Here is a 67,420-nt window from a genome sequence, read left to right on the forward strand (position 1 = left end):
GCCTTCATTATAATGGGCCCATAGCCTCCAGATCCTTTCCAGAGCCACTTGGCTCCATGGACCCCTCCACCCCAAAAGCAATAGCAATAGCAAGTACATGTCTATACCGCTGATCAGTGGACTAACACTCCCTAAGCGGTTTACAATGTTAAACCAATTGCCCCCAACAAGCTGGGCACTCATTGTACCAACCTACGAAAGGATGGAAGGCTGAGTGGACCCTGGAGCCCTGCTTGGGATTGAACTCACAACCTTGTGGCTGCAATATAGGCATGTATTGGAATTACACCATGGCCTTGTCTTCCCTGCACATACCTAAAGCACATGCAAGTGATGCGCCATTATGCATTTGGTAGTCTGATTCAAAGACATAGGACTTTATCACACGGGGGGAATTGGAAGGTTAACCAAAGGTTAATCCGGGACCATCCAAGGTATTTCACGTAATTTCGCAAAAGATTTTCAAATGACGTCGTACGCAAATGGAAGGCAATCCAAACGCAATCGTGAGACATCCCAGGAATAGCTGGATTCGGAAGAATATCGACTATTTCATTACCATAATTTTATAGTCTTGTTTGTGGTTTTAGATTGTGCGCTGTAGGCAGGCTTTTGTTTCTGTTTTGGGTTGTTGTTCTCCCTCCTTCGTAAAGCGCTATGTAAATCCTATGGCGCTATACAAATAAATATTATTATTATTATTATTATTATTATTATTGGTACTTGGTTTGCATACTTTGACTTTGCCAGCAACAATTCTGACGTTGTTTCTCCTCTCACGCAAAATGTATGGAAGGGCGGAAACTCGACCGAAAAATGCAGGCGATATTGCGGCTTGCGCATTTCTTCTGGTCACTTTTTAAAAGAAAACAATTGGTTTTAAGACCAAATGTGATGTGCTCTTCCTTTTATTCTGTTGAAGGATACAATTGCTATTGTGTGACTTATTTAAAAAACGAAACAAAACCCTCTGCCCCTTAGTAAAATGGGCCAAGAATCCAGCTTGGAATAAGACAGGTTCCTATATTTTGTTTCCTGCCTTGAACATTTGCAAAGGACAGGCCGCCAAACAGAGAAATGAGACTGAAAATGCATGACACAACAAAGAAAATGGGGGGGGGGGGGAAACAACTGATGCCAACTGTGTGCCATTTGTCAGCGGGTTTGCTTTTGATGGATGCGCCAAGAGGGTCATCTAACTTCTTTAATGATCTGATTTCCTCTTTGTGATGTGGAGGAGAAGATCGAGGCTGAGTGCTTTATCGCAGGGCTGCGCATGACTTGCAGGGCCATAAATCAGGCAGGGACTCATTGTTCCTGGCACAAGGAGTTCATGGCGGCAGAAGCAGGGAGCCACAGCTTCACTGGAGCTTAGCCTTGGAAGGGACCCCAAGGGTCACCTACTCCAACCCTCTGCCATGCAGGAATAGACAGCACTATAGGGTTCTTTGTGGGTTTTTCGAGCTATGTGGTCATGTTCTAGAAGACTTTGTTTCTGACGTTTCGCCAGCATCTGCGGCTGGCATCTTTGGAGAACTTCAGATCTTCCTCTGAAGATGCCAGCCACAGATTCTCTAAAGAAGGATAATTCTTCACACTCCGAGGGAATGCGTTCCACTGTCGAACAGCCCTTACTATCAGGACGTTCTTCCTCGTGTTTTAGGTGGAATGTCTTTTTCTGTCGCTTGCATCCATTGCTCCATTGAGTCCTATTCTCTGGAGCAGCAGAAAACAAGCTTGCTCCATCCTCATCGTGACACCCCTCCAAATGTTTAAACGTGGCTATCATATCACTTCTTCACCATCTCTTCTCCAGGCTGAACATATAGAATCATAGAGTTTGAAGAGACCCCAAGGGCCATCCAGTCCAACCCCATTCTGCCGTGCAGGAACTCACAATCAAAACATCCCCATTGACAGATGGCCATCCAGCTTCTGTATAAAAACCTCCGAAGAAGGAGACTCCACCACCCTCCGAGAAAGTTTCTTCTATTGTCCAACAGCTCTTACTCTCAAGAAGTTCCTCCTAATGTTGAACTGGAATCTCTTTTCCTGGAGCTTGCATCCATTGCTCCATTGGGTCCTAGTCTCTGGAGCAGCAGAAAACAAGCTTGCTCCCTCCTCAATATGGCATCCCTTCAAATATTTAAACAGGGCTATCATATCACCTCTTAACCTTCTCTTCTCCAGGCTGAACATCCCCAGCTCCCTCAGCCGTTCCTCATAGGGCTTCATGGTTTCCAGACCCTTCACCATTTTAGTCTCCCTCCTTTGGACACATGGCTCCAGTTTCTCAACATCCTTTTTGCTATCCTGCTCCCCAAGTGTCTCCTCATAAGGTGCACCTGTCCTGTAGGAATCATGCAGTTTGACACCACTTTAGGTGACATGGCTCCATCCTACAGAATCCTAAGATCTGTAGTTTGATGCTGCACCGGCCTTCTTTGGCAGAGAAGGCTCAGGACACTGCAAAACTGCAGATCCCAGGATTCCATAGGATGGGGCTACAACACTTCAAGTGGTGTCAAACTGCATTATCTCTACAGTGTAGATGCACCCCAAGTACTCCTCCTGACAGGGCCAGAAAGTGCTACCAGGGTTCAGAATGATTTTGGTCACTGAGACACATCAAGAAAGCAGAGATAATACAATGCAATGAAAATTTTCAATCACCTTAAGAACAGATCTCTGCCTCCAAGCAGTTTAAAATGTGTATATAACAAGGAAAAGACGGAGAGAGGGGAGAGTTACTTTTAAGATGAAGCCTTTTAAAGCCTTTTTATAAAAGACCTCTCAGTGCAGCTAAGAGGGTGCAGCATTGCTTCCAACTGTGAGGTTTGCCATTGCATCTGGCCTTTTTTATGTGTATGTTTTAAATGGTTAATAATCCTAGTTCAAAGCTGACCCTTTTGCTTTTGCATTTCCAACAATACGGTGAGTGTTTTCACTTTGGAAGCCACCTTGCATTGCAGTTTGGCGGAAAAGGTGGAATGATGATGATGATAATGATGATAAAATGGAGAGAAAACCAAGAAGAAACAATGCATGAGGTGGTCACCTTTCATAACATCAATCTGTATTTACTGTATACAAAACATAACAATGAACCTTATTGAACGAAGCATCATACTGAAGCATAATAATATATGTTTCATAGAGTCTGGTGGCTTTGCAGCCATTAAAGACCACTACCAAAATCACAGCCATGGCTCAGCGGCAAACCACCGACGTTTGGCCACAGAGGGACAAGGATGACCTTCAGCTCCTTTGCCGTTTTCCCTTCCCGGAGACTGTGCTTCGGTCACACAACTCCTGCAATTTCATCCTCTTTTCCACACTGTCACACTACAGACACACGTCAAAACATTCAGGGGTCAGACAGATCTGTCAAGAGAAGTGACAGACAGGCTGGGGCTGTGTTCGCTTGGCAGCATCTAATCTGTTTTTTCTAACTGTATGCACAGACACATATTGTTTTCCTGGTGGATTCAATGCAAACTCAGCTCCCACCTCCCCAATCCGGCCGTCCTCTTTGCTTTCCTTAAAAACTGATGGAAGAGGACAATTTGGTTGGGTTTTGTACCACTTCAGCACCCAAGAAACACATGCTTTCTTCTTCTTCTTTTGACTTTCAGTGTTCAAACTGAGAAAACCGAAGTGCCAAGCGTAACTAGAGAGCGCTTTGGTTGGGGACCAAAAGCTGCAAAATGGAAACACAGACCCAGACTGAACCCTCCTCCTCAAAGACAGAGCTTTCCAAGGAACAGGCAGAGAGATTCCTGGTCCCCGAAAGAAGAAAAGCAATAATAATAATAATAGGAATAGCTTCTGTTTTTGCATCTTACCTTCTCTGGAAGGAGGGAAGCCGGGAAGAGGTGGAAGGTAGCAGGAACAACTTTGCAGGTTCCTCTTGGCAGCTTTTAGTATCTCTCCTTCTCCTGATCTTTCACTCTGTATTGCAGGTTTGGTCCAGAAAAGATGGACAGGTCAAAGAGATGGCATGCAATTTCCTCGCTCCTTTTGCTCTCTGGATCTCTCTTTCTCTGGCTCTGAAAGACATCCAAAAGAGAAGGAAAGACTCAAGAAGGATGGAGAGGAGGGAAGGATGCAGAGCAACCTGTGGCATGCGCAAACATGCCCTCCAAAAAGCTGGCATTACAGACCCAGCATAGACCCTGGCCCAGTTTCTTCCCTCCACACTCTTAGGTTTGAAAGCTGCCTTCTTTGCCTCACCTTGGCTTTGCCTCCTTTTCCCACTGCTTGCCAGCTGTCTGGAGCTCTTTGCAATCTTGTTGTTGGGAGGTTTTGCAAAGCAAGGACCCAGAGGAAGGGAGGGAAGGAGGGAGGGAGAGAGAGATAGAGAGAGAGATGGAGAGAAAGAGAAAGAGAGAGAGGATTTGCCAGGCTGCACATCAGCGCATACTTTCCAGAGAGAGAGAGAGAGAGAGAGAGAGAGAGACCACCGTAAGACAAAACTACCAGGACGACAACAAAAATCATACCGCCAGAGAGAAGTCACCATGGCGATGCCCTGATGCTTGCACCTATGTCTTGATGAACTGAACTCCCACCATTATTATTATTATTATTAATATTATTAATTATAATATTGCATCATTCTCCTTGATCTTACAAGGATTCGGTTGGACCAGGATTCCTAATCTCTGCCAAACCATGAAATGCACATTTGGCCGGCCTGCATCTCAGGGGTCTAACCTGTACGTTTTCAATCAGGTTCTTCATTTATAAGCCACTTTGTGTCCCAGTTCTGGGCCAAAGCTAACAAAATTAATTTCAACACGGAGAAATGTAAGGTACTGCACTTAAGGTGGAAAAGTGAAATGCACAGATATAGGATCATGGGCGACACCTGGCTGAATGAAACTGCGTGTGAAAGGGATCTGGGAGTCCAAGTAGACCACAAGTTGAACATGAGTGAAGAGTATGATGTGGCAGCTAACAAGGCCAATGCGATATTAGGCTGCCTCAATAGAAGTATAGTATCTAGATCGAGGGAAGTAATAGTGCCGCTCTATTCTGCTTTGGTCAGGCTTCACCTGGAATATTGTGTCCAGTTCTGGGCAAAACAATTCAAAAAGGACATTGAGAAGCTGGAGTATGTCCAAAGGAAGGCCACCAAAATGGTGAAGGGTCTGGAAACCATGAAGCCCTATGAGGAACGACTGAGGCAGCTGGGATGTTTAGCCTGGAGAAAAGAAGGTTAAGGGGTGATATGAAAGTCCTGTTTAAATATTTGAAGGGATGTCATATTGAGGAGGAAGTGAACTTGTTTTCTGCTGATCCAGAGAGTAGGACCCAGAGCAATGGATGCAAGCTCCAGGAAGAGATTCCAGCTCAACATTAGGAGGAACTTCCTGAGAGTAAGAGCTGTTCGACAGTGGAACAAACTCCCTTGGACTCTACTAATAGAGTATAACAGTGATGGCGAACCTATGGCACGCGTGCCAGAGGTGGCACTCAGAGCCCTCTCTGTGGGCACAGGTGCCATCGCCCCAGCACAGTTTGCCAGAGTTCATTACTAGGAAGCCAGAGGGACATGGCACTTTGCAATAAATAAGTGGGTTTTGGGTTGCAGTTTGGACACCCAGCCCCTAAAAGGTTCATCATCACTGGTATAGATCAGTGATGGCGAACCTATGGCACGCGTGCCAGAGGTGGCACTCAGAGCCCTCTCTTTGGGCACACACACCATCTTCCCAACACAGACTTCATTAGAGTTTGTCATTAGAAATCCAGAGGGATGTGGCACTTTGCAATAAATAAGTGGGGTTTGGGTTGCAGTTTGGGCACTCGGTCGCTAAAAGGTTCTCCACCACAGGAGTATAATATGTAGGTTCAATGCAGTCCAATGTTTAAAAAGCTAATTTTGGGACCAATGACCTTTACTTACAGCTTGTAGCTGCAATCAGCCCCACTCAAGCCCTCTGCGCATGTGCGTCACTTGCAGACCAGGCGGTTAGAACGTTGGTGAGCGTCAGCCAATCAGGTCGCGAGAGTAGACAAAATGGCTGCCCTCGCCTTGCGTGAAGCGCGCCGTAGTCCCCTCCTCTGTTTTTAACACACTCGTTGCTAAGCAACCATGTCGGGCCTAGCAATCCAAAGAGCCTGACTCAAGTAGTTGCGGCCCCCGCGTTGGTAGCCCCCTGGCTGGGCGAGGAACGTAAAGAAGTAGAAAGAGTGAGGAAGAAGCAGATAGAAAGGCATATTTACTTCTTTTTCAGAGGCCACTTTTTATAGAGATTATATATATATAAATATATGTACTGGTAGTCCAATTTTATTCACTTTAAGGCTTGTTTCTTTCTGGCTGAACTAATCTATTTCCATTACTGTTGTCTTTGGAGGCTAAGTGGCGCAGTGGTTAAATGCCTGTACTGCAGCCATTCACTCGAAACCACAAGGTTGCGAGTTCAAGACCAGCAAAAGGGCCCAAGCTCGACTCAGGCTTGCATCCTTCCGAGGTCACTAAAATGAGTACCCAGACTGTTGGGGGCAAATTAGCTTACTTGCTAATTAGCTTACTTGCTGTTCACCGCTATGGTCTTTGGAATAGCAGTATATAAATAAAACAAATTATTATTATTATTAATGGATTTCCCCAATTGTGCAAATTGTCAGATATGGAAGTAACGTTACGAAGCCTTGCAGAATATATGTGACGGTTATAAAAAGAAGTCAGATCTCGATGATACCGAAAAGCAAACATTGGTTACACTGACAGGGTTGCCATATCCTGCCTGGGGGCGGGACAATCCCGCTTTTGCCCCGGGTCAGCTGCCACTGCGGGAATTATGGTGGCCACGCTTGCTGCAGGCGCCAAGTTGGCCGCGCGCAGCCACTCCTGCAACCTTCGCACGGGGCCTCTCGCGCTGGGCCTCTGGCGTGGGGCCTCTGGGGCAGCCACCTCTGCGGCCGCCACCAGCGCCGCGGCCTTTGCTGGGAAGCAGGCGCTTCCGCTGGCCCTGCGCACGCCCTTGCAGGGCCGCGCGCAGGGCTAATGAGGAGGAGTTGCTCCTCTGTCACTGGGGCTGAACAGCCCACCCCTTCTCCAGGCTGGAGCCTGTGAGGGCTGGCAGGGGGCGGGGCTGTTTCAGCCCCAGTCTGCCCCCATTGGCCAGCCAGATTCCAGAGGAGGAGCTTCTCCTCTGTTGGGCTGGGCTGCAGCCAGAGGGCAAAGGAAAGGGCCATTACCTTTGCCTTTTTTTGGCACGGAGGAGTACACACTTCCGAGAAGTATAGTCGATGTAAGAAACCTGAAACGGCAAACCCACTTCTTATGGAACCACCTTGACATGTTCAATATGCATAGCCATGTTAAACCATGCTAAGTGTTAAACCCAAGGGGTTTGGTTATGGAATAAGCCTCTGAAATATGCAAGAGCCCATGTTAAGTAAAGCCATGTTCAATGCCCAAATATGCTGTTGTGTGTGTTTTGGAATTGGGTGTGTGTGTGATTTGGCCAGAAAGGGAAGTACAACAGGCCTCGCCTGGAAGAAGAAGAGCCCTCCTTCCGACCACCATTTTGAGGGGGTGAGAGGCAGGCCAGCAACAACAGGCCTCGCCTGCAAAGACTAAGAGCCCTCCTTCCGACCATCATCTTCAGGAGGAGAGAGGCAGGCCGGCGGCAACAAGCCTGAACTGATGACTTTGACTGCTTTGTACATTGTTTTTGAGGAATTTTGTTGAATTGTATGAGATAGCTGATGTCACTGTTGATGTATTGTATTGCTATAGCATGTGACATGTAGCCTGTATGTTGTGAACCGCTTTGATCTGAAGGAAAAGCGGTATACAAATAAAAATATTATTATTATTATTATTATTATTATTATTATTATTTCTGACATTTGTCTAGGAATAATGCCAAAATGTCCTCCATTTTGATCATGCCTAAGAAACAGGCATTTATATTAACATTTTTCAAAAAATCATCAATTTTTTCCACATGTCCTCCATTTTTATAAAAGTGTCCTACATTTGAAAATGATGTCCTACATTTGTCCTACATTTGTCCCGGTTTGGAGGTCCTGACTTATGGCAACCCTACCTTGGAGTGTAGTAGAGTCTCCTTCCTTGGAGGTCTTCAAACAGAGGCTGGATGGCCATCTGTCGGGGATGCTTTCATTGAGAGTTCCTGCATGGCAGAATGGGGTTGGACTGGATGGCCCTTCTTGCGGTCTCTTCCAACTCTATGATTCTATGGAAGAAAAAGAAGTGGGAGATCCAGTGCAACTGGGGCCGCCTTTGCACTGTAGATATAATGTATAGAGTGTATTGCTGGAATTTTAAATTGTAAGCCGCTTCGGTTGTCTCTGTAACAGAGAAGCAGGATATAAATAAAGCTTCTATTATTTTATTAATCCAACTTGGCACCGCTTTACCTGCCCTGGCTCAATGCTAGGGCATTGTAGGGATTGTACATTTGCAAGACATTTAGCCTTTTCTGTCAGAGAGCTCTGGTGCCACAACAAACTACAAATCTCAGGACTCCATAGGATGCAGCCATGGCAGTTAATGCGATGTCGAACTGGATTAGTTCTTATGGTGATGCTAAGACATCTTCTCGGTTGGATTTTTTCAGAGGGGGGGTTTGTCCTTGCCAGTCACCCAGTGGGTTTCTATGGCCGAGCAGAGATTCGAACCCAGACCGGTACGAGTCAAACATTCAAACCACAACCCCCCGCACATGGATCAGTTCAAAAATACAGTGCCAATATAGTCCTTTGCTCTGCATAAAGGTTCATTGTTTTTTGTGGTTTAGTAAGGCCTGTCAGGAGCCAGGACAGAGGAGTAGGAGATAGATACCTTAAGTAAACCAATAAAAGCCAAAAGAGACAAGGTGGGATGGAGTTGTCTCTTGAAATGGGGACACGTGAAGTGGGACTGGGTCAGACTTTAGGATGAATCCATCTCCTATCCTATGGGGTCACTTGGAAGTAGCTTTGCTTTGGCTCAATGGGGATAGCTTCCAAAATAGACCGGCGTATCACATGAAGGAGAGCAGGAGTAAAATCATGTAATTACACATAATGATTTCGCACGACATCGCACAAAACCCACCATGAAAGTGGTCACGAAGAAGCATTAACACACATCTTTTTACTTTCGGGATTCCAGCGACAGTGCATTTCTAATATATTTGCGCAATTGCGTGCGATCATCCTTTGCACCATGACTCGCCATTTCCACTCCATTTGAGGGATGCTTTCAATGCGCTTTAATTGCCCTTTAATGCCAACATCAGCCCCAGTGTGATAAACTCCCTAGACGTCGCTTTGATTCAGCTCAATGGGGATAATTTCCAAAGAGGCCTGCCTAGGCAGGTGCTATACATCCTGGGCATGTCCCTTGGCACTCTGGATGCAAAGCTGCTTGCTGCCATGGCTCTGTTGGCCCTCGGCCACCCGCTCTTTCTCAGCATTGGCGGCACAAGATGCAGAAGGGTCATATTTTGCAACCGGCTGAAGGACGTGGAAGGGGAGCCGGAGAGAAGAGAGACGCCGTAATGAGTTGGATGGAGATGAAGCTGGCATGGAGCCCAGGCGCCGAAGAGTCGGATCAGGTGCCTCCAGTCGCTTGTCAAAACAAGGCCCTGGTGCTTGGAGGATTCAAGAGGAGGAAGAGGAAAGAAGAAAAAGGAGGAAGAGGAAGAAGAGGAAAGGGATGTAGAGAGAAGAAAGAGGAGGAGGAAGAGGAAGAGAAGGCAGAGAGAAGAAGAAAGAGGAGGAAGAAAAGGAAGAAAGGGAGGAAGAATAGGAAGAGGGAAGAAGACAAAGAAGAAGGAGGAAAAAGAGAAGGCAGAGGAAGAGAAAAGGAAGGAGAAGGAGTGTTTACAATCATAGAGTTGGAAGTGACCACAAGGGCCATCCAGTCCAACCCCATTCTGCCATGCAGGAAATCCAAATCAAAGCATCCCTGACAGATGGCCATCCAGCCTCTGTTTGAAGACCTCCAAGGAAGGAGACTTCACTATAATCTCCAAGGAAGGAGTGAGTTCCACCGTTGAACAGCCCTTACTCTCAGGAAGTTCCTCCGAATGTTGAGGTGGAATCTCTTTTCCTGGATCTTGCATCCATTGCTCCAGGTCCTAGTCTCTGGAGCTACAGAAAACAAGCTTGCTCCCTCCTCAATATGACTCCCTTCAAGTACTTAAACAGGGCTCTCATATCACCTCTTAACCTTCTCTTCTCCAGGCTAAACATCCCCATCTCCCTAAGGCCTTCCTCATAGGGCTTCATGGTTTCCAGGCCCTTCACCATTTTGGTTGCCCTCCTTTGGACACATGGCTCCAGTTTCTCAATGTCCTTTTTAAATTGTGGTGCCCAAAAGTAGACATAGTATTCCAGGTGAGGCCTGAACAAAGCAGAAGAGAGTGGCACTATTACTTCCCTTGATCTAAACACTATGCTTCTGTTGGTGCAGCCTAAAATTGCATTGGCCTTTTTAGCTGTCGCATTGCACTGTTGACTCATGTTCAACTTGTGGTCTACTTGGACTCCTAGATCCCTTTCCCACATAGAAGTCTCTCCTTCAGCCAGGTGTCCCCCATAATCCTATATCTGTGCATTTTGTTGTTCTGCCCTAAGTGCAGTACCTTACATTTCTCTGTGTTGAATTTCATTTTGTTAGCTTTGGCCCAGCTTTCTAGCCTATTCAGGTCATTTTGAATCTTGATCCTGTCCTAGTTTGGTGTCATCTGCAAATTTGATAAGTTTATCCGATTGTTATCAGAGATCTGATATTTGATCTTTTTAATTTGTTGTCTGCTTTTTATCTAATTCTGTCTTGTATTGTTATCTGTTGTTTTATATGTACGTTGTAGAATGTATGCCATTGGCAGGTTTCATTTTTAGCGATTTTATTGTTTGTATGTACAGCACTGTGTAAATCTAAAGCACTATATGAATAAAGTTTAATAATAATAAAAGTAGAAAAGAAGGAAGAAAAAAGTTGAAAGAGAAGTAGGAAGAAGAACTGAAGGAGAAAGGAGAGGGCAAAAAGAGAGGAGGAGAAAGGAAGGAAGGAAGAGAAGAGAAGATGGAGGAGGAAGAGGAAGAGGAGGAGAGATAGTAGAAGAAGAAAGATAAGTTGAAGGTGGGGAAGAAAGAGAAAATGGAGGGAGAGAGGAAAAAAGGAAAGGTCGAGGAAAAGGACATGAAGGAGAGGAGGAGAAAGAAAGGAGTGAAAAAGGACAAGGAAGAGGAGGAGGGAAAAAAGAAGGGAACATTTCAAACAATGTTTTGTGTCATATTGCGTCAATCTTGCCCCAGACAGAGGGGTTGGACTACACTTCCCTTCATCCCCAGCATCTGCCAGCACATCTCCACACAGCAGTAAAATAATGTAAGACCCACTCTATAGTCCATCATCCTTCATGGAGAAAAACACCCTTGCTCATTCATGCCAAGGCATTGCAAGCAAACTGAACCTTGTCAGGAGACCTTTCCTCTGGCCTACAGCTTGGAGACACCTACTGTTTTGCATTGCAGCTCCCAAAATCCCCAGACACTAACTGCTCCAACTCAATGCAAGGCAACTCCTTGATATGCTGCTATGAAAGCCAGATGCTCAGCTGATTGTCAGCTGCCAAACTCCGAATGCAAAAGGTTTTCAGCTGCTGAGAGTTGCCATACATCAGCTGTCAGATCCTGGCTGCTGCTCCTTTTCTTCATTATTCCTTCATTATTCTCTCCATCACAGACTTGATGCAACCAGCCTCCCTCTGTCTTGACTTCACCGCAGAAATTCAGAGCTTGGAAATATAATAATAACACAATCGTAGCATTGTTGTAAGAGACCACAAAGGCCATCTACTCCAAACCCCGGCCTTGCAGTGATGCACAATTGCTCCTGAAAGAGGCCCATCTGACCAATGTTTAAAGATCTCCAAAGAGGACATAAGGAGAAGAATGCCAAACTACAAATCCCAGGATGCCATAGAACGGAGCCATGGCAGTTAAAGGGGTGTCAAACCGGATTATTTCCACAGTCCAGATGCACCTCACTTGAGCCCAGTGCTGAGTCCGCTAAAAACTTTAAAGGAGGTCTTCGCGATGCTGAACCTATGGTCTGCAATAATAATAATAATAATAATAATAATAATAATAATAATTATTATTATTATTATTATTATTGTTATTATTATTATTTTATTATTATTACAGGCAGGGGCTTGGACTGAATGGCCCTTGTGGATGACAGGATGAGAAGGAAAGTAACTAGCTACAATGATATTTTATTGTAGTATGGACAATGGGGAGAGGGAATTAATGGGATGTATTTTAAACTATATGTTGTATTTTATACTGTGTTACACCATATATACTCAACTACAAGTCAACCTTATATATAAGTCAAAGGCAGGTTTGGGGGCCAAAATTATGGATTTTGATACGACCTGTAGATAAGTTGAGGGTAAAACGTAGGGACATGTATTGAAGGATTTAAAGGATGAAGTAAAGGAAAACAATGCCAAACAACTTACAAAATCCCAGCAGACATAACTATTTCTGCACATACTAAAGGCTGGATGGGTAAGAGAGTAGAAGGGGGTCAGTGCTTCCAGGGCAGATTAAACTCTTGCCTTTCACCATATATATATATATATATGAACGAGTTAAAGTACAATACTTACATTGACCCATGGATAAGTCAACTCAGGTTTTCTGGGTCAATTTTTTAACCTAAATTCCTAGACTTCTACATGAGTATATATAGGACTCGATGCGGCATATAAATAACATTTATTATTATTATTATTATTATTATTATTATTATTATTATTTACTCACTTGGGATGTATCCACACTGCAGACACAATCCACTTTGACACCGCTTTAACTGCCATGTAACTCAGTGCTATACAAGCCCGGGATTTGTAGTTTGTCGTGGCACCAGGGCTCCCTGATAAGAGAAGGCTATATAAATAAAGCTTAATAATAATAATAATAAGGCAAAATATCTCACAATATGACAGATCCAAAAATCCCATAGCACTGAGCCATTGTGTTATCAAACTGTGCTATTCCTGCAGTGTCGATGCACCCATAGATTCCGGTGTGGGACTTTGCAAAATGTGTTGATGTTGGTGGAAGGATTGTGGGCATCTATAAGAAAAGTGACTTTTTTCAACCTCTGGCGTGGCACATTTCTGTGTCCGAGGAGGAACTGAAACCCCAGACCATTGCAAATTTGGCAAGCCTTGGCTTGGCTTTATTTAATCAATTGAATTTGTAGCTGTGCAGAGCATCTATTCTCATTGCAGGGCTCTCAGCCTGATCTCTCCTCTGGTTGCGTTTCCCATCTTCTTGTGGCTGCAGACCCCCTCTGCCTTCATCCCAGGGATGCGTTGCCATGGCAAGGGCTGTGATGTCACCTTGGAAAAAGCAAGGCCGAAAGAGACCCCCAAGTTCATTTTGGCACAAAACACACACATGCGCGCGCACACACACACACACAAACCAGAGAAGCCTTTTCAGATAGGAAAGTTAATGAGGAGCTGGTGGAGCCGAAATGCAAAGCTGTTTTATTGTATGCCTTGTGCGCCAAGTGGCAAATATTCTGCTTATTATCGAGGCAAAGTCAGTACCTTCCAGACATTGCCAGCAATAAAAATAAAGAAAAGCGAGGTGGGAGAGAGAAGCAGATGGAGAAGATGTTTGTTGTTGTTGACGATGATGATGTTGATGCTGTTGTTGTCCTTCGTTGCATCTACAGCATAGAAATAATGCAGTCTGGGATTCCAGCCGAACATTAGGAGGAACTTCCTGACAGTAAGGGCTGTTTGACAGTGGAAGAGGCTTAATTGGAGATGCTGGGTATGTTTAGCCTGGAGAAAAGAAGGTTAAAAGGTGATCTGATAGCCCTGTTTAAATATTTGAAGGGATGTCATGTTGAGGAGGGAGCAAGCTTGTTTTCTGCTGCTCCAGAGAACAGGACCCAATGGAGCAATGGATACAAGCTCCAGGAAAAGAGATTCCAGCTCAGCATTAGGAGGAACTTCCTGAAAGTAATAGCTGTTTGACAGTGGAAGATGTTGCACTGAAGAGGAATGGAGTCTCCTTCTTTGGAGGTTTTTAAACAGAGGCTGGATGGCCATCAATTGGGGATGCTTTGGTTGTGTCTTCCTGCATGGCAAGGGGTTGGACTGGATGGCCCTTTTTGGGGTCTCTTCCAACTCTAGGATTCTATCAGGGGTGCTTTGATTAAGATTTCCTGCATGGAAGAATGGGATTTGAATGGAGGGCCCTTGGGGGTCTCTTCCATCCCTAGGATTCCATGAATCTATATCCTAGAGTTGGAAGAGACCCCAAGGGCCGTCCAAGTGCAACCTCCTTCTGCCATGCAGGAAGATGAAACCAAAGCACTCCCAAACAGATGGCCATCCAGCCTCTGTTTAAAAACCTCCAAAGAAGAAAACTCCATCACTTTCCAAGGCAGCAGCGTCTTCCACTGTCGAGCATCTCTTACTGTCAGGAAGTTCCTCCTAATGTCAAGATGGAATCTCTTTTCCTATATTTGCATCCATTGCTATGTCTCCTATTCTCTGGAGCAGCAGAAAACAAGCTTGCTCCATCCTCAATGTGACATCCCTTCAAACATAGTCCATGGATTTTTTTATCCACAGATTCATGCATCCACGTTAAAATCGTATAAATTCCAAATAGCATACCTTGATTTTGCCGCTTTATATAAGGGACACCATTTTACTATGCCATTGTATTTAATGGGACTTGGGCATCTACAGATTTTGTTATCCACGGAGGATCCTGGAACCAAAACCCAGCAGATAACAAGGACCCACTACTTAAACAGGGCTCTCATATCACCTCTTAACCTTCTCTTCTCCAGGCTAAACATCCCCAGCTCCCTAAGTCTTTTCTCATAGGGCTTCATGGTTTCCAGACCTCCCACCATTTTGGTCTCCCTCCTTTGGACATGCTCCAGCTTCTCAGCATCTCTTTTGAATTGTTTTGCCCAGAACTGGACACAGGATTATTCCAGGCGAGGCCTGACCAAACAGAATAGAGGTATTATCTCCCTTGATCTAGACACTATACTTCTATTGATGCAGCCTAGAATCACATTGACCTTTTTAAGCTGCCGCATCACACTATTGTTCAACCTGCAATCTCCTAGGACTCCTAGGTCCCTATGATAGCCCCGTTTAAATATTTGAAGAGGTGTGATGTTGAGGTTGAAGCAAGCTTTTTGCTGCTCCAGAGGCTAGGACATAGGATCCCACTTCAATGTAAAAGCCATTCAACAGTGGAATTCGCTCCCTTGGAGTGTATTGGAGTCTCCTTCTTTTGGAGGTTTTTAAACATAGATTGGATGGCCATCTATCAGGAGTGATTTGATTATGGTGTTTATCCCACGGAGGTTTTGCAGTTCAGATCTGGGGTGACTCCTGGTTCAGCTATGCGAATTCACGTTATAACACACATGTTTTATCACACCTGGTTGCCCTTCCGTTGCCCTTCTGAATCGAGGGGGAATTGAATCCAAGGCAAGTCATGGGATGCGGATTCACGCAAAGCAGAGTGAGTGCACATTGTATTACCACACTGGTTGGATGCAGCGATTTGAATCGGGACCCTTGCGCATGCTCAGTGGGGGTCTGAATGCAGCGTGACCTTGTATGTTTCCGGGGTGAAAAAGGGTGCAAGTTCTTGTTCCCTGTTCTGTGTAATTGCGTGATTGCATGAATATTTGCCTCATGAATCTTTCTGTGTCTTCTTCATCCTCCTTTTTTATTTTCCCTTCCATTTCAGCAATTTCAACACACACATAGATAGATAGATAGATAGATAGATAGATAGATAGACATATCTGTATACAGTGTGCCCGCATTATAGGCAGGCACGCTTTACGCGGACTTGAGCGTACGCGCTCAAACTGCAGGGAGCGTGTGTGGCGCAAGGGGCGGCACATCCCATTCCAATGAATGGGGCATGCGCCCATGGCGCACCCGCGCTCCCACGCCGCCGCGCCACTGCACACAGCATAGGCGAAATTCACCTTACGTGGGGGGGATGCGGAACAGATCCCCCGTGTAAGGCAAGGGCCCACTGTATTCACATTCACGCACATACACACATATATATATTCCCAAAAAAATGAGTTGCCCTGACAGTTGCCCTGAAAGTGAAAGGACTACCGAAAGGAAAAGGGGGGAAACGGCAGTGCGGCATCATGGGAAATTTGCAACCAGAGCAGAAGCAAAGTTGCATTCCACACCAGACCAATTCGGAGTGAAATCGAAGTGAGCTCTGTGAATTCATCAAAATGAGGAGTCACTTTGGAATCACTGCAGAAGCGCCATGGAAGGAGCGCCCATAGAAAGGAACTGCGTCTGATAAAACATTCACATCATAATATGAATTCGCATCATTGGACCCGCAGTCACCTCGGATCTCAGCTGCAAAAACCTCCGTGTGATAAGGCTCTAGGTCTTGCATGGCAAGGAGTTAGACTTGATGGCTCTGAAGTCTTTTCCAACTCTGTGGAACAAGAGGCAAATAAGACAAAAGGCAAATAAAAGAAGCAACAGCAGAGAAAACCAAGGGAACTATGGCTTTCAGCATGCTTGACTATTAATGTTAATTCTGGCAGCCCATTTTCCGCACTTATTACAACGGTAGAGCATCCTTTTGTGAGATGCAGTCAACTCAGGGAGGCACAATGTTCCAAGTGTGGTCACACCATTGACATGTGGAAAGACATTGTGATCGTGGTGTGTACTTTATATCAGTTATTTCATGTACTCCTTTTTCTTTCTTCCTAGGCTGTTCTGTAATGCCATAATCCTTAAAAGCAACTTGCAGTGAAGACAAAGTGCTTTGTTTTTATTTCATTTTCACATCCTTTATTTATTATTTTGATTTATTAATGCCTGCAGGACAGAAAGATACCAGCTTCGTCCATGCTCTCAAGCGTTCCTAAACATTGCACAAACAAAACCAATCCCTTTTCGCACAGTTGTGGATTAAGATGATACAAAATGTACTCATTTGACAGATACAATCTTATTGTCGTATTATGACTGTATTTTGCCATAGGAACTGGCTACCTGTCCATTTAAACTTGGCTTTGGCTTTTTTAAAAGCCCTAAAAGACTGGGGAGCAGGTAACAGAAGGGAATCCTCTACTTGGGCTCAAAGGCAGGAGTGGAAATCCTCCCATGGTGAGGATGCTGGGCGCTACAGTCCAATATCATTTGGAGGTTTGTATGAATCTTACACCTGTCCTAAGATCATCATCCGACGTCTTTCTCTCCGAGGACTTGATCACATGAAAGAAATCGGGCAAAATCGGGGATTTAAATAGTGATTCTCCCGTGCGCAAAACGCAACATTGCACTTCAGACTTTCACATGATGTCGCTATTAAAACAGGAAATACTCAGGCAATAAACAGCAACAAACCATTCGCAGGGAAATTCGGTTTATTGCCTATTTACTGCCTGTTTAATAGCGATGTGTGTGAAAATATTAAGTGGGTTTTGCATGGGATAATCGCTGTTTAAACCCCCAATTTTCCCTGTGTGATAAAGTCCTAAGTCTTTTGCCGTATGAAATGAGACAAGCAGCTTTGACAGGGTCTCCTCAATGGTTCATAACAACAACAACAACAACAACAAAAATAACAACAACAACATTTATTTCTATCCCACTTCTCCAAACAGATTGAAGCGGCTAACAGCAAAAGCATTGGTAAAATACAATAACAACTCCTCATTGTTGTGTCTCAGTCCCTTCCGTCCACAATAACATACAATTAAATTATTAGAGGCAGTTAGAGGTAGTTGTTGAACAATTAATTAAACTAATAGGAGGTTGCTGGAATACAATAATAATAATAATCATAAAAAGAATAAACGATGCAGTAAAAATAAATAAATAATATTGTTTATTATTACACACAAAAATAGTATACGCTTCCTATACAAAAGAGACAAAGCTTCAAATATCAGTATCAAATATTAGAAGGCAGGCATTCCTCAATGGGAGGAACCTATAAGCCCCGGAACGCTAGAGAAGGGGCTTCGGTTTCCCGGCCGGTCCTCTTTTGGCGACGCACCCATGCCTCTGCCCGCGTTCTCTCCCTTTGCGCATGCGCAGTGGGTGCCTGGAGGCCCTGCCCGGCCTGGTGCCGCGTCCTTTTCCTTCCCCCGCCCCTTTCTTTTTCCTTCCTGAGGGAAGAAGCATGGCGACCGACTCCTGGGCGCTGGCCGTCGACGAGCAGGAGGCCGCCGCGGAGTCGGTGAGGGAGCCCTCGGGACTAGGGCGGCTGTTGTTGTTGTTGTTGTTGTGTGGTTGTCTCTCTGTTGCTCCTTTCCATATGTACAGTATTTGTGTTATAAATAGCCCCCATTTTCCTGACTCTTGGCGCCTTGGACTCCAACTCCCATCTTCCCCAGCTCCTCCATGCTCTCTCTCTCTCTATATGTATATATAGCCCCCCTTCCCTGAATCCTGCGCTTTGGACTCCAACTCCCATCATCCTCAGCTGCTCCTTTCCATATATGTATATCTTTATGATAAATAATCCCGTTCCCTGAATCTTAGCGCCTTGGACTCCAACTCCCATCATCCTCAGCTGCTCCTTTCCCCATACACACACACACCTGTAGATAGTCCCCTTTCCTGAATACTGGTGTCTTGGACTCCAACTCCCATCTTCCCCAGCTCCTCCATGCTCTCTCTGTATGTATATATAGCCCCCCTTCTCTGAATCCTGCTCTTTGGACTCCAACTCCCATCTTCCTCAGCTGCTCCTTTCCATATGTGTGTGTGGGTGTATAATAGCTGCCTTTCCCTGAATCCTGGCACCTTGGACTGCAATTTCCATCCTCCCCCAGCTGCTCCTTTCCAAACACACACATACATATATATTATATAAATAGTCCCCTTTCCTGACTCTTGGTGTCTTTGACTACAACTCTCATCTTCCCCAGTTGCTCCTTTCTGTGTGTGTGTATTATAAATAACCCCACCTTTCCTTGGTGTCTTGGACTGCAGCTCCCATTTTCCCCAGAAGTTCCTTTTCATTGTTGTTGTTGTTATTAATACCCCCTTCCCTGAATCCTGGCACCTTGGACTGCAACTCCCATCTTCCCCAGCAGCTGCATGGCAGAAGGGGGAGGTCAGACTCGATGACCTCTAAGAAAACACTATCTATCTATCTATCTATCTATCTGTATCTATCTATCTATCTATCTATCTATCTGTATATATTACTGCTGGGGAAGATGGGAGTTGCAGTGCAAGGCGCCTAGACGATGAGAGGCATGAATACATTTGGCCCTCTTTATACACAGATTATTTTTTATCCATGGCTTGAAAATATTTTGCTTTTGCCATTTTATATAAGGGCCACCATTTTGTGATGCCATTGGATTTAATGGGACCTGAGCATCCATGGATTTTGGTATCTACAGTGGCCCTGGAACCAAACCCCAGCAGATGCCCTTTATAATACAGTAATAATAATAGTAATAATAATAATAATAATAATAATCCATTGTATCTAATGCAGCAGTTCTCAGGGGTCATCATCGAAAAACACATATTTCTATCACAAACACAAATAATTTTATGGTTGGGGGTCTCCACAATGTGAGGAACTGTGTTAAAAGGTTGTGGCATTAGGAAGGGTGAGAACCAGCGATCTAATGGGACTTGAGCATCCATGGATTTGGGTATCTATGGGGGGTCCTGATACCAAACTTCAGCACATACTAAGGGCACACTATAATAGTACTACAGTATTAATCATCATAATGTCCCATTGTATCTAATGGGGTTTGAGCCTCCATGGATTTTGGTAACCATAGAGGGGCCTAGTACCAAACCCCAGAGGATACCAAGGGTCCACTCTAATAGTATTAATAATAAATAATACCCCATTGTATCTAATGGGGCTTGAGGATCCATGGGGTTTGGTAACCTGGTACCAAACCTCAGCAGATACCAAGGGCCCTCTATAATAATAATAATAATAATAATAATAATAATAATAATAATAATGCCCCATTGTATCTAATGGGGCTTGAGGATCCATGGGTTTTGGTATCCATGGAGGGTCCTGGTACCAAACCCCAGTGGATACCAAGGGCTCACTGTATTATAAATAGCCCCCCTCCCTGAAACCAGGCATCCCGCCAGATGCCTTGGACTGCAACTCCATCTTCCCCAGCCATCTGAATGGCAAAGGGGGCTCCTAAAGGGTTAGCATGTGGTTCAGCATGTGAACTGTCCACCTTACATTGATTTGGGCCGCGTTTCCTGGATGCCGCGTCCTTTAGCCGGCATTTTAGCCCAAGTTCTGACTCCATCGAATTTCTGATCCTCGCCTGGGCTCCAGCCAAGAAGCAGCGACTCATGTTTTGTGGGAAGGATCCTGCCGGCGGTGTGTAATTCAAGGGCATCTCAGCCAACGCGTTCCAGAATCAAAAGTGTCCCTGCCTTGTCTTTGGTGATATTTTCGCAGCCAGAGTTGTTTAGACTGCTGCCAAAAGGGTATAAATGCAGCAAATAGGCAGAAACGCAGAGGAAAGCATGGAATGCACAACAAAATAGCATTAACTTTCATGTGATTTTATTCCTGTTTCCACCTTTAACAACGCATAACATACACTTGCATATAAACACATACAACATATAATCATATCTGACATATATAAGACTTACACTACATTCTGAAAAAACATGCTTGACTTCCTTCTACCTAGACTTCTTTTTTCTCCTCTTAATTTTCTATTGCTGTATCTTAATACCTTTAGTTCTGCAAACTCTACATTTTCTGTCTATTTATCATATTGTTTAAATGTATTAATTCACTAGACCTTCTCTATTAAACTCGAGATTTAATTTACTTAATTTATATACTGTGCTGACATTCTTCATTATGTTCCCTGTTATATATTGTATACATATTGTAGATATTTGGGCCTGTTACCGACTGCCAAAATAAAGCTGCTTTGGGTCTCTTTGGAGGTATGCTGTTTAAATGATGCATGCATCCTAAGAGTCCTGAAGCTGCACCAAAGCTGCACTCCAGTGCTTAGGAATGGAGTGTGGCTTTGGCGCGACCTCGCCTGTGTGACCCAGGTGCGTCTTTAACAGCATACCTCCAAAGAGACCCGAAGCAGCTTATTTTTTGGCCATCTGTAACAGCCCTTGTACCCTGTAATATTGTTAATACAGTCTTATACAATTCAACACAGACAATATCACTAGAAGTATTCTTTTCCGCTATCAGGGCTCTCAAGGCAAAGTAACAACCGATAAAAATGTTCTTTAAAACAGGGTATTTTAAAAATGGAGTCAGGTATCCTTTGCGAACAGATTAAGCAGACTTTGGTTCAAGACACACTGCAAAAACAATCCATTTGAGACGGCTTCAACTGCCCTTGCTCAGTGGTTGGGAATTCGGGGAGCTGTAGTTTATTTTGGCCCCAGGGTTCTTTCACAGAGAAGGCTAAATGTCTCACAAAACTACAGCTCCCAGAATTCCATACCATTGAACTAGGGCAGCTAAAGTAGTCTCAAACTGGATTATTTCTGCAGTGCATTTTGGACTCACCCTCTTTCCCCTCTCCTTCCCCCCCCCCCCCCAATTGATTTTCAAACAGCATTTTATGACCAGGATGGTTTATAACATGTTCTGCTGCTGCTGACTTTTCTGACTGCAGAGTCTCATGTTCCCTGATTCGTGTTCGGACACTGCATTTGCTGGTCCCTATGTAGACTTTACCGCAGCCGCATGGTATGCGCTAAACTCTTCCTGCGGCTGTGAGAGGGTCTCTGGTCCTTGACTGAGTGCAGCATTTGGTCAGTTTATAAACCATTTGGAGGTTGTGTTTCTTCACCACTTTCCCTATTTTGTCTGTGACTCCTTTGATGTATGGTAAAAATACCTTCCCTTTGAGCGGTTGCTTGTCTTCCCTCCTCTGGGTTTGGCAGCCCTTGTGATGTCTGAGCTGGAATAACCATTTGCCTGCAGAGCCCAGTCTAGGTGTTTCAACTCATCTTCCAAGAAGTGGGGTTCACAGATGCGTTTTGCCCGGTCTACCAGTATTTTTATGGTGCTTCTTTATTGTCCTGGGTGATGGTTGGAGTTCTTGTGCAGGTGTCTGTCCACATGTGTAGGTTTTGTGTAAACTGTGTGGCCAAACTGTTGGTTCAGTTTGCAGATGACTAAGACAGTGTTCCTTCCTTTTCTTTTTCCATTGTGAATTGGATTTTAGGGGTGGATGTTGTTCAGATGGTCCAGGAACACAGCCAGGTCTTCTTCTCCATGGCTCCAAATGGTGAATGTGTCAAACACTCTTATTGCCACGAAGTTCCATCCACTGGTTCAGAGACTCTTAGAGCTCCTTCTAATGCTCAGTCGAAATCTACCATCGGCAATTTTAAACCCATTAGATATGGTTTCTGCCCTTTGGGGCAACATAGAAGAAACCTGCCCCTTTCCCTCTGAGAAATGTAAAGAAGGCACCCCTTACCAAGCTGAACATGTCCCACTCCTTCAACCTTTCCTCATATTTTTTGTTCTCCATACTTCTTATCATCCTTTCTGCCGTTCTCTGAAATCTCAAGAGCTAGAGGCCTAGGCTCTATGATGTTTCCACACTTCTAGAAAGGCCTCACCCTCCTTTTCTTGGCAGGACTGGGTGGCTTGGTACCCAGCTCTGTTATGTCCGGAGGTAAATTAAACACCGCCCAGCATTCTGTCTTCGGTGCCAGTGGCTTTTCCATCCACTGGTTCTATCCTCAAGTGCTGGGACAAAGCGAGGCACAGACTTTCTAGACAAGAAAAGCATGTGGGCATTCTGTTTTCATGACTATTCTGTTTTCTTTTTCTTTTTAGTTGAGCAGTTTGCACCTGAAGGATGAGAAACCCAAGCCAGACGCCAATGGTAAGCTGATCCAGGTTTAATTTCCCATTGCTCCTGCTACCAGGCCTCTTCTCTGCTTTCACATTGTGTCCCATCCACAGGAGAAGAGAAGCAAGGATGACTTAAGGGAGGCCTCCTAGCTCAATGATAAAGCCTTGGCTTTATAGTAGCTGAGTTGTGTAGTGGTTAGAGCTTTGGACTGAGGCTTGGGAGCTCCCCTTCAAAGTTGCCTCTTGGCCACTGAAGAGGATTTTTGAAAGCCTTGTTAAGTTCATGAATGAACTGAAATAGTAGATCAAACTGAAAAGTTTATTTATCCACATCTAGCAAGCAGTTAAGCCAATTTTATATAGAATTCTTACACACAAGTAGTTGCATCAACTGAGCCACAGAAGGTGGAAACATAGATGTCAATTCACCAGTAAGGAGCAAGTGCTGTTTCCAAATTTTGTATGTCACCCTTATTCTTTTTAATCTTATTCTGGTGTTCTGGCTGTCAAGATGTTTTGGAACATGGCTCAGAATGATTTATACATGTTAATTTGAAATCACTAGGAAAGCCAACATTTGCTAAGCAAACTGTGTTTGTCACCATGGTTCTGCTTCCCTTAGGCCTTATAATCATGTTCTGACCTTCTTCCTTCATTGGGCCATTCACTGTCTCTAAGCCTGACCTACTTCTCAAGGTTTCTGTGAGCATAAAGCAAAGGAGGGGGAGAGCCATGTACACTTCTCTGGTCTGACTGAAGAAGAGGCGGGAGATAGAATATAAGCCTTATAAGGGGAAGACATTGCTCTTAAAGGGTATCTGAACAGTTGGATATGAAAGCCGCAACACAAGAATCATGCAGGCATCAGCATAAATGGGCCAAGCAGACATGCCTCATCTTCTGTTTCTGCAAATGTATACCTGCAAGTTATAGAATATTGTAATCGTAGGGTTGAAAGTTCATGAAATGTTATTTTCTGCATCACTGTCACCGAATCCAAGGTTCAGTGAGTGCAGTTGTGACCCAGCTGGCATCTAAAGTTGTTAAATTGGCAGAGTGAGATGGAGAGGTTGGGCTTTGCTGTGATCACTGTTTCTTCAAACTCAGGGGCTGTTGTCAAGACAGAAGACAATGTGGAGAAGGTTGAAGATGAGGAAAAAGGTGAGCATCTGGTACTTCAGAGAAGGGGTGTGATGGATGGTGATGTGACCAGAGCTTTCAAAAGTTATTTTTGTGCTGTTGCACCCAGAGTTTCCCACCCAGCATGGTCCCTTGGTGGGTTATTTTCCCCTCGGTTAATCCCCCCCCCTCATTTATGGTTGTTAAAGTCAGTTGTTATGCATACTGCTGTGTATAAATACATCTCAGTTAAAAGAGGGTAGAGAAGTAATGAAGAGAGCCTCCAAGCACTACAGCCAGTAAGACTGAAATGTGCTGAGCTAGCTAGACGGGTGCGCTGTTCTGGCCTCCCTGGGAAGGAAGTTCCAGAGTCCAGGAGAAGCCACCAAGAAGGCCCTTTCTCACTTCTTCACCATCCATGCTTGTGATGGCAGTTGGACTGAGGGAATGGCCTCTCCTGGGGGTCTCAGGACCCAGGCAAGTTCATATGTACCATGCTTGGGCCCAGGGTACTTGGAGGACCGCCTCTCCCCATATAGTCAGCCCCGCACTCTCAGATCAACCGGGCAGCATTTTTTGAGGGTTCCTAAGACGAGATATGTCTCGTCCGCGCAAAGGGCATTTTCTACCTCAGCCCCTCAGATTTGGAACTCGCTTCCCGAAGAGCTCCGCTCTGTCTCCTCTGTAGATCTATTCAGGAAAAATCTCAAGACCTTCCTTTTCCGACAAGCTTTCCCTCATGTGTTCTAATTCCATCTTTTTCTCCCCCCAATACACAACTGTTTCTATTCAGCTAATTTTGTTGTCTTGTAAATAGTAATGTTTTTAACAATGTGCTGTATAGTATGGGGTTTTTTTGGGATGGGGATATTTATTGTTGGGGATATGTATTATGTTTTTTATTGTATTAATGTTGTTAACCGCTATGATCTAATGTTGGAATAGTGGTATACAAATAAATTTTATTATTATTATTATATGGTCTGCCAGGTAGCCTGAACCTGAGCCTTATAGGGCTTTATGGGTCATAACAAGTGTTTTATTTAATCCTATAGAAAACAAAAGTACATTGGAATTCCTTTGATACTTAACATTTTAGTTTCATAACCAATGTAGGGGCTGTGAGATTTCTCCTAGAGAAGATACAATCTAAGCCAGAGGAATGTGGTTGCTGCCCTGGACACATGTGTAATGGGAACAGGGAATGTGGAAGAACTTCCTATGGTCTTCCAAATTCCCCATTCCTATTAATGGTGAGGTGCATTGCATTACGCTCACGTTCAGGGCAGCAACCGCATTCCTCTTGCTTAAATTATTTTGACCACGTTTCCAAATTGCCTTCCTACTAACTGCACCCCCAGGCCATAAGTAATAAAAGCACGAAAACAGTTCAGCAATTATAAGGTATTAAAACAGATGGTGGAAATAAGCACTGTTGTAAAATTAAGCCGGGGTGTGCTTGTAATATTTGCAAAGGTTTTCACCTGGCAGCTGAAACATCTTATGGGAGGATCTGGCAAGCGTCTTTAATGAGGCCCATAGATGCAACTGAATAAATGGTTTCATACAATATCTAATTGTGGCAGTCTACAGAGGTCTGACTTTGGAAAGTGTTCAGAAACTTCCCTTGATTCAAAAGCTGCCACAAGATGAAGATGAGAGCCCAATACTGTTGTGGTAGAAGTCAAACACTCTTATTGTCAAGAAGTTCCAGCTGTAATAGAATCAGAGACTCTTAGAGCTCCTTCCAGTGCTCAATTGAAATCTACCATCTGCAATTTTAAAACCAATAGATATGGTATCTGCCCTTTGTGGGAGCAGAGAAGAAACCTGCCCTTTCCCCTCTGTGATAGTCTTTAAGAAATTTAAAGAAGGCAGGGTCCCACTCTTTCAACTGTTCCTCGCATTTTTTGTTCTCCATGCCTCTTATTATCCTTTCGGCCCTTCTCTGAAATCTCGAGAGCCAGAGGCCTGGGCTGTATGATCTTTCCACACTTCTAGAAAGGCCTCACCCTCCTTTTCTTGGCAGGACTGGGTGGCTTGGTACCCAGCTCTGTTATGTCCGGAGGTAAATTAAAAACCACCCAGCATTCTGTCTTCGGTGCCAGTGGCTTCTCCATCTACTGGTTCTATCCTCAAGTGCTGGGACAAAGTGCGGCATAGACTTTCTAGAGAAGAAAAGTGTGGGCATGTTGTACAGACTGGAGGAACTGAAAATATATAACTTCTCACGGCACTAATCCTAGGGAAGAGGAAGGAAGGAGACCATGAAGTGCACAGGAATAGAGAAAGGGATTGTTCTGGCATGTGTGCTTCTTTGGATTGAAACCTTAAAATGCCTTCTCTCCCTCCACCCAAATGCTACACCCCTTCCTTCTTTGCTTCCACCAGAGGACAGAGCAGCCCAGTCGTTGCTCAATAAGCTGATTCGCAGCAACCTGGTGGACAACACGAACCAAGTGGAGGTGCTGCAGCGTGACCCCACATCACCCCTCTACTCCGTGAAGTCCTTTGAGGAGCTGCGGCTGTAAGTATCCCTCTCTTGGCTTTGCTTCTCAGCACTTGTTGCTGCGTTCAGACACAGCACACCTCTCCTGAACTAGTGTGTGACATTGGAGGAACACCCAGGTTATGGTACTACCCTGCACCATGTCTGCCTCAGGTTTCCAGTAGTCTGATCTTGATGAAGGATAAAGGTGGGGAATTTCCATAGGATGAGGGGAATCCCCTATATAATAATAGAAATATAGAGCTGGGAGGGGATCTATACAGGATGAGACCAAAACATAGCTTGGTTTTATGTCAGATCTTTCACATGAGCAGACTGTGACAAGTATGACCTAAAACACTGCAGGAGTTGCCAATGGAGGAAGGTATTTCCTGAAATGCAGCATTTGAACTATCTTATATTTGGGATTTCAGCTCCCAGAATCCCAGCCAGCATGGCCAATGGTAGAGGTTTGTGGGAATTGTAGTCCAAAACAGAAGCATAGAGTTAGAAGGAACTCTAGGCTATGGAGTTCAACCCTTGCTTGATGCAGGAATTCCAGCTAGAACATCTCAGCACGTAGCTCTCCAATTTCCTTTTGAAGACATCCAAAGAAAAGTGACCCCAGTTCCTTCCAATTGAGATTTATCCTCATGTAACTTAAAACCATTAGCCTGGTCCTACCCTCTCTGGGGCAGCAGAGAACATACCTGCCCCCTCCTCTCTCTAGCAGGCCTTGAGAGATTCAAAGGCAGTCAGGTTGTCTCTTCACCAAACTGAACATTCCCACCACCTTCAGCCCTTCCTCATATGTTCTCCACATCCTCACTGCCCTTCACCTGGAGAACCTGAGGCTTAGGCTCTGTGGTCTGTCCATACTTCTAGAAAGACATTACCCTCCTTTTCTTGGCAGGACTGGGTGGTTTGGTATCCAGCTCTGTTATGTCCGGAGGTAAATTAAACGCCGCCCAGCATTCTGTCTTCGGTGCCAGTGGCTTTTCCATCCACTGGTTCTATCCTCAAGTGCTGGGACAAAGAGAAGCACAGATTTTCTGGATCAGGTTGCCCTCAGGAAAAGAGTGTGGGCATTCTCTTTCTGCATGGTACAGTTTGGAGGAACTGAAAGTATGTACATTTAAGAGTTTCTCGGGAAGAGAAAGTTTGAAGGCACCAACCACAGGGAACTGGAGGGGAACAGACCCTGTGATGCACAGAATGGGGTGCGGGAGATTGTTCTGGATCCCATAAAGTGTGGCTGGCATGCAACATTGTAATTAACAGATACGTAAGTGTTTCACATTTATTGCCACAATCCCAAATGCCATTTTTTTAAAAAAGAAAAGGTAATTAATCCTTTTTTGGTTTGCAGAGTCTAAAGCGGTTTGGGGGCCACATAAAGAGTTTCATGTGGCCCCATTGCTACATTTTGCCCAGCACCATCCTTGCATAAAAGCTCTTTCTTCCATACCAACAATCTCCAGGTCATTTTACTGAATTTGTATTGTGTCCTTCTGTGGCACCAATTTCTTGATTTCATCCTTTCCCCCACACCGTGATAGAAGCCTCCTGCTGTCAAACCTCCCAGCCAAACATACATTTTGCGCTTGGAAATTGCAGTTTGCCAGTGATGGGAAATTACATTGGGAAACTGGCACTGGCGTCAAAACACTTTGCTTTGCCCGCTGCTTGCTGAATTCAGCCAGAAAGAGCATCTCTGCCACCTCCCAATTCCAAAATTGCTTTGAGCATACTGTTCCCACCAGATTTGCAGGCGACCTGGAGGGACCTGCTTCTCATTGTGGGGTTTTGTGTTCTGTCCAAGGCTGTTGTGGCACAAGAGGCCCTTGATTGTGTAACTCATTTCTGCATGGAGAGCGAATAATTTAGCAGGCAGAATTGTGCCACTAATGATAGCGATGTTTGGCTGAGTTTGGTCCTCTCTTTTCTCTGCATGTCTCCTTGGCTAAGGATCTCCTTGGCAACTGGTTCAGACAGCCAGGACTTTGTAGGTTTCCTGCATGGACTGACACCTGGTTTCTTTTGGGGGAGGGGTGCAGGAGGCAAAATGGCCTGTCTCTTAGATACAGATCTGCCATAATCTTTTATGAAGCAGGCCACAGCAAAAGGAGGGACAAGGGTTGTTGGATCCATTTGTCAGCCTGTCATCACAGATGTAGACATATAGGAGGAATTGAGTGCTGCAACAACAACAACAATAATAATTTATATCCTGCTTGTCCAATGAGATCGAGGCAGCTACGTGGATCATAAGTTGCTGTCCTTAACTTCAATACGTCTACCCTTGTAGATAATATGTAGAGAGCCACATAGTGTTGTGGTTTAAACATTGGACTACTGCTCTGGTGACTGAAGTTGGAATCCCAGTTTGGCTGTGGAAAACCACTTGGGCAAGTCACACATTCTCAGAAAACCCCATGATAGGGTTGCCATTAGTCAGAAATGACTTGAAGCCACACAAAAAGATGAGATGTAAGGTTGGACATTTGCTGGAAGATTTATTCAAGGATGGCCAAGCAATAAAACAGTCAATTTCTCAAAATATCAACACCTGAACGCTTTCATGAACTTACATTGCAAGACGTACAGCCAGAAAAGTTTTGGAAATCTACTAGTGGCGTGGTTCTGATACAGTATTTCACATATGACACTAGCAATGAATCCCCTATGCACACCTGTGAAACAAGTATGTTAAAAATTGTCCTAAATGCCCAATTTACTGGGTTCCCAGACAGGATGATAGTCCCATGCATAACATCGTGCTATCTGGCCCTCTTTGTTGGAAATGCCTTTCTGAGCTGTTAGGTTTTCTCCCATAAAGATGTTTCTCCTTGTAAGCAAATCTGGGTTGAGGCCGACTCGAGGGCAGTTAACAACAAGAAGCAGCAAATCTGGATCTGAATGACTGCTTTCTTGGTATCTCCAAGAGGCCCAATGTTGAAGGAACACCCAAGTTTAAGAAAATAACATGTACAGCACAGCTAAAAACCATACAAACAGTGAATGTTAAAATAGTTTACAATATTAGAACAATTTAAAGCCTTAAAAAGATACAAAGCTATTAAAAACTGAGACTTGAGTAGCTCTCTTATCTGGACAGCGAAGGTCAGCCTTGGTTGCTTCTTTGGGCACATGCTTAGTAACCTTCCTATGTTCCTTTTTCTAGGAAGCCCCAGCTGTTACAGGGCGTCTACGCTATGGGTTTCAACAGGCCATCGAAGATCCAAGAGAATGCACTGCCCATGATGCTTGCAGAGCCGTACGTGTTTGTGCATGTTGTTTGGGTGTGAGGTGTGGGGAGGAGGAGACTGGTTTTTCCAGGGTTGAGATCCACAGCAGCAGATGAGCTTCCTTGTGAGACAGCCAGTTCTTAGCCATAGTCCCTTGTTTTTCCACCACGTTTCCGAAGCATGTGCTTCATTAATGTAACCATGTGACGTGGACCAGTGAAGACTGGCCAGCCCCTTGCATGAATCAGTTGCTTGCTTTCGAAAGCGTTCACCAAAATCCTCTACGATGAACAGGCGCTCCTGGCAAGAGATGCCTCACTGTTGTGGGAAAGATTCCACAGAAGAGCTTTGAAAACCACATCCATATGCTGGAGGAGCATGTGCGTAGGAAGAAAGCCATATGCAAAGACCGTTCCTTTGTTTTCGTGTTAGGCAGCTAGGGTTGGCAGTATGTTTCCAGCAACAGATACACGTGGTGAATTTTTCATTTATATCCTGCATTTTTTCCATGGGGGAACTATAAGTGGTGTAGCTGAGGGAGCAAGGTGGCAGTTTTCTGGGTAGCCTCCCTTCCTGCCAATAGATCTCGGTTAGCTTTAGTTAATTTGTGACATGGGAAAGTAAAGAAAGATGTTGCTAATTTTGGGGCCTGCAAAGTTGTAGCAGCAGCTAATTACGTTTTTAAAATGCAACATTACATGCTCTTAATTTTCTAAGGAAATGTCCCTTAAAAGTGTCCTGTGCACTCTTTTGTGTTGTCTCCAGTCCACAAAATCTGATTGCGCAGTCCCAATCTGGTACCGGCAAGACGGCAGCCTTTGTTTTGGCCATGCTCAGCAGAGTGGAATCTGATAACAAATACCCACAGGTAAGAAGGAGATGCTGGGAACGCTTTTGCCTCTCGCAGAGCCTGGTCTCCTAAGAGAGTGTAGATGTGGGTTTGTCATATGAGATCTGAATATTAACTTCCCCAAACCTGTCTTCTTCTTTCTGCTGTAAGAAGCAGACTGAAGTCTATAAAAGGTCATGCTACCAGCTTCTTTCTTTAAGTTAGTCTCAAAGGTGCTACACCTTTGATCTGGAGGTGGCTATTTGATCATTTGAATTGGATTGATTGATCAGCCAAAAGGTTGGGTTGGCTGATTCCGATGTGTCGGCTGAGAGTTTTGATTGATTAGACTGGGTTATAGTGCTTAAAAATGTAACTTTAAAAAAAAATCTCTGTAACATTGTTCAGGGTCTGGTGTGGTAGAATTTTTTTAATGAATACATTTATTTGCTTAAAAATAAATAAATAGAATTTATTTATTTTGAATGTATTTATTTTATTTCTCCTACATAGGTCCCAAGGCATCTTATAAATTAGATAGATTTTTAAGGTTTTTTTAATCTGTCTGTCTGTCTGTCTGTCTATACAGCCAGTCAGCCAGTGCTGAATTTATCTCTTTAAGGAAGAGTGCCAGGGTTTCATTTGAGGTTTTCTGCAGGAAAAACAAGGTCTCTGCCAGATATCGTGCTCAAAAAGAGGGGATGGAAATTTCACAGACAGTGGGGTAGAGTGGGAATGGAGATCAGATTTCTTGGAAAGAGAACAAGGAACCAAATGTTTCTTAAAACTGGGTCTTTGCATGGCACCTGCCATAGTGCCACATTGACTTTTCCCCCTTGCACTCACTCAGTGCCACTTGGAAACCCATCAGTCTAAGTCAAGCTACAAAGCTAGGTCTTCCTCTTCCCTTTTCCTTTTATGCCATGTCTTTTAGATAGTAAGTGTTAACTTATCAATACTGTCTGCAAGCTGCTCTGGAAATCATCAGGGTAACAGTCCTTCAGATTAAATAAGTTGCAAATTCAGGGGCACATAGAAATGCAGCATTGCCATGAAAGCCAGTATAGAGCTGAGCAGGGGATGGGTGTGCACCAAACCGTAATGATAGCAAAAGGGACATCATTAGAAAGCCTCCCCAGATGAGTGTCCCAAAGGTGTCTCTTTCCTTTCCCAGTGTCTGTGCCTTTCCCCAACGTATGAGCTGGCCCTTCAGACGGGGAAGGTGATTGAACAGATGGGCAGGTTTTACCCAGAGCTGAAGCTTGCCTATGCCGTGCGAGGCAACAAATGTGAGTATGATCTGGAGAGGCACAATGGTTTTGAATCAGACTTTGGGCCCAAGCCAAACTGAATTCCTTCAGAATCAGGTCTAGCATTTCCCATGGTTCTCTCCAATGCAAACAAAACTGAAGTGGGTCCCTGAATGAAACATATTGGCCAGTTTGGATTTTTGGAAAGACAAGCAGGGCTTTTTGGGGGGGAATTCCTTTAGGTTTTTAAAAGTGCCCCACATCTAGTCCGAGGACACATTTTATGAGGGATTCTGCAGCTGCTGTTGCTTCCGCCGTCTCTCAGTTGTTGTGTTTCTTCAGCAACAGATTCCTCCCTTGATGGAACAGTGGACAACCTGGTCATATTTTTCAACAAAATAACTAGATAATATTCTCTGGGCCTGAAATTGCAAGGCATGGGATTGGTTGCCACAAGGAGAAGCAAAAACTACAGTAGGAATTCTGCTAGAAAATATTCCACAGACATTCTCTGGAGGAAAGTAGGACTGTCTGAGGGTCTGCTGTTCCACAACAGGTCTCCATCTCCTCTCTTGACAGTGGAGCGTGGCCAGAAGATTGCTGAACAGATCGTCATTGGTACTCCAGGCACCGTCCTCGACTGGTGCTCCAAGCTGAGGTTCATTGACCCCAAGAAGATCCGGGTCTTTGTCTTGGATGAGGCAGACGTCATGATCGCCACCCAAGGCCACCAGGATCAGAGCATCCGTATCCAGAGGTGAGGGAGGGAGGGGAGGCGGGTTGGTGCAGCCGCAGTGATGCCATCGGCCAGGACTCTTTCTGCAAGTCATAAAGTGCTGGAAGAAATGAAATCTAATGTGTATGGGCTTTTTAAATAATGTGTCTGGGCCAGAAACACTGAACACACAACCAAACAAAAATCTCATGTGCCCGCACAACTCTTGTGTGTCTCCTGGGCATGCATGTCTCCTGAACCTCTGCATATACACTGGCATGATAGCTGCATTCATCCATCTCCAGCGCCTTTAGCTGAATTCAGTTGTTCCTCGTCGGTCAAAAATTCTCCAAACATTTCTCTGCTGGGGATTAAATGGAGACTTATTTTTTCTCTTCTGTCTCAGGATGCTTCCCAGAGACTGCCAAATGTTGCTCTTTTCGGCCACCTTTGAAGACTCAGTTTGGAAGTTTGCCCAGAAAGTGGTTCCTGACCCCAACATCATCAAACTGAAGCGGGAGGAGGAGACTCTGGACACCATCAAGCAATACTACGTCCTGTGCAACAGCCGGGAGGAGAAATTCCATGCTCTCTGTAACATCTACGGCGCCATCACCATTGCCCAGGCAATGATCTTCTGCCATGTGAGTGATTGGATGGAAGAAACAGGCATGTAATGTAAAATGGGAATACTTTGGCTGTTGACAAGCTTGCAGGCAATACAAGGGTGTACATATTCCACAAACACATAGATTATTCTGTTTTGCCCTGTTTCTTCATAGATGTGTATTAAATTCCAGCATCAGGTATAATAGGCCTCTTGAAAGAAGTTGCTGGAAAATGCAGGCAGAAAGATGCTGTTTTCCTCAAGTCCTTCTGGGCTTCCCAAAGGCACCTGGGAAAATGGGATGCAGGACTTGGGAAGTCTTTAGCTCTTGGGGTCCTGCTTATGTCCTGGTTAGGTTTTTGTGAAATGTGTCTCATCACCATTGTTTTTAAAAAGAGAGGTCCTCTTTATTCCCCTCCCAGACACGCAAAACGGCTGGCTGGCTGGCGGGGGAGCTGTCTAAGGAAGGCCACCAGGTTGCCCTCTTGAGTGGCGAGATGATGGTGGAACAGCGTGCGGCAGTGATTGAGCGCTTTCGGGAGGGCAAGGAGAAAGTTTTGGTGACCACTAATGTCTGCGCTCGAGGTAATTGCGATCCCCAACTCTGGAAAACTGCCTGGCTATCTGGTGCATGCTGTCCTACTCTTTCACAGATTCTAGTTCATTACATCCCATGTAAGATGTAGTCCACAAAAGTTTATGCTATAGGTTTCTTCTTACTAGATCCTCTTAAAGCTGGTAGTGGAGTCCTTTATGTCTTTTTTAACTAAAACATACTAACATGACTGTCTGTTTGAATATTATGGGGATAAAATGATATTTCAGGATAGAGAAGCCATGGGGAGAGGCAGTTGCATGCCTGTTTCCAATCCTTTTTCCTACTGCATCCTTTTAATCCTGAAATTTTATAGGGTTTTTTTGGATTCATTCAATGGCTGCCCAGCTTATGAAGTGGTAACCTTTTAGGCAGCCTGTCCCCTAAACTTTTAGCACTGCTGCCAACCTCTCTATCTTGCAAAGTAAGGTGCCGCCATCTTAGTTTCAGTCACTTTCCTCCTCTAGGGATTGACGTGGAGCAGGTCTCAGTTGTCATTAACTTCGATCTACCGGTGGATAAAGATGGGAATCCCGATAAAGAGACTTATCTTCACCGCATCGGCCGCACGGGGCGCTTTGGCAAGAGGGGCCTGGCCATTAATATGGTGGACAGCAAGCACAGCATGAACATTCTCAACAGGATCCAAGAACATTTCAGTATGTCCTTTTGGTGTCTGTCCTACTCAGAGCAGAGGCTCTGCATCTTTGCCTAGTAGTCCCTTTCATTTACTGTTACACAACCCCAGGGTGCTGTGAGCTGAAACATGGCAGGTTGGCCCCACAGTTCCAATGCTTCAGCTCTTGTCTATCACCTTGCCCTTTTACTCTCAGATTCCCTCTTCCTGGGTCTGATTCCATAGCCCAGAAGTGACACAGTGGACAAGGGGATGTGTTGGTTGTTGAGTTCATTGTGATAGTGCGTGACTGGTCCTTATTAATTCGTAAATCGAAACATCACGAGAGAGATGTAGAAAGTAATACAAGTTGAGCCTCCCTTTTCCAAAATGCTTTCGGAATCTTTGCCTATACATAGTGAGATAATTTGGAGATGTGACCCAAAATCTAAATGTAAAATTCATTTGTGTTGCATATATACCTGATAAACAGAGCCCAAAGGTCACTTTGTACACAATATGTTTAATAGTTTTGTGTATGAAACAAAGATTGTGTATACTGACCCAGGTCTCACTGTCTCAGCCACACATGTGGATGATTTTGGATTTTAATGTTTTGGAATTTGGAAATAAGGGAGACTCAACCTGTAACAGTAAGATTTATGGTATAACAAATGAGTGAAATATTTAGATTTATGCTGGGTCCATACACAGTTTTCTTTTGGGAGGGTTACAATGCCCATAACTCCCATGCTGGCCAGAGGATCTTGGAAGTTGTAATCTTAACAAAGTAACCATAGGATTGTTCTTGTGTGGCAGGCGCTGGGGAACTTTTGGCTTTCTAGTACCATGATTCCTTGCAATTAACTTTTGGGAATCAAAGTTCCAAATACCTGGAAAGGCCAAAGGTTCCTCAGCTTTGTAATAAGGGCCCAGACTTCCTAGTTTGCCAGTAAATAAGAAGGGGAATTTGGGTTTGAGAGGTGTTGATAAGAGTAGAGGACATTCAGAGAGTAGCATCCCCTTTTAAAAGACCCAGCATAAATCTAAACGTTTCACTCACTCGTTATACCATAAATCTTATTGCAACTTCTCCCAGCTCTGCCCACATATCCCTGAAGAATGCGACGAGGCTGCTTTGTGGGATTTCCTTTGCTGCCTTCCCAACTCCAGCTTCCTTCCTGGTTCTCTGACTCTGTTCTCCTTTTTATACAGACAAGAAGATTCACAAACTGGATGCAGATGATTTGGATGAAATTGAGAAAATAGCTAATTGAAGCCGCAGCTGCTGGAACTGGTGCGCACTCCCTTTTGGGGGAGATCTGCTCCCTTTGGATCAGCATCCGGATTGATTGGCACCGGTCTGTGTTAGTCGCACGCAAAGGGATGACTTTGTAGAGATAACAAAATACACTGAAATTACCTCAACTTTTAAAAACACACACACACACAACAAAACAGAAACGAATTGTGGCTGGACTTGATTTTAAAGCGGAAATGCAAACTCTGGGGGAAAGAAGCAATGTTTACAGTGACTTTTAACTTTTCTTTTACTTCTTTTTTTTTAGTTTAGCCTTACAAGGGGGAGAAAAATCTCTTAAATTCTTAAGATGATGCCAAAAAGCATAGCCACTTAATTGGGAAAGGTGCACACATCTTTTTATCTCATACATGCCAGAGCAGTATATTAAAAATTCAGAACCCAAGTATATATCAATTTATGTAAGTGTGACCTTTTATTTTGTTTTAAGTGAGAGAAAGAGCTTATTCTGGCTTAAATAGTTTGGAGGAAGTGAAATTTTCACGGAGCGCTCTGGATTCTGGGCTTTTGTAGATCCTTCTACTATTTCTCTTAGATGGTCCAGAGGTTGCTTTTCAGTGGGCTGAGAACAATCAGGTGATGCTTTGAAAAATACATTTCTTTTGGGAACAGCAATCTTGGATGAATTTTCTGATACCCCCCCCCCCCTTAGCTATCTCTCAGGACTATCCAGAGTTCTTTGCATCTGGAATAGTGGTAGCTGTCTATTTTAAAGACCATGCAACTAGGATCACAGGATAGAGGTACTTGGTGAGGTGAAGAGGCTGCTGGCTCTGTTTGAATGGACAGAGGGTGCCTTTTCAGCTCTGCCACGCTGAACAATTCATGCCATGATAGTTCAGCCTGGAAAAGGCTTGTGGAAAGATCCATGCCAAGCAAACTTCCTCTGCTGTAGGAGGTTGAGCAGTAGCTTATGTCTGTGTCAAAGAAGTAGGACAACGTGAGCAATCTGACACAGCTTGAGAAGCTTTTCCAGGTTAAGTAACTCTGCTGACTCTTAACCTATGGTGCCCTCTTCTCCAGAATCCGACACATCTGCTTCCCTTCTGTCAAGAAAGAGACCCCATGGATGGTAGCAGAAGTTTCCCCAGAAGTTTGACATGGGCAGGGAAAAGAGAGGCGTTTCTGTATGTACCAACACAGGTAATTAATTCATTTTTAGCCACATTTCTTTGCTTTATTGGCTATAGACTCTGTGTTGGACTTCGACGGTACTGTACCTAGTTATCACACTTCTAATTCCACTTTATCAGCCATGGCTCCATCCCCTGGTGTCCTGGGGTTTGCATTTTTGCAAGGTATGTAGAATTCTCTGCCAGATGTCCTAGACTGTCTCACCAGACTTCATATCCCAAAATTGCATAAGTTGGAGCCATCGCTGTTAAAGCAAACTGCCGCTAGCCAAGTACTATTACCTGTGCGGCGTGAAAAAGAGAGGAGGGAGCAAGGGCCATTTTCAAAAAGCTGTTGCTAATGGCACTGCAGACACCAGAGAGCAGCCACACACTCCATTTTCTTACTGCAGTGAGGAAATGACAAGGCAAGGAGGTTGCACTCAGAGCTCCCTTGACAGTCAACTCTGGTTTTTCATCTGATCAGTTGCTCCAAAAAGTTTGTGCTTTGATTTGTATTCAAGGGGGGGGGGATCTTACCTAAGACTGCATCAACCACAAATATCCCTGAGTTACAGGAGACCCTCTGCCTCCTTTGTCTCTTTTCATCAATTTGGGCTCCCCAGCCTATATCTGACTACTGATCCCAACTAGAGTAGAATCATTGAATAAATGGGATTTACTCGCCATTCAAGAATTAATTAAATGGGTCTACTCTAGTTCAGATTCAGTGTAGCTGTTTTAGATGTGCAGGGTGGCCTGACTTATTTTTCCAGGCAAAGTAGAATCTTAAAATATTTTTATTCAGAATATGAAGGGGAATTGGAAAAGGCAGGAGCAGGAATCTGCTAAAATTAAAGGAATAAATTGTACATTTTGAGTGTTTATCAATACTTATTTTTTAAAAGACAGCGTGGGGTGTGAAAGCGTTCGGCTCAAGGGCAGAAATGCTTTTACCAAACGAAACTGAAAAACACACTTGGTTTTTAAAGTGTACCTAAAATTTTAGGAAGCTTGCGTGTAGCCTGTTGCAATCAGTTTTGTGTAAATGGCTATAGAGAGGCGGAGCAGGTTTCAGAGAAGGGGAAATAAATCGCACGTTTTGTATGCTAGGGTGGACCTTATTTTTATTCTGCTTGAAGTGGCCGGTGGGCGCGTGCCGTTGTGTGGCGGAGGGGCCTGCCAACTCCCCTCCGTTGGTATGACTGCTGAGTGATCATGCAAGAGCCCCATGCGCTCTTTCGGATGTACTTTTGAGTTGGAATAAAGACCATGTGAGATGCAACGGTCTCGGCTGCCTTTCTCTCGGGATGAATGGGCCTCTTTTGGGAGCGCTGCAATCGTGCATTCCTGCATGGCAGGGGCTTGGAGTAAATGGCCATTGTGGTCTCTTCCAACTCTATGTCCTCCTCCCCATCTGTTCATTCCTCTCCCTCTGAGTTGGCAATATGGGCTCTGTACCCACTTGCTTTGCAACCTTGGACTTTGGTGGGAAGTGCAGGCTGGTACCTAGTGACCATGGCTTCTGTTGCCTCATCAGGGCCAGAAATGAAAAGCTACCTTATTGGAAAAGGAGGTATGGAAAAGTAGTTTGTTTCTCATTTCTCCTTGTGTTTCAAGACTAAACTGTTACCCTGGTTTGATTTACTATTTTGAGTAGCTCATCACTTCACATCTGGCAATCTTTGTTGCTTTTCTTTACTTAAAGGAAAAACTCCTTAGGATTACTAAGGGGATGGGATGAAAAATTTCTAAAGTGACCCAAAATGTTACTTGCATTACTTTAGAAATGTTTCCTTGCCCCACCAAAGTTAATTCATGCTTCCAGGCCCTGAAGCAGCATGAAATGGAGGCAACTTGATGCCATCCAGATGTTTAGGACTTCAATTCCCATAAATCAAAAGTTGGGGGCTATGACAGAGGTATGGTCTAAGAACTTGGCATCACCTGATGAAACCACCAGTTGTTCTGGAATTGAGAAAGCCAGTGGTTTTGAAGGCATGTTATTAATTTCTTATCATCTAAAGAGCATCTGGCTGCCCTCCCCTGCATTTTTAGAGACACAAGCCAACTTTAAACTGTGGTTTATGATCCTGGCTAACCTTAACCACAGTGTCCAGTTTGGTCTGGGGAAGATAGTTAATCGGGAACAGAAATGTAGGCGGAAAGCTTTGGCCAGGTTTAAGTTATTACTCAGAGCGGGCCTAAAGATTTGGTAAAATCAGTTCTCAGACAGAACACTTGCTTGGCTTTAAAACGAAACAGTGACACCCAAATCACTTTATTGAATCTAACAGCACACGTAACAACATGTCAAATTATTTTAAACGCACAAAGCAGATAACATTCCCTGCCCCCAACCAGTTATCAGTTCACCAGTTTAAACCTGATTGGGTTTTCCTCATTGACGATACTTGCAAAACAAAACTACTCTTAAGCAAGAGAAAAGGATGAGATGCAGGCATCACGTTTGCACACGACACACGTTTCCAAAAAGTGCCACCTTGTGAATCTTGTCAGTGCGGATCTCACTTCAAAAACACTTTCCCCAGGCTGAGAGCCATCATACTTCCCTAGCCCTATTCGCCAAGCTCTTTCTGGGGTGCTGTTTTGGAGGCTGGGAATGCAGGCCTTGAACATAGGAAATTAAATATGGAAGGGAAGAGGGTTGAGGTAACTTAATCCCAAAGATGGTTTTCTCATTCAAAGACATAACTGTGTTAGTCTAGAAAATCACGCAAAGGGGTCTTGTAGCACCTTGGAGACTAACTGAAAGAAAGAAGTTGGTAGCATTTTGTAGATCAGTTCCGCAGATGTGCATGTCTACAAAAGATTCCAGACTATGAAAGCTCGTGTTGCCAACTTTTTTCTTTCAGTTAGTCTCTGAGGTGCCGCAAGATCCCTTTGTGCACTGATATCCCAGACTAACATGGCTAAGTCTTTACATTCTTGACAAGCAAATGTAGGAAATGGCATCCGACAAAAATGCAAGCGATCCCCGCTGTCCTGTGGGGTTTTCTTGCTCTCCCCCTGAGCTGATTTCCACTAACAGACCTTGCTTCTTATAATACTAAAGTGCACATGGTGGGGTACTGAAAGGTGACAGGAGCTGTTTGTGCTTCTGCAAAGAGAACAAGAAACCCTCCTGCTGCCAATGAAACCAGGTTGGACATCCAACTGTAACCTGTCAATAACTTGAGACAAGTATCAGCCTGTCAAATTGAACATCTCCACCTGTCACACTTGCCAAGACACTCGATCTTGCCCAAGTTTACAGCTGCCATAAGAATCTGCTACCAACGTCTGCACTTAAGGCTGGAGATCTCTGTGAGACTTAAGACAGGTTCTGCTATGAACAGAGAGAGGTTAACACTCAAGACACAAGACCGTTTTGGCAAACTGTCCACTTCAGTGAGTGAAATCTGTGTAGAATACTTGGGATTTCAAATCCTGTGTGGGGACAGTGAAGTTGTTGTTGTTGTTACACATACACAGAGATATATCTAAAAATATAAATGGCATTTGGAGAAATGCAAGTAGGCCTGGTCTGAATCAAAATAGGTGGAATCATTGTTCTTAAAAAAAGAAAGGAAAAGCAGGTTTGCTCATGCCCAGGCAAAGCTCAATTGATGGCAGAATACTGAAGAATCAATATGTTTGAAAAGAAACCATGTCTGTGCTCCTCATTGCTTTAAAGAAAAATTAAAACACTGAAATGTGCACTGGATAAACCCAACAGCAATGATTTCTCCAGACTAATTTAAGTCATAAGCTCACAAAAGAGAAGGAGAAATGATGGGATATACATTAACAAACCCTAAAAGACTGAACAAATACATCTTTCTTTGTCTTGATATAGGAGGCAGAGGAAGTAGCTGGATTAGCTACATCACTCCATCGTCCTGCAAAGCCAGTAGGTGAATTCATCCTAAACTTTGCATCCTAAACAGATGACAAATGGATCCAAAAATCCCCCCAAATGTCTCCTGGATAAACCCTGTTGATGATAAAATTGATATGTGGGGGACAATTTAATTAACAGGACTGGTAAAGGAAACTCTGGGTGCTCCTCCATACCTTTGGAGTCCCACTGGGACCAAAGGGATCTGTCCTGAAAGCCAATCAGAAAATGAAAATCGACCCTCTCTACCAGAAAGTGAGTCAAAAGTAATATTTCCTGGCAGAATAGCGTCAGCTTGCAAACAGCTGAACAACCTAGAAAATGACAAGCCATGTATGAGAGGATCGGGAAAGAGAGGGCCCCAAAGGGAACTGGAAGGCAATGCTTTAAAAGCAAAATGGTTCCATGCTCTCTTTTTATGGGGTGCGCTAGGAAGAGTACGACACCGGAGGAAAAGGCAGCAGGTTGGGCGAAAGGAGTGGATTCTCAGAAGAAAAGCCACCAGCTCCAGAAGCATTTAATGCAAAAATCAACCTTCGGTTGCTTTACGGTTCCCCGTCCTGCTCTCCCCGCAGAATGCACAGCACTGACTTGTGGGGGATGGCGCACTCTGCCAGTGACTTGGAGAGGTCGCTGAAGGTCCTCCGAGGCACTTCCACTGTTTCGATGCTGCAGTGTCGGTAGGTGGCCGAGTTCTTTTGTGCGGCCACCGCCAGGACAGTCTTCAGGCTGTCGGTCGGCTTGAAGTGGCGCTCGAAGCGCTGGCCGGACGGGGATCGGATGGCCAGGAGCAACCTTGGCTCCTCCGCACTGGGTTCTTCCAAATTCAACGCAGACAGGGGCAAGTCTCCTTCTCTGGTTTTGCTGAGTGGCCTGGCCTTGGATGGAGGTGGGGGGCTTCCCATAGATTCTCCACTTCCCCCTTTGGGACCCCTTTGTGAGGACAACTTCCCCATCAGGGAGCGATCCCTGAAACTCTGCTCCTCCTCCTCCTCCTCCTCCTCCACCTTGGCGCTCTGTCCAGCCTGGCCAGACATCCCTTCTGGGCCGCTCTTGCTCAGCTCTTTTCTGCTAATGGATGGCAGCACTCTGTACTTGTTTAAGGAAGAGGACATTCTCAGGGGCACTTGCTGGAGGAGATCTGGGATTTCAGCAGGAACAGCCCGGGCAAGCTGGGAAGGTGACACTCTGCGGCCGCTGGGGACTTCTACGGCGGGTATCGCTAACGGCTGAGGGGACAATGGCACTTGCGAGGAATAGGCCTTGACACTTTGGGAGTACTGCAAGTGGGGCCTTGTACGCCCCTTGGCGGATTTTGGCCGAGTGACATGCATGGCCAGAGGTTGTGGCGGCCAGGCGGATGGTTTTGCAACTCCAAAAGAGGTCTTTCGTTCAGAGGAGGCGATGTCTAGGTGTGAGGCGGCCGCCATTGCTTCTCAGGAGTCCTGCGGAAATAAACAAAGAAGGGTTTGCAAACCCACCACCCACGGTTGTTAATTCTGAGAAAGGGATGGAAAGGAATTCACAGAAGCCTCTTCCTTTGTCCAGGGAGGAAAGCACTAAGAGATCAACTTCTCATATACAGCATCTGCACTGTTTTTCATTCACACCAAAAACCAGCCATGTGCTGAGGTGTTTTGTTTGCTCTTGCTCAGCTCATTTTGCCAGAACATGGCACACCAGGAGTGCAAACCTCCTGTCAAATCTGAAAGTGGGATTCTGGTTCGTTGCTCCCATCACAAACCAGGATCGTATCCTCGTGGCTTGCAAATCCTGGCCTAGCTGGTCGCAATAAGCCAGGATCTCAGGTTGATTTCTAATTGTGTAGCTGGAAGTGCCTGGGTGGTGGGATGGGGAGAGAACGGAAACCAACATTTACCAGAATCCTGACTTACTGTTTTGTGTGAATGCTCGCTTGTAAAAGAAAATGGATGTTCCTAAGGCCGGCAGAAGCATATCAAGCTTTATGAGCTGTCCTTTGGGTTAAGGAAAAGAACTGTGTTGCCCAACCGGCATGGAAATACTCACAGGCAGGAGATGCTCCATGGGCTCGAAAGGACTGATGGCTCCACAAGTCCCAAGGATGGATAGGCCTATCAGTCCGATAGGATCTCAACCTGCACGGCCAAGGAGTCACAGGTGTTGGTGCCTGGAACCTAGCGAGAGAAAGAGGAAGGAAAAGTGACATTACTCTTTGCTGAAGAGTCTCCTGGTTTGAGATAGAGGTTGGGACATGGCCTTCCACTGAGCATTATTCCAGTTGCCTTCCTTCCTGCAGGGCTCCTCCATTTTGAGGGGAAGAAAACTGAGGTCTGCATAGAATCAGAGTTGGAAGAGACCCCAAGGGCCATCCAGTCCAACCCCACTTTGCCATGCAGGAAGACACCAACAAAGCACCCTTGACAGAAGGCCATCCAGCCTCTGTTTAAAAACCTCCAAAGAAGGAGAGACTATCAATACATTTCACTGTCCAACAACTCTTACCATTGAAAGGTTCCACCTAAAGCTTAGGATCTCTTTTCCTATAGCTTACATCCATTGCTCCATGTCCTATTCTCTGGAGCAGCAGAAAACAAGCTCCATTTTCAACATCCCTTCATCCTCTCTCCAAATATTCGACAGGCCCTGGGCCTGTGGGGTTAATATTTTCTTTGCTATTCTCTCCAAGTCTATTTATTAAAGAAATAAAGATGGCTGTGTAGTGTACTTTGGGTGGTGAGCGTGCCAAGCGAAGGTGACTCCAAGGCAGTGCAATTTGGCTTAAATGTGCCAAGCAACGGATAAACCCCGTGGCCAGACAACGCCCAGAGAGCAAACAGAAGCCCAAGCCCTGGCTTAAGATTTTGAAAAAGCCTATTTTGTGGAGATTAAAAGAACAGGTTTTCCTCCCAGGTTGGCACTCCCAGAGTCCAGCAAGATAGTCATGTCTTCCTTTGACCTTTCCCAAGTAATATTTGCTATCTTAAACCGATGCGGGGCAGACATTTAAACAGTGGGTCTTCTAGACTGATTAAAGGGAAACCGTTGCCTCATGAGGCCCCTTCCAACTCTTTGGATTCTGTGATTTCCATTTATTTATTAGAGGCTCAAGGTAATATGCCTCCCTCTTTGGTTTTATCCTCTCCATAACAATCCTGGGAAGGAGGGGAGGCTTAAACCCTGGTTTCGTTGTCGTTGTGTGCCTTCGAGTCCTTCTGACTTTATGGCGACCCTAAAGCAAACCTCTCCTGGGTTTTTCTTGGCAAGATTTGTTCAGAGGAGGTTTGCCTTTGCCTTCCCCTGAGGCTGAGAGAGTGGGACTCATCCAGTGGGTTTCGTGGTCCAGCTGGGATTCGAACCCTGGTCTCCAGTGTTGTAGTCCAACACTCAAGACGCTGGTGGGAGGGGGTTCTGGGGGCTGTAGTCCAGCTGGTTAAGGGAAATTAAGTTGTTGTTTTAGCCTGTCTGGTTAGGGGGATTCTGGGAGCTGTATTTCAGCTGGTTAGGGGGAATCAGGGAGCTGTATTTCAGCTACTTAGGGGGATTCTGGGAGCTGTAGTTCAGCTGGTTAGGGGGATTCTGGCAGCTGTATTTCAGTTGGTTAGGGGGAATCAGGGAATAGTAGTCTGGCTGGTTAGGGGGATTCTGGGAGCTGTAGTTCAGCTACTTAGGGGGATTCTGGGAGCTGTAGTCCAACCGGTTTTGGGGAGATTCTAGGCATTGTAGTCCAGCTGGTTAGGGGATGTAGGGAGCTATAGTCCAGGTCGTTGGGGGTATTCAGGGCTTTGCAGTTCAACTGGATGGGAGGATTCTGGGAGTTGTAGTCCATCTGAGAAGTTTTCTGCATTCGCTCCATTCTCATGCGCCAATATGGGGAACAATAATAATAATATAATAGCCTCCCAACAAGGTTTTAGCAAAAGGGCACACATTTCTTCGGCATGTAATAGAGTTCCATAGTTGTTGTTGTTGTTGTTGTTATTATTATTATTACTACTACTACTATTATTAAACTTTACTTATAAAGCGCAGTAAGTTTAACAGCGCAGTAAAAAAGATAAAATGAAAATGAAATGAAATGGACCTAGGAAACAGAACATAATACAAAAATCGATGCACAATATCATTTGACAAAAATAGACAAATGACAGATTAAAATAAAACATCAAGTAACAATCAAGTGAATAAGGTTAATATTAATTAATTTATTTAAGAGTATCTATACCCCGCTCTTCAGCCACGAAGGTCCTTAAGAGTGGCTTACAAATAGAAAATAAATGAATAAATAATATTTATATAATATATAATAATAATAAATAATAGAGTTTGTTAATAATAATATTTATATAATATATAATAATTTATATTATAATATAAAAATAATAGATAATATTATATAATATATAATAATTTATATAATAATACAATAGATAATAAATAATGGTTTCTTAATATATAATATATAATAGAGATAATAATAATTTAAATTATTATATATTATATAAATATTATTAATAAATATGATTATTATCAAACAATATATAATATATAATAATTTATATAATAATAAAATAGATAATAAAAGCGTTTAATAAAATATTTATATAATATATAATAATTTATATTATAATATAAATAATAATACATAATGTTAATATGATAATATAAGAATTTATATAATAATAATAATAATAATAATAATAATAATAATACAGATAATAATACTAAATAATAGAGTTTGATAGGTTATTATAGATTCTAGGCTCTAGCCCTACAAAGGGAGCTTGGCCAGGCGCTCTTGGACTCCATCTTCCATCAGCCCCAGCCATGGCGGCCAAGGGCAGGGGATTCTGGGAGTTGTAGTCCAAGACCATTCAAAGAGAGCTCCCCCCATTTGCAGCCCTTCCTCACCTCGCCAGGCGTCCTCTCCTCCAGGTAGTAAACAGCCTTCGTTCCCAGGGCAACGAGCGCCCGTTACCACCCCACTTCCGCCCTGGACCGGAAGGGCGGCCATCTTGGGCAACGCCGAGCTAGAGCGGCCGTCGGGGCCGCTCTATAACCGCACCTTTATGGTGAAGGCTCTAGTCCTCCAGTCCCTGTTTATAGGCTTTTCTTAAGTTTGATAGCCCCTCCTATGGAATCCTGGGATTTGTAGTTTCCCAAAGCCTTCACAAAGGAGTGCTGGTGCCTCACAAACCCCACCAAAACCCTGTAGGGAGGGAGCCATGGCAGTCAAAGGGGTATCCAAGTGCCTTGTTCCTCAGAGGTGCTTTGTCCACAGTCTCCTCCTGGCGGTCTCCCACCCAAGGACTGACCAGGGCTGGCCCTGCTTAGCTTCCAAAAGCAAGGGAAGAGCCCTGGAGCCTTTGCGGAGGTTTTAAGGCTTTCAAAGCATGCAGGCATTAAAACAGGCTAAATGAGGATTAGGCTCTTTGAAAACTCATTTACAAAGGGTTTTCAATGACTTTGAGTCGTTTAGAATTATATATTGGTATATAAGGTATATTACATATGTTGGTATATTGGAATTCTGTATATACATACATACATACATACATATATACTGTATATGGAATATATGATATATACATATAGGTACATTGGACTTATAAATTGGTAAATATGGTATATATATTGCTATATTGGAATTATATATTGGCATGTATGGCATATTAAATATTAGTGTTGGAATTCTATATCTTGGTATATATGGTATATACGACATATATATATATATACACACACACATACACACACACATATATATTGGTATATTGGAATTATGTATATTGGCATATATGGTGCACGCACACACACACACACACATATACTGTATATTGGAATCATATATTGTTATATGTGGCATATATATATATATATATATAGGATATTGGAATACTATCTTGGTATATATGGTAGGTTACATATATTGTATATTGGAATTATATATTGTTATATATGTTAGATTATATATATTCTATATTGGAATTATCTGTTGGTATATATGGTATGTTTTATGTATGAATTATATATTGGTGTATAGGATATATGGGTATATATGGGTATGTTGTTGTTGTTGTTGTTGTTGTTGTCTGCCACCCAAGAACCTTGGCTAAGCATTTTTCAAACTTAAAGTGAAACTCCAGAGCGTTCTCAAAGCCATCATTTGCTTCTTTCTCTTCCTTTTGCTCTTCCTTTTGCACTTGAGTGTTTCAGCCACTGGAAGGCGCCAGGCTCCCACTGCCAGTGGCTTCACATCCAAAGCACACAATTGTTGTGTTGGCAGTGCCACCTTCTCCATGCCAACCAGGAGGCACACGATCCATTGCACTACTTTTGCCCACCGGCTTCTTCATCGGGTAAAAATGGCTTTTTTTATTAAAAGCATAGAAGAAAGGATGCACAGGGCTCCATCTTTGCTTGCTCAGGATGGCACAGAGAGAAGGACGGTGCAAGGAGCTGTCCAGCCTCTTTGGGAAGATGTCCGAAGAAGGAGACCCCATCATCTTTCCAAGCCATTGGTCCCATTGTTGGACCACTTCAGTCGAAATGTACCCTCCTGGAACGTCCCAAACAGCTCCCATCCTCCCGACAACCAAACCATGTCCCTTTTGTACTGTTGCCTTGAAAAAACAGGACCAGTTTATGAGGACGATTTCCCCACTGGCTATCTTTTTCCTTTTCCAAAAAGGTAGCACGCGTGTGGCCAAAATACAAGGGCACTATTTATAGCCATGCGGATGACAATGTCGCAGCATGGCCTGGCAGTTTGAGTCCAGTTTGGTGTGGATTTTGCAAGAAACGTGACTTTCGGAGACTCATAGATGGCCCACTTTAGCGTATGAGGATTAATACTTCCATCTTCTTTTTTTAACCGGGGAACAAAGAGGCAAAAACCCTATAAAGCAAGAAGCTATTTCCGCCTAGAGCAAATTGGGTCACTCCGCTCAGCACACCCGTGTTGTTATTCATTCCCCTTTCCTCGCTCTTTTCAACACATATAGCTGCTGTTCCTTCCATCTCTTCAGGACTCCAACCCAGTACTTTACTGACTTATCTAACAGCTCATCCGCAGTCCTTAAAAATCTTCTTTTTTTGCCAAGTTGGAAGGGACCCCAAGGATAATCTAGACCAACCCTCTGCCATGCAGGAATGCACAACTAAAGCACTCCTGAAGGATGCCCATCCAACCTCCAGCCTTGGTTGGGTTCACTTTTGTTAAGGAGGCCTATATCCAGCCAGGTTTGCAAAAGATGCCCATCCAATCCGTGTTTCAAGACCTCAGGCATCTCTCAAAAAGTCACGACCGACCTTCTTGCTATAGTCTCCCAACAACATGCTTTCCTCCTTTTCAGGATGTTTAGGCAAAAGCAAACTTCTGCAGCCTCTCCTAGCTTCTATGTTCCTCCCGTCTATACATATATTTTCCCATCTCAACCACAGTTTGGTGTTGCTTGTCCTCCTGTGTCCCTGGGTGCATCTACTCTGTAGAAATAATGCAGTTTTGCCCCACTTTAACTGCTATGGCTCAGTGCTGTGAGATTCTGGGATTTGTAGTTTGCTGAGGCACCAGAGTTCTCTGACAGAGAAGGCTAAATACCTCACACAATTACAACTCCCAGGATTGCATAGCATGGAGCCATAGCAGTTAAAGCAGCATCAAACTGCCTTAATTCCGCCTAACTCTTCTGCGTCACTTTCCTTGGATTCTGCAGGGAGAGTTATAGCACCAATTGGGAAGATCCAGAGGGCTAGACTAGAAAGGGCCAGATATGGGAAGGGGAGCTGAGGTTCCCTACATTATTATAAGTGGACTAAATAAGGGCCTTGTGGCCCATGGATGTGGATTGGAAGAAGAAGAGAAGGTACAGCTGAGTTTTCAAAAAAGCATTGGAACAGTCCATGGCATATGAAAAGCTTGTTGTTGCCGTTGTTGTTGTTGTGTGCCTTCAAATCATTTTGGACATATGTTGACCCTAAGGCCAATCTATAATGGAGTTTTCTTGGCAAGATTTGCTCGGAGGAGTCTTGCCATTGCCTTTGCCCAAGTCACTCCAACACACTTTATTTTGAAGAAAGATGTATGTTTGGACATCCACTTGTTGTTTTTCCCTTGCCGTGCTTGCAAAAGTCTTTTCTTGGGTATTAAAAACCTTGCATGGATCATGTGTGGAGGAAAAAGCGAGCATTGTTCTTGCAGAGCATCCACCCCCAGGAAGCATGGAGAAAGCTGTGACAGCAAAACAGAAAGACCAGTGTCCTCTCCATGTGTTAATGCACAAGGAAGGAAAGGCACTGAGTGTCACAACTGGCCCTGTAACACCACCAGCTGCTCAGAGATGTCTATGAAGAAAGGAAGAAGGAAAATGCATGGGTACCAAGGAGGAAAGTCTATTCTGCATTTAGGTAGGAAACATGAAATGCCTAGATATAGGATGTGGGACACCTGGCTTAAGAAGACAACATGTGAAAGGGATCTAGGAACACAAGTTGAACATGAGTCAACAGTAATAGTAGACCTAGTAGACCACAAGTTGAACATGAGTCAGCAGTGTGGCACGGCAGCTAAAAAAGGTCAGTGCGATTCTAGGCTACATCAGTAGACGTATAGTGTCCAGATGAAGGAAAGTAATAGTGCCACTCCCTTCTGCTTTGGTCAGAACTCGCTTGGAATATTGTGTCCAGTTCTGGGCTCCGCTGAGAGGCTGGAGTGTGTCCAAAGGAGGGCCACCAAAATGGTGAAGGGTCTGGAAACCATGAAGCCCTATGAGGAGAGACTTAAGGAGCTGGGGATGTTTAGCCTGGAGAAGAGACGGTTAAGAGGTGACAGGAGAGCCATGTTTCAATATTTGAAGAGATGTCATGTTGAGGAGGGAGCAAGTTTGTTTTTTGCAGCTCCAGAGTCTAGGCTATGGAGCAATGGATGCAAACTACAGGAAAAGAGATTGCAACTAAACATTAGGAGGAACTTGCTGATGGTAAGAGATGTTCAACTGTGGAAGATGCTGCTGCCTAGGAAAGTGGTGGAGTCTGCTTTCTTTGGAGGTTTTTAAACAAAGGCTGGATCTGTCAATAATGCTTGGATGGTGTCTTCCTGCGTTGCAGAATAGGACTGAATTGGATGGCCCTTTGGGGTATCTTCCAACTCTAGGATCCTATAAGTCTACCTCACTTATTTTTGTTGTTGCAAGAATTGTTAAGAGGGGTTCTTGCCTTTGTCGTCCTCTGAAGCTCAGAGAGTGTGACCCAGTGGGATCTGGTGTCTGAACAGGGATCCAAAGCAGGTCTCCCAGAGTCCTATCTCAACACTAAGACTACTACAGTACCTCTCCGACGCTTCTGTTCTAGCTATGTGATTCAAGCTTGTGCCTGCTCCAACCTTGGAGCCCAACATCTCTGAAAAAAATTAAATGCGTTGCAGGGGTGGTTCAAAGCAGAGAGGAAAGAAAGGAATGGGACTGAGCCAGGAACAAATGTTCATCCCATTTGGGACAGGGACCTTATCCTAAAGAGAAGCAATAGCAGGGGGAACCTCCATTTTGTTAGTCACGTTTTTTCGGGAACGGAAAAAACACAAAAGCAGAGTCTTTTTTTCATCCTGCAGGAAAGAAGTAAGCTTGCATAAGATCCTTAAGCCTCAAAGGCAGAAGATGAAAAGAAGAGAGAGATTAAAATGGGGGGAAAGCTACATTAAACAAATAAAATAGGAACCTTTCCTGGCTAGATTCCACCTCTTTGGCGAAATGGAGAGGGCCAGGTTGGCGACGGCTATGAAGTATTCAGCCTTTAAAAAATTAAATAACCCAGTTGCCATGACCACTCAAAGCAAATCTCTTCCCTCCTCCTCCTCTTCTTTTGACAGATTTGTTCTAAAAACCCGAAATGCACAAGCTTTGCAACCAGGTTTCATCTTCTTTTCCGTCCCACCTCCGCAACCTGTTCCACCTCAAGAAAGCAAAGAGAAGGAGGAAAAGTGTTCTTTTTTGTGTGTGCAAATCTAGAGATGGATTGCAGTGTTTTCTCTCCTCTTTGCTCCCTTTAAATAAACCTGGGCCTGTCCTCCTGCGTGAGGTTTTCTTTTCGGGAATGAGTTGCAAAAGCATTTGGCGCGCTCTCCAGAGACCTTGGCACGCCGTGCGGCGGAAACGGCGCCGTCCAGGTTGTGCTTTCTGCCGCCCCCTTGTTTCCAGGAGAAAATGTAGTCATTCGTGGGCAAACATTTTCCAGCATTGCTTGGAAGGAATGAAAACATGCAACAGGAAAGATCATCTTGAGAATCATAGGATTGAAAGGAGCTGCAAGGACCATTTATCAGTGGTTCCTAAACTATGGTTCTCCAGATGTTTTGGACCTCAGCTCCTAGAATTCCTAACTGTTGGCCAACTTGGCTCTTGGGAGTTGAGGTCCCAAAACACCTGGAGGACCAAAGTTTGGGAATCAGACATTGACTTCCATGGAGGGATACACAGTTGAATCGCTTCTGAGAGACGGCCGTCCATCCTCTGTCCAAAGGCCTCCCTTTCCATTGTTGGTTGTTGCATGCCTTCAAGCCATTTCTGATTTACCTTTCATGAGCTTTCCTTAGCAAGATTTCTTCAGAGGAGGTTTGCCATTGCCTTCCTCTGAGGCTGAGAGAGTGTGGCTTGCCCACGGTCACCCAGTGGGTCTTATGGCCACACAGGGAATCGAACCCTGGCCTTTTGCAGGGGTTACCAAAGGTGGATTGCCCTTCCCCAATGGGGTTGCAGTGGACACCATTTTGTATTTCCCTGTATAAAGAAATAAGCTGCCTTTCCCTTCCCTGACGTAGGTCTATCTGACAGAGTGATAAAGATCAAGTCAAAAGAAGTATTATTGTTGTTGTTGTTGTTGTTGTTGTTGTTAATTTTATTTTCTTATATCCCACCTTTCTCACAATATAGGGACTCACTGTAATGACTATAGCCCACTGTGATGCACTTTTCTTATTAGGGTTCCTTTGGGGAAGGGAATGCTAGCCAGAGGTGCATTTCGAGACCCTTTGAACCATATATCCAGGCCGCAATGTGTCTTTTTCTCAAGAGAGAGAGAGAGGTGTTGTAGGATCTGAAAAGATAATTCCTATTCCTGGGATCTTCTGCACTGCTGGCCTCCTGTCTCTTGTCTTTCCATTGGGATCTTTGCCCTTTGGTTTATTTCTGCAAAGTGCCATGAATGTGGCATTACATCTGCAAAGCCTCATCTCTGCAGTTGCATATGTACCAGCCAAAGTGTCTGTGAACAAGATTTCTGCAATGCCCTTTCGAAGCCTATTATTGTTGGGAACAATGTCCCTTTAAGACAGTGTGTAGTAGTTTGTACGGCTGTCAATGATACGTAACACCACGCTCCAACCTTTAGTCATTACCACTGTATATAAGTGCTCTAAAAGCCAGGGCAGGTGTGGGTTGGAGAGGAGTTGGTGGGTTGTTTGTAGAGAGTGAATTTGTATATATAACTTGTACATATTGAAACAAGTGACAAAAGCCTCCAAGGACTTCTGGACGAATCCAACTATGCTACCAAGTTTATGCTTCCACACTCTGCTGTGTAAATAGCTACTGTTCAGGTCGAGCAGCTCAGACAGTTGATAGTTGGCTTCTCTAGTGGGCCTAGCTTATTTTCGTTGTCTTCTCTACCTGGTTTTGGAGGCCATTCATGGAATGATTTATGTATTATTCGATACAGTGCAATTTGATTTACGGATTGTTCAATGCATGAATTTCCCCCCACGAATCGATTGGTTCAGTATCCCTGATGTGTATTAATAGATTGTTGCCATCTTATCTTTCCTGTTCAAAGATATAGCTGTGTTAGTCTGTAGAATCAGTATGCAGAGATCCTGTAGCACCTTTGAGATTCAATGAAAGAAAGAAGTTGGCAGCAGGAGCTTTCCTACACTAAAGTCTGCTTCCTCAGATGCATTTGGATCTGCATTTGGAAATAGACTGATGTCTAGGGAAGCTCATGCTGCCAACTTCTTTCTTTCAGTCAGTCTCAAAGGTGCTGCAAGACCTCTCTACTTACTTGTACTCTACATATATGATATATTAGTATATATGGGTACTATGTAGAGTTATATATGTTTCCTATGTTCCTGTTTCCACACGGTGTTTTTGAAACTTGAGTTTATTATTAGTCATTCAGTTATCACTTACCTGTGTTTGGTTGTATAGATCACCTTTGAAGCCTTTGTGAAAAGCTGGGGTAAATTTGATTGAGATTTCCTGCATGGCAGAATGGGGTTGGACTGGATGGCCCTTGTGGTCTCTTCCAACTCTGTGATTCTATGATTCTAAATTGTTCACCCCATTGACATGGGAGCCACTAGTTTCCACTGAGGCTACTGCAGAAAGAGACAGACTTTCCTATTAAGCCATGGTTGGATTGTTACCTGTCCATGAATTCCCAAACTGGGGGGTTGGACTACATGACCCATGGTACCCTTTCCAGTCCCACAGTTCTGGGGTTATATGAGTCTATAAGCCTACTCCCCATATACCAACAGAGCCTGCCTTGGGGATCAGCATCTTGGATAGCTCTTTTAAAACTTCCCAGCGTGGATCAATTGACATGAAGGGATCACATCATGGATATATAATCCCTGCCCCCAGAAAGCTTGGACAGCAACCTTCCGAATTCAGTAGGGCCAACAGTGATGCCCATTGCAGAATTTTGGAATTGTAGTCAATAATAATAACAATAACATTTATTTTGCTTAGCTCTGTCCCTCTTATCCCAGGTCATCTGGTCTACAGTTACATTCCTGGGGCGGAAACTTGCAAGCGATCCAACCGCTCAACCAACCAGCCCATCATTGAATGGTTAAGCCAATACTTGTGTGAATGCCTTGAATGCAATGGGTCTACTCTAGCTGTGGTAAGCAAATGGAGTTAGTCTTCTGTTTTTCCTTGAGTAGATCCAGCCCCCGGCCTAGCACCCTTCCAAATGTACAGTACTGTATTGTACTATGACTCCAGTCATCCCTTGCCAACACACTGGCTGGGGATGATAGGGTAGCAGATCAACACAACCACCGAAAAACAAGGGGACTTTGAAATCCCTGGCATACTTGAAGTCCACAGCCAATATGACGTTCAATGGTATCTGCTGGAAGGAGTGAAGACATATCCATTTGTTTCCCCCAAAGTGAGGCAGGGTCCCCAAATTCAGATGCCCCCACCCCACAAACACAGCCTACCATCCCAAAAGGACACGAAGTACAGATTCAAATTCCAAGGACAACCATTCTTTATGTATAAATAAATATCTGCATATGGACAGACACAGAGATATCTATACAACTATCCACCCCTTTCCCATTCTGAGCAACTTTGAAAAATTGCACTATGGCTGTGCCACCTCCCACAGTGCACTGGATGTTTTGCAAGCACACAAGGATCAAACTCCATTGCCATCTCATCTCAATCCTTTTGCCGGCCAAGGCTGCAAAAATCCACCCGAAAATCTCACGATGGACACCTGGCCAGAACCGGTCATGATCTCCTTTCCCCAAAGGTTCATGGCTGGACTTCCAAGTCATAGGCACGGGTTGGTGTTTCCTCTGAAGAGGACAGCCGAAACCCCCAAAGTCCCTGGAGAAGCTGGAACAGAGAGTTTTAGTCCAAACAGCGAACCAAGATGGAAGCTGGAGAGCATCAGCACATGTAAATCGTGTTTATCAAACCCAACCGGGAGGCGCAATCTGTCAGCCTTGAGTGTGGAGACAAGGTGGTTGGTGCACAAAAGCAGCCAAGAGTACAAAATGTTCCACAGACGCCCACTCTCCTCCTTCTGAGAAATCCATCAAAGAAAATGTCTGAATGTAAACCGAGAAGACAATGGCTCTAGGATCCTTAACATGGCAAGCAAGGAGAGGCGTCCCGGGGTTCCCAAGACGGGACGCTGATGGGGGACAGAGGACCTCTCAAAGTGCAGAACCGCAGCTCCTGGGCCAAGGAGAGGACCTCTGACCTCTCCCTGCCACTAGGCACCAAAATGGTGGCAGCGTTGTGGCCAGGAGTCGTGCCGTCGAAGGTGCGGAGGAGAAGGATGCTCTTAGAGGTGGAACCACCCAATGTGTTGGCACCCCTTTCAATGCAGATGATGCCACCGACTTGGATGCGATTGACGCTGTTTGCTGCCGAAGCACCCCAGGTATAAGCCCCGGAGGTAGAGTGGCACCCTATTTTCTCCTCCTCCTTCTTCTCCTCTTCCTCTTCTTCCTCCTCTTGGATGGAGCTAAGCCGGGGGGCACTCCGGTTCCTCTCTGGAGGAGGCCTGTAGGGGCATTTGCAATTCAGAAGTTTCCGGAGGGGTACCAGTGGGATGATGGCATTGCCCAGGAGCTCCTGGTGGACATGGCGTGAATCGCTCTGCCTCTTGAGGCGCTTGAATTCGTTGAAGGCCGAGCAGGAGGTCTGGCCGAGGAGCAGTGACATGGCAGTGGCCTTCTCGGCCTTGGAGAGCAGCACGGCGTGGCAGCGCAAGACCACCGCCTTGTTCTTGACCTGGTGGCGGTAGACCCAGGCGAAGACTTTGGGGCGCCGGCGGTTGGCCCCGGAGTAGGTGATGCGATGGAGGAGGTAGGCGTGGCTGGGACGGCGGGCCCCTTTCTCGGAGGGGTTCATCCGGATGCCATGGGGCCCCAGAGTCAGCTTCATCTTGGTGCTCTGGGCCCCGAACTCGCTCTTGGCCCAGATCTTCTCCACGGCGTCGTCAGTGCAGCCCTCGCCCTTGGCTTGCAAGGTGACGGCATTGCCCAGGTACCAGACGGTGTAGGTCGGGTCATCCTTGTTCAGCTCCACCTTCTGGCGTTTGCCGCAGAAGACATTGCCCAGGCGCTGCAACGGACATTCGGGCCAGAGGTCCGGGCAGGAGCGGATCAGGTTGGCGAGCAAGGAGCCATAACTCAGGCCCGGACCCAGACTTTTGCCCTTGGACTTTTGCCCATTTCCATCTTCCACCAGGACAAACTTGTTCCGGCGCCAGGGCAGCATGGTGGCCATGGGAGGAAGGAGGTGGCCCACCTGCCAGGTGAGCGTCTCTCCTTGCTTAGGCAGAGTGGGCAACACCAACCCTCTGGGCCAAGGAGCAGGTGACCCTCCTCACTTCAATGCCCCTTGGGTCTTTCCTGCTAAAGACTGAGAAGGAACCCTGCTTGTCTCTTCTAGACCTGAACCCACACCTTGGTTGCACCCCAAGACTGTCCTTCCGGGTAGAGCTTTCCTTCATGCGCTTCTGGCACATGGACTTCTGGCACGTGCCACATGCTTGAAGGGAACCCACTTTCTCTCCAGAGGAACCCCTGTTTCTTCCCAAATGCTGCCTCGGAGAGCCCCGGTTTATTTCCCGAGGAGGCCCCAGTTTTCTTCCTAGGGACCCCAACTTCTGATCTCCGTTTCTATCAATTTCTGTCATAAAGGAGACCCAAGTTCTGGAGCCTGGATTTTCTGTATAGAAAGAGTCCCCAGTTCTGCACTAAGGGGACCCCAAGATCTGTTGCAGGGTACCCTTGTGCCTAGCTTCTCTCCTAGGGCACTACAGATTTCTGTCTCAAAGGTGTCCCAAATTCAGTCCTGGGGAGTCCAGATTCCCTCGCAGAGAGCTTCAAATTCAGTCCTGAGGGACCCCTCAAATCCTCTCCTGGAGAGACCCAAATTCTTTCCCAGGGAGCCCTAAATTCTCTCCTAGGAGATCTCAGTTTATTTTCTTTGGGGACCACAAATTCTTTCCTAGGGATCCCCAATGCCTGTCCTAAGGGATCCCAAATCCTTTCTTAGGAAGCCTCAAATCCTCTCCTGGGGAACCCCCAAATTTTGCATGGTGAACCCCAGATTCTTTGCTGGGGAGCCTCAAATACTCTCCTTGGGGAGTCCAAATTCTTTCCTGGGGAGCCCCAATGTCTGTCTTGGGTGACCCCCAAATCCTTTCCTTGGGGACCCCAAATTCTGCCCTGGAGAACCCCCAGTTCTTTCCTAAGGAGCCCCCCCAATTCTTTCCTGGGGATCCCCAATGCCTGTCCTGAGGGATCCCAAATCCTCTCCTGGGGAACCCCCAAATCCTTTGCTGGAGAGCCTCAAACCTCTTCTTGGGGAGCCCAGATTCTTTGCTGAGGATCCCCAATCCTTTCCTAGGGAGCCCCCGATCCTCTCCTTTCCTGGGGGCCCTCCATTGCCCAATGGCTCTTCCGGGGGACCCTAGATCCCTGCCCTCCTTTTTGGGGAGGGTCTCCCAGCCTCACCGCTGCTGCCTTGCTGCCTGCCTCCTTGCCTTGCCTTCCTTGCTTTGCAATGCCAGCAGCAGCCTTGGTCCTGATCGCAGGAAGAGAAGCAGCAGCAGCAGCAGCCCCGGGAGCGCGCCTCTCCGCCTCCCCTGCGCGCCCCCGACCCAGACACGTGTCCTCCAGGCACGTGTGAACGAGCCCTGCCTCCCTTGTGCGCGATCCCTTTGGCCTCCTGCCTTTCATGATCCCTTTCCAAAACTATGGTTGATTCTCTTTTGTAACATGCAACCCACCCACCCCCCATGTATACAGAGAGACCCCATGTTCACCCCCAAGATGATGGGCTTTGTAGTCCCCCAAGCTTCTCTTCCTTGGGGGGGTGGTGAATACAATAATTAGCTAAAAAAAGAAAAGAATATTGTCTCAGGAGACAAGAGTTTCTGAGCATGCACAGAGTGCAAATGGAGTCTCCCTTTCCCCCAAAGGCTTGCAAACAGAAAGAGCTTGGAGGTTGGACATTTCCAGATTTTTGGAGTCTTTTGCAGAGACATCTCTTGGAGAAGGGCCCCCCCTTCATTTAGGCTTCGTAGCTGGAAGGGCATTTTGTGTGCAGTGCGTTTGATAATTTTGGGTATGAACCAAAGTTTCTGCGCAATTAAGCATCCAAAAGCAAAGGGGCCGCTCTCTCAGCCACCCATGTATATGCAACCATGTCTGTGTACATATGTGGGTGTGTGTATGTGCATATGTGTGTATCTGTATATATGTGTGTGTATAGATATGTGTATGTATTTGTATATGTGTATATGTGTGTGTATATAGATTGTGTATATATAGATACGTGTATGTATGTGTGTATATATAAATACATGTGTATATATGTGTATGTATATGTGTGTATATACATATATGTGTGTGTATGTGTATATATGTGTATGTATATATAGATATGTGTATACATGTGTGTGTATGTATATATGTGTGTATGTATATATGTGTGTGTATATATATGTGTATGTGTGTATATGCAGTATATGTGTATGTATATAGATATGTGTATCTACATGTGTGTGTATATGTATATATGTGTGTATGTATAGATATGTGTATTTATGTGAATACGTGTATTTGTATGTGTGTGTATAGATGTGTATATGTATTCGTGTGTGTGTGTGTGTGTTCACACTCCATACATAGGTATGCATTACATACTTCATACATATTACACACAGACCCAGGGCTGCCCATCCGCACGGCGGAAATAATCCGGGTTGACTGCCATGGCTCACTTAAAGCTTCGGTGCCGCAACAAACTACAACTCCCAAAATTGCGAGGAGGAAAGAAAGAAGAGGAGGGCCCTCTCAAACCTATTTCCAGGAGCAGCAAAGCAAAAACATCACCCTGCGTTGCGCCTTCTATACGTAGAGTCGACATGCAGCGGCATGTTGGCGCTTGTCGACATGCAATTTCACCTGCTAGTCCTAGTTTGGTTTGAGACCAGTATGGAAATTGCTGATCTTTGGTTTCGCTGCATTAATACATGGAAAGATTTATTATTGAGCAGTTGCAACGTCTAGCACCTGAAACTCTGATCAAAGATTTCACACCAAGTTTGTGTGCAAAATCTAGGTCAAGGAACACACACACACACACACACACGTTTCCTTTTCTCTTCTTATGTGTTTCATCTCGGCCCCTAATCCTGATTTAGCTATCGAACAAGAACATCACAGCAGGGACCAAGTACCAAATAATCTAGTGTCCTTTATCTTTGGTTACGGACGCCTTGTGGATTCAAAGGCAAGGCAGTCCTTTTCTTGTCATTCTCTGAGATGCAAAAGTCCTTTTGCTCCTTCCACAAAATGACTGATTGGGCGTCTTCTGGGGGTACAAAAATGGTATTCTTTTTTCCCTCTGGAAGCTGGCGTTTCCATGTAGGTTTATTTATGGAGCTGCGTTCTGTTTTCCTTTCTCCGTCTTGCTCATGTCCTCCCACAAACCAAGTAGGCTGGGGATCTTTGCAAAAGAGATGGATGCATTTTTTAAAACATAGGTGGCTTTGACCCTGGAGAGCGAGGAGGTGAAAACTTGACGGAAGGAGCATGCGATCGGATGTTTTCCAAGTACGTAATCATATGTTTTCCAAGTATATAATGGAATATTTTCCAAGTATACTTGGATATTGTCCAAGTACATGTTCCTACTTCTATACATATGGGTCCTTCTTCTATACATACAGTTCCAAGTATATAATCAAATGTTTTCGGGTATATAATCAAGTATGTGATCAAATATTTTCCAAGTACATGTTCCTACTTCTGTACATACAGGTTCTTCGATACATACGGTTCCAAGTATATAATCAAATATTTTCCAAATACATAGTTGAATATTTTCCAAGTACATGTTCCTTCTTCTATGCATACATTTCCAAGTATATAATCCAATATTTTCCAAGCATATAACTAAATATTTTCCGAATACATCATCAAATATTTTCCAAGTACATGTTCCTTATTCTGTACATACAGTTCCTTCTTCTATGCATACAGTTCTAAATATATAATCAAATATTTTCCAAATAAATAATCGAATCTTCTCTACAGAAAGGGAGAGATTTATGCACCATTCCAGATGTGACAGGACTACAACTGCCAGTGTTCCTTGCTCTTGCTGGCAAGGTCTGTTGGAAGATGCAGTTGGCATCTTCTGTCAAGGTACATCCTTTATAGAAGTGGATGGATGCTTTTGTCTGATGCAGGATGGCCGTAGGATGGCTTTGGCATGGCAGAATGGGGTTGGATTGGATGGCTTCTGGGGTCTTTTCCAAATCTAGGATTCTATGACATTCCCATTACCTCTTATGAGCAACCTCTGGCACGAGATGCAGAAAAACGTACCCGTTGCAAAAAACCCCACTCATGTGGGAGATTGCTTGTGCCAGGGGTATGTGTGGCAACATCAGGCAGTTGTTTCTTGATCTACTGGGGAATATATTCCCATTAATCCCAGTGGTTGCTTTCCTGAAAATAGGATTTGGGGGGCTTTCACGGTCTCTATGTATCCCCTGAACTAGGCGCTATGTAAGGATTGCGCATACATAGCAGTTATGAATGTGTCGCCGTAGGTTAAGGATGCTCACCTTTCCGACAGGATTCTGTGGCCTGAGCTTATTCGTATTAAGACTTTTTTTGGAGCGTGTTCTTTTTGCATCAGCTTGGCACTTACTTTGAGGCTGGGAAAAGCTAGGAAGGCTGGGAATGAACGAAGGGAGCGAATTCTCCATGGTTACTAACCTGGTTGCACGGTTGTCATAGCTATGGGGACGAGGAGATGGGTTATGCTTGCGCACTTTGGTTTTCTTAATATCTGGGGGGGTATCTGTGCCACCGTGAGACAGGGCAGGGGGTCATCCCTTGAATATAAAGTCAAACTATGTCTTCTTGATAGTGTCTCTATCACCCTCTCTCTCTCTCCCTCCTTTTCCTCAGCATTTCTTGCCCACCTTTCTTCTCTGTCTTCACTTCTTGCTTGACATTCCTTGTGATGGTGGTGATGGTGTGTCTTCAAGTTGTTTCGGCTTCTATGGATGTTACCAGGCTTAAAGACCTCCAAAGATGGAGAGTCCACCACCCTTGGAGACAGTTCATCGCACGAATGAATATGGCCATCCAGCATCGGACAAAAACATTCAGCCATAAAGGGATGCACCTTGGCACAAGATGCCAACCGCATCTTCCAACAGCCCTTGCCAGCAAGAGCAAGGAATGCTGGCAGGTGTAGTCCAGGGCCATCTGGAGCAGTGCATAAATCCCTCCCTTGCTGTAGAGAATATTCAGTTATGTACTTGGAAAATATTCGATTATATACTTGGAACTGTATATATAGAAGAAGAAGCATGTACTTGGAAAATACAGTATTTGATATTTGATAATGTGCTTTGAAAATATTTGATTATGCGCAGTGAAGATGCAACCCCTGTTATGGAAGTCGCAATGGTTATGATGTGTGTTGGGCTTAGAATGTGTCCCACATTGTTTTTTCTCACTCATTCTCTCTTTAAAGCAAGAAAGAAAGACATTAATGCAGAGAACGCCGAATGCAAAATATCTCAGAGAGAGAAATGGCTAAATGTTTAGCAAAGGAAGGCACAAAACAAGAAACAACAGTGCTATTTGGGGAATCTGTGTCAAGAAAGCCTCCCCTAAAATGCTTCATGAAGGCTCTGGATGCCTTGCAAGCCTGCCAATGCAACCCACTCTTGGCCTAGAGCCATACTCTGGTCCTTTTGCAGAGGCTCACGCAAGAACGGGGGTCATGCCTTACCATTTGGGGGAAGAGCCTGGAAGCAATTCCTGCCCGCGATGCCGCATCACTTTCATCTGGGGCGGCTTAGCCTGAGAAACAGATTGCTATCGGCGGCGTTGGGCCGCATGGCACAGAATACTAACATCCAGAGGCATTGTACCTCTCCAAAGGAGCAGGCGATGCAATTCCTAGCATAACAGGCTGCTTTTCCTCACATAACAGCTCATCACTTATATTTCTCACCACCGTAACATTTTCTAGTTATAGATCTGGGGTGTTAAATAATGATAGGGAAGATTGAATTGAAGAGACTTTGGAAGCATGCTTGGATTATGTAATTGATTTTAGGAATTTGTTTCAGAGGTTGAGCCAAAGTTGATGAGGAGCATGATGCAAAGGCAGGGCAAAAGAGAAGCACCATAAAGGGAACTACTATTACTATTACTACTGTGAACCTTTCCTATTTGTGGGCTGGCTATCTGTGGATTTAATTGACCACAGATGACCATGCCCCATATTATTCAATGGTGGTGCACGCACATGGACACACTGACACATCTGTGTGCATGCCACTGCCATTCGATAATAAGGGGCGCCACCGTCCACATTTATTTTGCAAGGTTTTTCACCTTCTCTGCCAAAGAGTGCCGGGGCCTCACCAAACTACAAATCCCAGAATTCAGTAGGATGGAGCAGGGACATTAAAGTGGTGCCAAACGGCATTATTTCCATAGTGCAGATGGGTAATGCTGATCAATACCTGGGAGCCATCATGCAATCCATCAGGCTGTTTCTTGAGTCTAGCTTCTTATTCCCAGCAATGAACAGCCTGATTTATTAGATGATTGATCCCAGGTATTGATCGGAGTGACCCTGATTGATAGTGGTCCTGATCCCCCAGTGTTTTCCATTTGGACAAAACAATGTGAAAGGCAATTAGAAACCTTTATGACAAATAGACTCATGCCTGTTTCCTTCCATTGCTCCCAAGGAAAAATGTTCAGAAAGTAATGGCTCAAGAATCAAGCTTGCCGGAGGAAGCCATAAATCACTCTGATGTGTGACCATGTTTTGACGTCGCCAGATGTCCGCTGTATCTGCGCACATGATGCATGTCAATGGATTATCCCAGTCGGGCCAAGAAGGGCAGCAAGAACCAGCTTTGATTGAATTAGGAAATGGAGAGCTGAGGAAATGTCTAAGTTTGGAACAGTCTTTCATTATGCAAAGCCATTCTGAATAATGAAGAACCTAATGGCGATGGCCGTGTGCATTTTTTATAGCTGCTGAACTGGCTGGGGAGGTTTGGGAGAGACTCGAATGAGGATCCGGAGCAGAACTCACCAACTTCCTTCTTGCTCACAAGAAGAGACAGACACATAAGAGAGATGAAGAAAGCAACTGAAGAGCACTGGTTAGAAATATTAAGACGTTTGCAGATGATCTTATGATGTCCTTTGCTAATCAATACTTCCTAGTCCTTCAATCCTGGTTCCAGTATAACCATTGATCCCATCTAGAGACTGAAAATTATTTTCTTAGGCTGGCATTTTTGCATTGCCGTTCCAGACTCATGCCTTGCATTACGGATCCAAAACTGCTCCATATTGACTAAAACTAAGTCGCTCCTCAAAGGGTTTGGTAGTTTCCAGACCTCTCACCATTTTAGTTGCCTCCTTTGGAGAGCTCCATCTTGTCAACATCCTTTCTGAATTGTGGTGCCCAGAATTGGGCACAATATTATTCCAGATGAGGTCTGACCAGAGTAGAATAGAGTGGTACTATGACTTCTCTTGATCTCGACAAACCTAGAATCGCATTGGCTTTTTTAGTTGCCGCATCACACTCTAGTCTACTAGGACTCCTATATCCTTTTCACACATCTTAGGGTGTCCCCATCCTATATCAATGCATTTCATTTTTTTTCCTACCTAAATGTAGTGCCTTACATTTCTCTCTGTTTTGGCCCAGGTTTCTAATCTTCTAAGTTCATTTTGAATTCTGATACTGTCCTTTGGATCAATATGGCATAATGGTTTCAGTGTTAGACTGGGGCTCTAGACACCAGGGTTTGATTTCCCGCTCGGCCATGGAAACAGACCTTGGGTGAGTCGCATATTCTCAGCCCCAGAAAACCCCATTAAAGGGTCACCATAAGTTGGAAATGACTTGAAGGCACAAAAGTACTGCCTCTAACTATGATTTGTTGTCATAATAATAAATACTCCAGTCTACTCTTCGGGCGAATTATTTGTATTGTATTGTATTGTATTAGAGTTGTATTGTATTTTATATGTGTGTTGGTTTTTATTATTGTATTATTGTCTTGTATTTTTATTGTGTTCACAAGCCGCCTTGATTGTATGGGAAGAGGCGGGATATAAATAAAAATTATTGTTGTTGTTGTTGTTGTTATTATTATTATTATTTTCTTCCACTTTCAGGCTGTATTTAACATGCAAGATCCTTTCAATGGATGGCCCAACCATGAAGGTGCAAAGCTTGCAAACGCAGACAAGGATCGCAGCTTCTCCTGGCAAGGAATTAAATGTTCTCCTGGTCTCCGGCAAAAGCTAAAAACCATGTCTCCCATCTTCTCTTTCCCTTCCTCCCTGAAGTTGCTGCTGGTAAGTTGTGGTTATTCATCCACGCAAAGGAGGAAAGAAATGTTCTTTTTCAGAAAGGAGTTCTGTCACTTCAATCTTGCTAATGCATGTTTCCCTATATTAGGATCAGGACTGTCACAGCCTGCAACTTCGGTAGCTGCCCCATCTACCGCACCTTTATCAGGACATGGGATTTTTAATAACGCAAGTGCTTATCTCTGGCTCATCCTTTCCAATCTCCTCCTGCAGAGGTTAGTGAGCATATCTATGTATATATGTATGAGGATGATGTTGTACAAGCCAAGCTTCGCATGCAAAAAACCCTACGTGTCTTCTATGGGATGGGACAGTGGCAATGCCAATGTGGCAATGAGTCTGCTCTAGTTTCTAGTATGAACTTGAAACAAGTTAGCCAAGGTGCTGAATCTAATCTCTGTGCGCCTAGAATTCAATTGGCTTGAACTGAGCGGAGAATCGAACCCGGATCTCCAGAATCAGTATGTAGAGAGATCTTATAGCACCTTTGAGACTCACTGAAAGAAAGAAGTTGGCAGCATGAGCTTTCCTAGACTTAAGCCCATTGTGGAAATGCAGTTTGACACCACTTTCAGTGCTGCAGCTCTGCAATCCTTGGATCTGTAGTTTTGCAAGGTCTTTAGCCTTCTCTGCCCAAGATGGCTGGCGCCTCACCAAAGTCCAAATCCAAGGATTCATTGGATGGAGCCATGATGGTTAAAGTGGTTTCAAACTGCATTATTTCATGGTGTTAGTGTTGGACTATGACCCTGGAAACCAGGGTTTGGGTCCCTGCTCAGCTTGGATGGCGTTGGGAAAGTCACACTCTCTCAACCTCAGGGGGAAGCAATAGCAAACCTCCTCTGAGCAAAACTTGCCAAGAAAATCCCAGGATAGGTTTGCCTTGTGATCGCCATAAGACTTAAAGGGAGACAACAACAAGCTGCACCCAAGTTCACTAATACAACTCTTTCTTGTCATGGGCACAGCTTTTAACACTTGGCCGTGATGCTAAAGAGTACTCTAAAACCCATCTGCCTGGTGGCAGAGGCCCAATGCAGGATACCCTCCAAAGTGGTTTGGCACCTTGGAAAGGTCATTTTGAGGCATGGAACCTGGAATGGATCCACTGCCCTACTGACATGGAAGGCAGAAGCCACTGGGCCAGTTTTCCCATTGAACGGGGAACCTTTGCAGCAAGAAGTGCACAGACGTGTGACACCCCAAAACCTCTCCGACTGCAGCATCGCTCATCCGCAGTCTGTCTTTGCATCCGAAAACTCCAGTGCGGCAGTAAACCCGGCCTGGCCGACTGCCTTGCCTGCCTTTGATGCCTTTTCCTGGCAATAAAACTCTCTCTAAGCTTTGTAATAAATTTGTCAACTTTGGGAACGGCTCTGCCCAGTTTTTTATTGCTGGCTTGCAAGGCGATATCAATCCCGCCTTATTCCACTGGGAGAGGAAGGCTCTCTCTCTCTCTCTTTTGCCAGAACAGCAGCAGTCTCCCTTGCTGAGTTCAAAAGAGAGAAGAATAGAATCCCAAATCATTGCAGCAACGAAAGGGAGTGCGTTCCCAATGTCTCTTTCTGCAGCATTTCGGACATAGAAGGCCACATCTGCACTGCAGACATATTCCAGTTTGATTATGTGCCTTCAAGTCATTCCCAACTTATGGCAACCTTAAGGCGGAGCCTATGGTTTGTTCAGAGGAGGTTTGCCATTGCCTTCCTTTGAGGCTGAGAGAGTGGGACTTGCACAAGGTCACCCAATGGGTTTCTGTGGCCGAACCTGGATTCGAACCCTGGTCTCCAGAGTCGTAATCCAATGCTCAAACCACACTGGCTCTGTAGTGTACCATTCCAGGCCCAAATAAACAATCCTGCCGCAATGGCGAAAAACCAATAACCACAAATGATGGCATCGTTAGGTTTCTTATTGCTCTGAAAAGTCCATAAAGTTTTCCGCAAAGCCTTGTTAGCCGTGAACTGGACAGTGGCGCTGGCAGGCATTTTATTTCCCTTGGAGGAGTTAGGGATATATTTTCTTTTGTTGCGTTTATTTTGACTGCGCTAGAGGAACCGGAGGAAAGGAGAGATACCCCAAGAGGAGGGTTAGCCAAAGATCTGGCCTTGCCGTCATTCCCAAAAGGGTGTCTCTTTTTGCCTGACAAAAAGGGGGACATCTCTCATGTTCTCCCTGGATGGGGCTGAGGATGGCTGTCAAGGAGGATGAGCTCCAATTGCCATTGATTTGCACAGCAATTTTTGCAGGAGCGCATAACCCGTCCTTTGCAATTGTCGCTAGGAAAGTCACTGGCACATTCCTTTCCAAGGAACAAAATCATTGCAGATAATTCATCCTTCTATCTAAGGTGTGCGTGGTTTGTCTTTTTTCTTTTTCTCCAGCCTAGAAAATTAACGAGCCTCTCAGTTAGAAAAGATGGAGCTGAACCCTGGTCGTCCCAAGTAAACTAGGCTGTTGTTGCACTGCAGAATTAATGCCTTTTGATGCCGCTTTAACAACCACGGCTCCATCCTAGGAAACCGTGGGATTTGTATTTTGTTGGGGCATCAGAGCTCTCTAACAGAGAAGGCGAAATATCTCACCAAGCTACAGATTCTAGAACTCCATAGCATGGCCCCATGGCAGTTAAAGTGGTGTCAAACTGCATTAATTCTGCAGTGCATATGCAGTTGTAGACGCATGAAATCAGTACTGAATGGCAAGCTTGCAAATGTAACCCTCTCCTCTTCTCCTTTCAGTTCCAGTTTGGCTTCTAAGGTTCACCATTTCCTTTGTGTAGCCCATTTCTAATAGCCTTTCCATACAGACCCCCAAGGACCAAGACACATTTCCAACTGTCCTTATCTCACCAACAGCCTTGTTAAACAGGATGGTGTTGTTGTTGTTGTTGTTGTGATGTGTATTTCTGGTTGACTCTGGCTTATGGCAACCCAGACAGAGGATTTTCTTGGCATGAAGGTCTGCCATTGCTTTCCTCTGAGCTTGAATCAATGTGACTTTCCCAAAGCCACACAGTGGGCTTCCATGGCTGAGGGAACATGATTTCCTTTTCCCATGAGCTGGGATTCGAACTCTGGCTTCCTAGAGTCCTAGTACAATATTCAAAACACTACAGTTATCTATCTATCTATCTATCTATCTATCTATCTATCTATCTAATCCTATCTATCTAATCATCTATCCATCCATCCATAATTTTTCCTTCCTTCCTTCCTTCCTTCCTTCCTTCCTTCCTTCCTTCCTTCCTGCCTGCCTGCCTGCCTGCCTGTCTGCCTCTCTCTCTCTCTCTCCATCCATCCATCCATCCATAGTCTCTCTTGCTCCCTTCCTTCCTTCCATCCATCTCACCTATCTCTCTCTATCAATCGATTGATCGGTCCACCCATAATCTCTCTTTCACCTTCCTTCCTTCCTTCCTTCCTTCTCTAACCACTCATCTGTCTGCCTCTCCCTCTCCCCTCCCTCGCTCCCTTCTTGCCTATCTATCTATCTATCTATCTATCTATCTATCTATCTATCTATCTATCTA

General features: G+C 44.7%; 4 protein-coding genes, 1 long non-coding RNA gene and 3 other non-coding genes across 12 annotated transcripts in view; 5 read left to right on the forward strand and 3 right to left on the reverse strand.

Moving 5' to 3' along the window:
- The window catches only part of VWA5B1 (von Willebrand factor A domain containing 5B1), a 36,857-nt gene extending 29,991 nt beyond the window's left edge, over nucleotides 1-6,866 (reverse strand). Inside the window, exons 1-3 of one of the 4 annotated variants that reach the window (XM_042477729.1) lie at nucleotides 6,741-6,861; nucleotides 5,912-6,168; nucleotides 3,846-4,049 (exon numbers count right to left, since the gene is read on the reverse strand). The gene's annotated coding sequence lies outside the window, so the exon portion shown is untranslated. Of the gene's footprint in view, nucleotides 1-3,845; nucleotides 4,050-4,233; nucleotides 4,376-5,911; nucleotides 6,213-6,740 lie in introns of those variants that run through there. The other 3 variants (XM_042477731.1, XM_042477730.1, XM_042477728.1) reach the window with 3 other exon arrangements.
- Nucleotides 6,867-18,153: 11,287 nt separating this feature from the next.
- LOC121936767 (ATP-dependent RNA helicase DDX19B) lies at nucleotides 18,154-38,099 on the forward strand. Its single transcript, XM_042479322.1, has 12 exons — nucleotides 18,154-18,285; nucleotides 22,897-22,945; nucleotides 24,022-24,075; nucleotides 26,425-26,560; nucleotides 29,706-29,798; nucleotides 30,535-30,637; nucleotides 31,773-31,887; nucleotides 32,428-32,605; nucleotides 32,970-33,207; nucleotides 33,593-33,755; nucleotides 34,233-34,424; nucleotides 35,597-38,099. The coding sequence occupies exons 1-12, from the start codon at nucleotides 18,229-18,231 to the stop codon at nucleotides 35,656-35,658; spliced, it is 1,440 nt and encodes a 479-aa protein (XP_042335256.1). The 5' UTR covers nucleotides 18,154-18,228; the 3' UTR covers nucleotides 35,659-38,099.
- On the forward strand, nucleotides 22,677-22,817 carry LOC121937417. Its single transcript, XR_006105125.1, has one exon. It is a non-coding gene; the product is annotated as a small nucleolar RNA SNORA57 (small nucleolar RNA).
- Nucleotides 26,046-26,186, forward strand: LOC121937418. The gene has a single exon (XR_006105126.1). It is a non-coding gene; the product is annotated as a small nucleolar RNA SNORA57 (small nucleolar RNA).
- Nucleotides 27,418-27,558, forward strand: LOC121937419. The gene has a single exon (XR_006105127.1). It is a non-coding gene; the product is annotated as a small nucleolar RNA SNORA57 (small nucleolar RNA).
- A 967-nt stretch (nucleotides 38,100-39,066) lies between the features above and the next one.
- Nucleotides 39,067-45,710, reverse strand: UBXN10 (UBX domain protein 10). 2 transcript variants are annotated; one of them, XM_042477735.1, is made up of 3 exons: nucleotides 45,606-45,710; nucleotides 42,744-42,871; nucleotides 39,067-42,160 (listed from the first exon to the last, which is right to left on the reverse strand). In XM_042477735.1, the coding sequence occupies exon 3, from the start codon at nucleotides 42,143-42,145 to the stop codon at nucleotides 41,261-41,263; it is 885 nt and encodes a 294-aa protein (XP_042333669.1). In that variant the 5' UTR covers nucleotides 42,146-42,160; nucleotides 42,744-42,871; nucleotides 45,606-45,710; the 3' UTR covers nucleotides 39,067-41,260. The 2 variants fall into 2 exon arrangements, with proteins under 2 accessions (XP_042333669.1, XP_042333670.1); XM_042477736.1 differs by lacking the exon at nucleotides 45,606-45,710 and having other exon boundaries at nucleotides 42,744-42,879.
- An 8,218-nt stretch (nucleotides 45,711-53,928) lies between these two features.
- Nucleotides 53,929-57,101, reverse strand: FAM43B (family with sequence similarity 43 member B). The gene has a single exon (XM_042479579.1). It carries the CDS (start codon nucleotides 55,718-55,720, stop codon nucleotides 54,569-54,571), a length of 1,152 nt encoding a protein of 383 aa, XP_042335513.1. The 5' UTR covers nucleotides 55,721-57,101; the 3' UTR covers nucleotides 53,929-54,568.
- A 6,595-nt stretch (nucleotides 57,102-63,696) lies between these two features.
- LOC121936898 overlaps nucleotides 63,697-67,420 on the forward strand; it is a 6,266-nt gene continuing 2,542 nt past the window's right edge. The window contains exons 1-2 of the long non-coding RNA XR_006105043.1: nucleotides 63,697-63,873; nucleotides 63,977-64,103. This is a non-coding gene — a long non-coding RNA (uncharacterized LOC121936898). The remainder of the gene's footprint in view (nucleotides 63,874-63,976; nucleotides 64,104-67,420) is intronic.

Source organism: Sceloporus undulatus, chromosome 7 (genome assembly GCF_019175285.1).
Source record: "Sceloporus undulatus isolate JIND9_A2432 ecotype Alabama chromosome 7, SceUnd_v1.1, whole genome shotgun sequence".
In the NCBI taxonomy this organism is placed as follows: Eukaryota; Metazoa; Chordata; class Lepidosauria; order Squamata; family Phrynosomatidae; genus Sceloporus; species Sceloporus undulatus.

What these genes read in the sequence shown, in the direction of transcription:
- LOC121936767 (XM_042479322.1), top strand. Translation starts at nt 18,229, where the DNA reads ATGGCGACCGACTCCTGGGCGCTGGCCGTCGACGAGCAGGAGGCCGCC. An exon ending in GGTTGAAGATGAGGAAAAAG is followed by an intron (nt 24,076 to 26,424) that starts GTGAGCATCTGG and finishes TGCTTCCACCAG; the next exon opens with AGGACAGAGCAGCCCAGTCG. An exon ending in CAGAGCATCCGTATCCAGAG is followed by an intron (nt 32,606 to 32,969) that starts GTGAGGGAGGGA and finishes CTTCTGTCTCAG; the next exon opens with GATGCTTCCCAGAGACTGCC.
- UBXN10 (XM_042477735.1), bottom strand. Translation starts at nt 42,145, where the DNA reads ATGGCGGCCGCCTCACACCTAGACATCGCCTCCTCTGAACGAAAGACC.
- FAM43B (XM_042479579.1), bottom strand. Translation starts at nt 55,720, where the DNA reads ATGGCCACCATGCTGCCCTGGCGCCGGAACAAGTTTGTCCTGGTGGAA.